This window comes from Triticum urartu, chromosome 5, assembly GCF_003073215.2.
Source record: "Triticum urartu cultivar G1812 chromosome 5, Tu2.1, whole genome shotgun sequence".
Taxonomy (NCBI): Eukaryota; Viridiplantae; Streptophyta; class Magnoliopsida; order Poales; family Poaceae; genus Triticum; species Triticum urartu.
In genome coordinates, this window is record NC_053026.1 from 226036033 (window position 1) to 226108121 (window position 72089).

The window sequence follows — 72089 nt, forward strand, 5'->3', positions numbered from 1 at the left end:
CTGGATTGTTCAGTAAAATGAAAGCTCATGGTGTAGAATGTCACCTTCCTTGCACATATATTTGTACCCAATTTAGACCATCAGTAGAACTGTTTATATTGTAACTTGGATGTGGATAAGGATTTATTTTGTTACTAATTGGTTATGTTTTCTATTTTGCTCAGATAATTGAGCCGTTCTTCCTTCTTAGTATCAATGAATAGGTTGATTACATAATATATTTGAAGATTGCAGCAGGAACAAAATGCTCAGCAAACGAAAATAATTAGGTAAGGTGAGAACTGATTGATCTGATTTATTTCCCTAGATTAATTGGTTGGCAGTCATAGAATCATCATGTACCTTTAATATTGACTTGAACTTTTGGTGTGGTCATGTAGCTTTGAGGTTGCCTAGAAATAGACCACTCTCGCATCATTAGGTGCCGCCCACAAGGATCTACCTCGGCGAGGCATGCGCACCTATGCCACATCGTTACATGTAAGTTTGTTCCCTTGATAGTTCTCTTTCACAATTACACGTGTGATATTTGTCATGGGATCTGACCGCTTTACCATATTTTATTGGTATGGATGATGTTAAAGAGTGAGCTACCCATCGCTTCTCATTACTAACTGTAATCAAGAAATATACGTGTTCGTGCCATAAAAGATGGATATGTGTTAAGCCATCGTCATGTCATGTGATTACTTGTAGAACAACTATATAGCTATGTTGGGATTGTAAAGTGGAAACGATAGGAACCTACAACTCTTCTGTGAGTGTCGTTTGATTATTTACTTTCTCAAGTAGTGTGGATATATTGCCGTCAGGATATTATGTATATGCATGATTATATGCAAATTTTTAAAATGAGTTGTGGTATCCCGTATTTGTCAGATCCTCATATGTTGCTGACAGTTTATAATTTTCTGTTGTTTCTACCAAATGTGTGTGCTATGACATTATGTAAGGCTAGGCATATTTCTTTTCTTTATAATCCAGTGATGAACTAATTGTCTTAGCTATATGGTGAATCTCGATTACCCCCCGAGGAGCTAGGCTTGCAGCCCCTATTTGGGTTTATTCAGATTGTTGCAAAATGTGATTTCTAAATGTTGCTATGTTCCTTGCTTTCTCCATCTCCACCCCCTACGTCCTTGATGAACTAATTGAGATATGCAAATTAAGTGCCACGGATGAGTTGCAAGTGGTCATGCATCGTCCTTGTCAATTTTAAATGCTCGACTCCACTTTCATTTGCCTATGGTATTTAGTATTTACACTTGCATAGAGCTTTGGCCTATTTCATTTGGACCTACTCCCAGTTCCCTACTATGTTTCTATTCCCAATGATCAACTCTTACTTTCCTTTTGTGTGTGTTCTGCTCTGCTTGTATTAGCTATTGTTAATTTATGCTAATTTTGTTGTCCTTTTTTTGTGTGCCCAGATGACCAGGCGCATAGGAGGGCTACATACATTTTGTATGGGTGTATATAGTTGCGCTATACTGGTATGTATGGCAGCTACAGTAGCTTTCCAGTTAGTCCTTGGTGAAGGTAATTCGAACCTATGACCAGTTCCCTTCTATGTGCGTTTGAATTTTTTGATAGGTGAAAAATCCTTTTGTAACTCTTAAGAAGGTTCTAATTGGATTGGTCAAAAAATGAGCATAAATATAATGATAATGTGCACACAAATTGGAGTCTTAGATTAATAGTTTGAATATAGCCAAGAAATATTCGTGCTAGGCTGTTGTTTAAGTACTTACGAAACAATATCAGAGGGATGCAACGACTAAAATATGTAGGGTTTGTGAGCTTGCAGTGCTTAATATGATTATTATTGCAAAAGAGCATCAGAACATTCCATATGGTTTACTATATTCACTTGCATCTTAGCAGCATCACGCGATTAAGCTCATACAATTTGAAATTTCTTATTTGTGGATGCATGCCTAGGCATACATATAACGGACGCATTCTAACCTATAAGGAGGCTGGCCAACTTGCCTCCATGGAGCTCCCATGACTAGGCCCTTTCTGCCTGTCCGATCATGGTGAGTTTCCCACCTCTTCTCCCCTAGCCATTAGATAGTGAATGTATGTTTTACCTCGTTTCTCTTTTCACACGTGTATGACCAGTGGGCCAGTTCATTGGTGGGGCCGATGTTTATTTATTTAGTGACCAGACATTGTCATCTGGAACATTGCAGAGCAATAATTGACATAAGTATTAGATGAGTTTGGGAAGGCATGGTTGTTTATGTAGTATTTTCACCATTAGGTTTCAATTGCTCGGCTCCTGATGGCATGATGCCTCATTTAGATTTTCTTATCTCGGTGTGTTTGTAATATATTCAGAAAATTAGTTTGATTTTTTTTGCTCCTTGGAGAATGCATCCTCAATTAGTATGATAGCAGTCAAGCAAAAATGGCTTACTACTGATACAGATATAACTTCGATTACTCCCACTTTGATGTTTTATTCTTTTTGGACTTTATATAGAATTTATCATTTCCAGTTGATGCGCTCTGAATGAAATATTATATCCGAGGGAACATGAAACTTGCAGATCATGCTATGTTTTAGCGCTCATGGAGTTTCTCTGGCATACGTTGAGTCTGGTGATCCTTAAAAAACATATATGGAAGGCTATGGATCTTATCATGGATGAGCTTGAAAATATAGGAATTTCAAATCCATGTATACATCACACCCATACCCCAGATGGTCAAGTCTCTGTGCTCCAGTGTCATTCCTGGATCGATAATGCTGACACACACAGTACTCGAAGGATTTATAACAGAGTAGCAATCACACACTATTACATCGAATGTCTCCAAAGAGAACTTATTACAATAATATGGCTTAAGGCCATCTAATGCGATAACAGCGGAAGGCTTGGAAGATAGGGTGAGTCCATCAACTCCAACGGCATAGCTGAGCTGCATGGCAACGACCTAACGAACCTTACTCCTCATCTGAAAAGTCTGCAACATAATACGTTGCAGCCCGAAAATGGGTCAGCACATGGAATATGCTGGCAATATAACACAGTAGAGCAGAAACAGAATAATGCTATCACTACATGCATATATGGCTGGTGGAAAGCTGTATGGTTGTAGTTTTGCAAAAAGCCAATTTTTCCCTACAACGACGGAATAGATTTTAATTTACTATCATGGTGGTTGAAACATCATTGAGAAGGTATCCCCAACTCAATCCCAATTAAAGTGAATTAACATCCCAACAGTATTAATTAAGCATGGTGAGATACATGTGATAACCCAAGTACTAGATACTCAAGAATTGTCCATAACCGGGGACACGGCTAACCATGATTAGATTGTACACTCTGCAGAGGTTTGCGCACTTTTCCCCACAAGACTCGATCGCCTCCGTTGGATTTCTCACACTACATGGTGTTTGAGAAACGGATGACCGAGACACAATCTTTAAGAAACGTTAACTCTCTACTCGGGTAGACCGTACCAAACCTACAAAACCCACTACCTGCTGATCTACCTCTTCAAGAGCTTCACGTAACTTACTCAACTATGCTAGAGCCCATAATAGCTTGTGGCTGCACACGGAAGTTTCTATCATGAATCATCTCAGTTCCCTTTGAGTCTGGGTGGCGGTCCATAGGAAGATCACACGGGTACCCCGGGATTTCCAAAAAAACAGACAACACTGGGTTCCCCAGGTGCCTCATTCCACCCAGTTGTTTGATTAAGTTGCCACCTTAAGTTGATCCATTAATTAATAATCTCACATCTGACGTGAATTGCACTCAAACCCAAACCACGTCTACGAGCATAGCATAGCAATATAAGCAATACGTAGAAGTAACTCCCAAGGGTTTGAATATAACAGGGCAATAGGTTCTACCTCAGCAACTACTTCCCAACCCACAAGTTAATGACATCCTAATCATGCAATGTTTGAGGATTGGAACTAATGCATAAAAACTGGGTAATAATGGAATATGATCAAAGTGTTACTTGCCTTGCTGACGATCCGCGAATCCTAGAGACTCGTAGTAACACGCTTCGCACTCCGAGAATTCTATCGCAAGCAAACAATAACATACATAAGTAACAAGCAACGATGCACAAGCAAAACTCAAATAAGAGAGGTTGACCAGAAAGTTCAAATTAAGAACTCCGGTTCGCAAAAAGAATCAAAACAAACGGAGCAACGAAACTCAAACGGCGAAAGAAAGAAGCTTCGTTTACTAATCTGAAACTAGGTCAAATTTTACAGTAGTAGAACTTGTTTGAGTTGGTTAAACGAAAAGAGGGTTTCGAGACGAAACTTCAGGCGCTTGAATCGCCTGATTCCGTTAAACGAGCGAAAAGATAAATAGAAACTAAGATCGGATCAGAAATCACGATCAGAAAAATCGCGGAATAAATCCGATAAAAGAAAACTCACGAACAGACTAACGAACGAGCGTTCGTTAGTTGTTTCTAATGGGCGAAAACCGTTCGTTAAAATGAACGTACGGACGAATGTCCGCTAACTGGAAGAACCGAGAAAAACCGGCGAATCCAAAAAAAACAGATCTAGGGTTTCTGAAAAAAAAACCGAACGGTTTTTATAAAAAAACCGGCGGCAGGGCGCGGTGGCTACCTCCGGCGAGGGGCTCCGGCGGGGCGGCGGGGCTTGGCGGCGGCGGCTGTGGCGGCGAGCGCGGGCGGCGGGGCTAGGCGGCGGCGGTGGTGTTGGGGCGGGGGTGGCGGTGTATAGAAAGGGACGGGGGCGGCGACTTGGAGGAGGGGGCAAGGCGCGGCGGCTGCGGAGTCCAACTCGGACTCCGGTCCGAGTGGCGGCGGCGGCAGCGCACGCGCGCAGGAGGCGGCGGCGGCGGCCTGGCGCGGCTGGGCCTTAGGCCCAGTCGGCGCGGAACTTTTTTTTTTAACTTCGCCGACCAAAATAAAATCCTAGAAAAAAATAAATAAAAACCTAGAAATGCCAAAACAATTTTTCACCATCTAAATAAAATATTTAAAACAAGATGAACATTTTCTTGGCCCTAAAATGCAATTTTGAAAAACATGCAATTTTTCTAATGCATATAAAATCCGAATAAAATCCAATAAAAATCAATTTAATGATTTTAATATTTTTCCTCCAATATTTCATTTATTTTGGAGAAGTCATATTATCTCCTCTCTTTAATTTTTAATGTGAAATATTTTTCGGAGAGAAATAATTAAAATCAAATCCTCTTTTCATTATTTGATAAAAGAATCAAATATGAAGACCGGGAAATCCCCAACTCTCTCCGAGGGTCCTTGAGCTGCTTAGGATTTCGAGGATTACGGAACGGAAAAGCAATAAAACATGATATGCATGGATGATCTATGTATAACATTCCAAATTGAAAATTTGGGATGTTACACGGTATGTCATAACCAACTTCAGTTGTCCTTGGCTTGTGAATTCACCATCCAAATATTTTTGTTTTATTGGAGAGCACATAAAATATATGGAGAATCAAAGGCGAATGTAAATGAAACACTCCCTGTATGTCTGCATGCACATGATCAGTACCTCCATTTTCCTTCATAGTAATGATAGGATACAAACATTACTTGTAATAAGTTTTTGGCCATTTCATACCTATGTCATCAAGATTCTGTTCTGGTGCAGAATATTCAGTTAAGTTCAGTTTGGTGACTTTGGTCTGCATTTGTCCCAGATTCTGTTCTGGTATAGAATATTTAGTTTAGTTTGTTCTGGATTTGTCCTAGAGGGCGAGTGTTTACATGTCCAGTGCTTATGCCAGTTATTAATTAGTCAATATTTTGTTCTGATGTAGAATATTCAGTTTAGTTGGTCTACATAGGTCTAGTGCTTATGTAAGTTATTATTTAGTCAAGACTCTGTTCTGATGCAGAATATCTAATAACTTGCCACTTAAGTTGTTTCTGCAAACTAAAATTCGAACTTTAAAACTGATCTAGCCATAGTTTTTGCAGCATGAATACCATGACTTCTTTTATCTCCTTTTCGAGCTGGAACACTCAGCTATCATGATTTTTCTTTGTAGACTTTCCATGACTGGACAAAATGTATGTTGTGGAGAAATTATAAATCGCCTTATAAATTGTTGTAATGTTGTGCAGAAACTGAACAGGGACAAGAACATACAATTATATGTTGTGGTAGATTTCAAAAGAGACCCATGGCCCAGAGTAGTTTTGCGCAAATGAAGGATATCAGACTGACCCATGGAGCATGAGATCCTCTTTGTCAGTGCCACCTTACTTGTATGGCCTCAGGCTGAGGGGGCCCTTCTAATTAAGGTGGTTACTACTTACTTGCTGATTTGAACCTAGAATAGAATGTCATTTTGTGCTTGTCAGTAGGATCTCATGTTTAATTTATAGATCTTTTTAGTTAGTGTATTTGCAAACCAGTTGCGAGTTAGTACCTGGGGAAATGAACATTTTTTGACCTCATATTTGCATATCAGTAGTACCAAGTTAACTAGTCCGGCCCAACAGTGAGTGGGGTACATGATCTACCCTCGCGTCGCCCCCGCCCTGGGCGACTCGGGGGCTCTCCAACCCTAGGGCCGCCGCCGTCCTCTCCTTCTCCCCTCCTCGCGCCGCCGCCGGGTGAAACCCGCGTGGCAGACGGCGGCGGCGGGGGGACTCCCTCTCCCGACTCCCCTTCCTCCACGGGCGGCGGATCTAGGCGGCAGGCGGCGGTGTCCTGCGGCACTCGCGGTTTGGCGCGAGGTGGAAGGCTTCGGCGAGCGGTGGCGGGGCGCGGGGCACGCGGCGGCGAGCTTCGGCAGGTGGTGGCGGCTGCGCGCGGTGCTGATTCCGGGGCGGCGGCGCGGGCATGGATCCATCGCGGATCTGATCCTGCGGGCGCGGTCTCGGCTTCCCCTGCTCGGCCGGCGGGTCTCGGTGGGGGGCTTCTCCTTGCTGAGATCTAGCAGCGGGATCATCCAGATCCCAGCAAGGATGGCGGCGACCCATGCACGAGGGATGGAGGTCTTCGATCAAATCCGGGTGAAAACCTGCTATTGGCGATTGCCAAGGCCGGCGATGGCGACGCTGTCTGCGTCGTTCCCTTCCTGAAGGCATCGTCGTGGAGAAGTTCAAGGCCACTCTCTGCTACCTCCGGGGGAAACCCTAGATCAGTAGATCGGATGACGGCGGCTCTCTGGTGTCGTTTCCCCCCTGGGCGCATCATTCTTGGAGGTGCACACGGGCTCGAGGGACTAGAGGACGGCGACTTTGGTGGAGCGGTGCTTCATCTTACACATTGATGGTGGCGGATCTCGGCGGCGTGGCGCTGTGGAGACTCGGCGTCTGATGCGCGGAGATGGACTCGTGCAGGAGGTGGAAGCTGTCTGGTGTCATGGTGGCGTTGATAGCAGATAGGCCTGGCAAGGTCGGTGCAACAGTACAGCTCTGAAGATGGATTGGTGGCAGGCGGCTGCGGCGGCCTCATACCCGGCAGGGGTCCTGGTTGAGAAGCACGCCGGACTGGTGGGTGCCCATACCAGGCAGGCGTCCTGGGTGGGACCTCAAGTCTTTAGATGTTTAGGTTTGGCTGCGTGGTCTGTTTGGTATTAGGCCCAGACTTTCAGCGCCCCTACATCAACTGGATAGGGATAGCGACAGTTGTTGCTTGTTTTGGTGGCTTTAGACTTATTGTTGTATGACGCTGTACGGTCTTGTGTCAATAATTAATAAAATGGCCGTATGCATCGCCCAGATGCAGAGACCGGGGGTCGTCCTCCTTTTCTAAAAAAAAATCAGTATCCTTGTCTAATTTAAGATTCCTTTTCTTATTGTGAAGAAGATTCGTGCTGCTGCCACATTCTTCAGTTTCTGGTGTTTTAGATGTTAGTTCATTGTTGAGATAGCTCTGGTATGTCTGTATTCTGAAAATATGTAATTTTTTTCTGGACGTTGTTGCAGATCCTATGCGCCTGCCTCCTTCCTCCAGGCGCGTGAAGGCTAACGTGAGGAGCTGACAAGCTAAACAAGTAGCTGGAGCAGGACTGTAGGAGGGAGGTACACTGGGGGCTGGAGCAGGACAACCATTGTTTCAGATCCACTTGACTCATCCCAAGTGGTTGCAATGTCTTCTTATGTAATTTTTATTTACACACATAATGATATAAGAGAGTAATTTTTTGAAAAATTAGGTTCATAGTAGTTTAAAAAAGGATTCAAAAAAATGAAAATAAGAGCTTCCATTCATAAGATTTATACAAAATGTCCCTTTCCATAATGAACTTGGTTTCTAATCACACACATGTACTGCTACATGATCCTATACGTATTGTCTGAATTAAGTGAAATGATATTGGCATTTTATCTCCCGGTTAATCAGGACTTATTGATAGGGACTTGGGATCATTTCTTAATCTTGCACGGGTTCTCACCATTGAGATTGTATATCTGGTCCTTACATCAGATATGCTTCTGGATCTCAAGTTATCCCAGCCTAACTGTTTTTTGTTTGATTATTCTACTATTTCTTTTGAGTAATACTGACTGACTTGCTACTGGTGGTCTGAAGCTTTCATAGAAGCATTTGTGTGTTCTCGAGCTTAGGAGTAAGGAGTTCAAGGGAAATGATAGAATTTTGTGATTTGCTTCAGACGGACCTGCTACTGAAAACTGATCCTTAACTCATTAGCTATCTTGATCTTCAGCCTATTTGGTTAGTAAGGCACATTATTTTGACCACCCAAAAAGAAGGCTCCTCAACTTGTATTATACATGCCGTTAAGTACAAGTACGTTCCAAGTCAAAAGAAAAATAAATAGATATAGAGAGGTATAAATTCAACAAAAAACATTTTTTTATTAAAAGGGTATTCCATTTGTTACCTATTGTACTTGCCCATGACTAAAACAATTATTAGATGGTTTTATTTTCAAAGCACACATAAAATCAACGGGCCTCTGCGTCATTTTGGGACGGAGAGAATATTAGACATGCACATTTTTTAGCTCATTAACAGAGTAAAGAATATGCATGCATATGTTTTTTTTTGAGCTTGGAACATTTCATTCCATTAATCAACGTGCCGAGCAGAAACGCTGGCTACGAAAACGTGGGCAAAGATAGGGGCCAGAACCGCCCATACAGCTTGGGGTGGAAGCACCATCTTCGACCCATGCAGCACTAAAACGTCTGCAACCTTATTACAAGCCCGAGGGCAATAAGAAATTGAAAAAGAACTAAAGTTCAGAGATGTAAATGCTTTTATTTCCCTAAACAAAACCCCATTAGAAGAAAGATCATAACTTGACGTCTCGATCGCCTGGACAAGCAGCAACGCATCCGTTTCCACCATAGCTCGGCTAATACCCAATTCCTGCGCCTTGTACAATGCTTGAATGCAAGCTTCAGCTTAAGTCTGTAGCGCATCCAGTGCATGAAGTAAACGACCAGCAGCGGCAACTACGACATCACCATCATGGTCTCGGATAACATATCCCCAACCGCCCGTTCCTGATTCCTTGTTAAAACTGCCATCGATATTTATCTTCAGAGTGCCCTCACTTAGTTTCTTCCATGTCTCTATTCTCTGCACAGCCGAGTGTTCCTCTCTCCAAAAGAATTCTTTATACTCCAAAGCTGAGCTCTTAACCTGCCAAATCATACCATTAACATCAATATTTTTCTTTTCTTCTCATAATTTGTTCCTAGCATTCCACCAAGTCCAAATCAGTGCAATAGTGCTGGTAATTTGGTCCAAATTTCCATGCATTAATGCCTATATTGCTTCCTTCGGATCATGAAGGTCTTTGCATATAGCACGAATATGTTCTAGTCCCATCTCCCTCCACAGGCGCCGCACTATCTTGCATTGGAACAGAAGGTGGCTACCATCTTCATCTCTGCGCTGGCAGACTGGGCATGCTGTATCAATATCCATTCTTCTTCGCTTGAGATTTGTACACGGTGGTAGACTATTATGAGCCACTCTCCATAGGAAATGTTTAACTTTCATCGGACACGACGCTCGCCATATAGACGTCCAGTTGAAACTGTTACCCTCCTGGTTTACTTGACCTTCTTCACCCGCACGTACTCTTTCCAGTTGCTTGCACAACTTGTATGCAGATTTGACCGAGAAACAACCCCGTTGATCTGGGTGCCACGCCCACCCGTCTTCCATGTCCTCTTTAATTGGGATTGCAAGGATGAGAGCAGCATCTGGTCCCCAAAACACAGACTTCACAAGTTCATCATCCCAGGTTGATGTATACGGGTCCATGAGCTCTGGCGCCGTAGAGATGATGGTGTTGCCCCGCTGTGTAAAAGGCTTTCTGTCCCAGTTACGAGGTAGCCATGGGTCCTCCCAGATTTTTACTGTCGTACCATCACCCACGCGCTTAATAACTCCCAGCTTAAGCACTTCAACTCCCTTCAAGATGCTCCGCCATGCATATGACATCCCCTCCTTTTGTACAACATTAAGGATATCCGTATTTGGGTAATACTTTGCCTTGAGTACTCGTGCACAGAGCGAGTCCGCATTATCCAAGAGTCTCCAGGCCTGCTTAGCTAGCATGGAAAGGTTGAAAACATGAAGGTCCTTAAACCCTAGGCCTCCCTCCTTCTTTGACCTAGTAAGTTTCTCTGTCGAGAGCCAATGAATCTTTTGGTCCTCATCCTGTTGTGCCCAAAAGAATCTGCAAATCATGGACGTCATTTTCTCATAGAGACCTTTTGTTAGATCAAACACTGACATAGCAAAAATCGGAATTGCTTGAGCACAAGATTTTATGAGTATCTCCTTCCCCGCCTTAGTGAGCAGTTTTTCCATCCATCCCTGGATACATTTCCAAATTCTATCTTTTAGATATGCAAAAGCTTTGGTTCTAGATTGACCAATATGAACCGGAAGTCCCAAGTATCTCTCATTCCATGATTCTCTATTCAGCCCCATATGGTACATCATTTTATGGTTTTTTAATCAACAAGGCATGTACTATATTTTACGGGTTTTTTAACACACGCCACAAATACGTCTTTCTTTTCATACATAAGGATCTATTATACCACCAAATAAGAACATGTGTGTGTGTGTGTGTGTGTCATTGTATATAACAATATTCAAAGCGACCATAGTTTAAAATGGGACTCTACGCCTAAGTGGTTGTTAAAACCTATTTTTACCGAGAAAGATAAACCTTTTTAAAACACTCATTATATAGATTTTGAAAGACAATTCTATCTTAATTTTTCATACCAAGGCATGTACGTTTTGTTTTAAATTAGACTCTATACTATTAAGTTAAGCCGTGTGTATCCAACCATGGAATTTTTTTTCATCGCGGATATGGTTTTAGCGTGCCTCTGCGCCATTTGGTGCAACAGGTCCACTAGTTTCAATAAAAGTGACATTGATAGCCTTTACTATGCTTATTTTGCAAGTCTACACGTTGCTGTTTGAAAACAAAAAATTTACCACTGTTGCAAAAATTCTCTAGGAAAGTCAGAATGTGATAAAAAGTTGAAACCTTTTGCAAAATGAGCTCTGATAAATTTTCTACAGTGTGGTAAATTTTCATAATTTATGGAGTTTAAGAAGTATTGATACTCTTGCATTCTTTACAGACTATACTAGTTTCACAGATTGCTGTTATGTTTGCATATGTTTGCTTGTTTAATGATTCTATTTGAGGATAGAACTATTAAATATGTAGAGGCATTTAGTATGCAAATAATAATTTTAGTGATTTGCTACATTAGAGAATGATAAGGTTTTTGCATTGATTTATACTAACTTATCTCACGAGTTCTTGTTGAGTTTTGTGTGGATGAAGTTTTTGAGATTTAGGAAAACTGCGATATGAGAGGAATTAAGGAGACACAAAAGCTCAAGCTTGGGGATGCCCAAGGCACCCCAAGATAATATTTCAAGAAGTCTCAAGCATCAAAGCTTGGGGATGCCCCGGTAGGCATCCCACCTTTCTTCTTCAACAATTATCGGTTAGTATCGGTTGAGACTAAGTTTTTGCTTCTTCACATGAATTGTGCTATTGTTAGAATATCATTTTATTTTGTCTTTCTTGATGTTTTAATAAAGTACTTATATCTGAAAGTTTTTCTAAATAAAATAGAGTTCTCAAATAGTTGCCAGGGAGGCTAAGTAAGCAGCATTCACATCCCGTCAACGAAGCTCTTTTCTATGTCATTTACTCTTGTGCTTCACTTATATCCTATGAGTAAAATGTTGAATAAATTGAATATCATGAAGTTGAAATCATATCATGCCTAGTGGTAGCTTCACATTGGGTTTAGAAAGTGAAATCTTTTGAGGCTTGACAATCACAATATTGGTCATACAAGAAATTCACAAAAAATTAGTATAAGGAAGAGAACTTTCACATATAAATACACTATCATGGAAATCTTTTGTGATTGTGAGCCCCCATCAAATATTATATGCCAAAATTGTTGACGTTGGACAAGGAAGAAGACGTAATGGTTTATGTTTGTTCATATTCACATAGAAGTTATATTGTCATAGATCCTTCAACATGTGGTGCTTGCCCCCCATCTTTGCTAGCCAAAAATTCTGCACCAAGTAGAGATACTACTTGTGCATCCAAAAACCCTTAAACCCAAATCTTATTTTCAAGAGACCACCATACCTACCTAAGGATTGAGCAAGATTCTTCAAGTAAGTTGTCATTGGTGCAATAAGGAAATAAAATTGCTTCTAAAAGTGTAAGATCATTTAGTGTAAGAGAAAATTGAGCGTTGTACGAACTTGTGATGGTAAAGCAATAAAAGCGGCAGACTGCATAATAAAGGTTGCTATCACAAGGGGCAATATAACGTGACGTTCTTTTGCACTAAGGGATTGAGCATACAAACAAATAAGCGCATGGCAACCTCTGCTTCCCTCTGCGAAGGGCCTATCTTTTACTTTTCAGTATTTACTTTTATTCAGAGAGTGAAAGTATTCCTCTCTATTCCTTTTTATTTTTCTCTTTTGGCAAGCATCATGTGGCGAGGAAAGATCTAGGCACATATATCCAGTTGGATATGGGTAGCATGAGTTATTATTGTTGACATCACCCTTGACGTGAATAAGTTGGGAGGCGAAATTATAAGCCCCTATCTTTCTATGCGTCCGGTTGAAACGTTTTGCTCATGTGTACAAGGTGAGTGTTAGCAATCATAGAAGACTATATGATTGTTGAGTATATGGAGCTCTTACTTAAACTCTGTTGAATAAGTTGAATTGCAATTGCTTGGTGACTAAGAACATAGGTTGTTGGGTTTCAAGAGAATTCATTGTTTGAACCTTAACATGTGAATTGGTTTCCACTATAACATGCGAAGTTTTATAAGAAAGAATTGTTGTTATGATCCTAGGAAAAGTGATTGAAATTATCATTGATCAAATTTGTGCACTTTGCTAGCATTACACTTCATAAATTATATCTTTTATCATTTACCTATATTATCTATAATTTATGAAGTATTCATGCCAATATATTATCATTCTTGGATGTTTTGCAATCATTTTGTAGAAACTTTATATCATTTTTTGGGACTAACCTATTGACCCAGTGCCCAGTGCCACTTGTTGTTTTTTGCTTGTTTTTTACATTGCAGAAAATCAATATCAAACGGAGTCCAAACACCGCTAAACTTTTTGTGAATTTTTTATGGGCCGGAAGACTCCCGATGGGCCAGAGCAGCACCTAGGGGGTGCACCGAGGGGGGCACAACCCACCAGGGCGCGCCAGGCCCCCCTGGCGTGCCGAGGTGGGTTGTGCCCACCTCGGTGGCCTCCCGTACCCCTTCTTTGCATTATAAATTCCCAAATATTCCGAAACCCCTTGGGGTTAACCTAGATCAGAAGTTCCGCTGCCGCTGAAAACCAATCTAGACCCATTCCAGCACCCTGCCGGAGGGGGGAATCATCTCCGGTGGCCATCTTCATCATCCCGGCGGCCACCATGATGAGGAGGGAGTAGTCCACCCACGGGGCTGAGGGTTTGTACTAGTAGCTATGTGTTTAATCTCTCTCTCTCTCTCTCTTGTGTTCTTGAGATGTCACGATCTTGATGTATCGCGGGCTTTGTTAATATAGTGGGATCATATGGTGTTTTCTCCTCTCTATCTTGTTGTGATGAATTGAGTTTTTCCCTTTGTGATTTTGTGGTTATCGGATTGAATTCTTTTATGGATTTGAGAACACTTGATATATGTCTTGCAATTGAATACTCGTGGTGACAATGGGGTATCGTATTGATTCACTTGATATATGTTTTGGCACTCAACTTGCAGATTCCCGCAGTGACATTGGGGTAATCTATGCATTGGGGTTGATGCACGTTCTTGTCATTGTTTCTCCGGTAGAAATCTTGGGGCCCTCTTATAGTTCTTTGTGTGGATTGAGTATTATGAATATGAATATGCTTTGGTGTTATTCTAGTAAGAACTCTAGGGTAGATCAAATGGAAAAAATAGCTTTGCGTTATTTTAGTACGAACTCTTGAATAGATCGAATGAAAGAATAGCTTTGAGGTGGTTTAGTACCCTACAAACAATTCCTATCTTTTGTTCTCCGCTAATAGGAAATTGGGAGTGATTCTTTACTATACTTTGAGGGATAATCATATGATCCAACCATGTTAGCACTATTGAGAGATTGCACTAGCGAAAGTATGGACCCTAGGCCTTGTTTTTAAGCATTGAAATACCATTTTTGTGCCCGTTTACTATTTGCTACCTTGCTGTTTTTATTTATTCAGATTATAAAAATATATTTCTACCATCAATTTTACACTTTTATCACCATCTATTCGTTGAACTAGTGCACCTATACAATTTGCCATTGTATTGGGTGTGTTGGGGACACAAGAGATTTGTTTGATTTGGTTGCAGGGTCGTTTGAGAGAGACCATCTTCATCCTACAACTCTCACGGATTGATAAACCTTAGGTCATCCACTTGAGGGAAAAGTGCTACTGTCCTACAAAACTCTGCGCTTGGAGGCCCAACACGTGTCTACAAGAATAAAGTTGCATAGTAGACATCAGAAGGCAGGAGCGAGAAGAAGGCATGGGTGAAAAAGGAGGATTCTTTACTCTCTTATAGGTAGTGAAATACCAAACCCCCCCTCTCGATCCTTAAAAATCGCTTGTTCCCGAAGAGATCATGCGGGCGACACGGTTGTTTCGCCCGAAACCGTAGTAATGGGAATCTCGTAATGGGCGGGCATGATCTCGGTTTTGAAAAGACATGCCAATGGAGGCTCTGCCTCGAAATGCGGGTATGAAAAAGATTTGAAATGTTAAAGAGCTAGATGTTACGCTTCGCTAAAAAAAGTTGTCAGTAAGAGATAGTGTTTCATTTTGATACTTTGCCTTCATGGCTAAGGGTTGTAACAATTATACAGAGACGCATACAGTTCCTTTGTTCAGGGAATTGTTTTAAAGTGTTCAGGAGGAGGAACCCGTCTTGCAATGCCGAAGACTATCCGCGTGCCGAACACATCGTTGTCGAAGACGTGTTCAGGAGATACTGAGGGAGTCTTGGATTAAGGGGTCCTCGGGTGTCCGGGTTATTCGATATGGGCCGGACTGATGGGCCGTGAAGATACAAGCAGAAGACTTTCCCCCTGTGTCCGGGTGGGACTCCCCTCTCCGTGGATGGCAAGATTGGTGTCCGGATATGTTATTTCCTTCCCCCACAATCCGACTCTGTACAACCCGAGTCCCCTCCAGTGTGTATATAAACCGGAGGGTTTAGTCTGTAGAGGCCATCAGAATCCTCATAGGCTAGACAGTTAGGGTTCAGCCATTACTATCTCGAGGTAAATCAACTCTTGTAACCCCTATACTCATGAAATACAATCAAGAAGGACGTAGAGTTTTACCTCCATTAAGAGGGCACGAACCTGGGTAAACATTGTGTCCCACTTGTCCCTTGTTACCCTCAATCCACAAACGCATAGTTCGGGACCCGGTCCTTACCCGAGATCAGCCGATTTTGACACCGACAGCTAGGTGGGCACAACCCACCAGGGCACCCCCTCCAGGCGCGCCCACGTGGGTTGTCCCCACCTGGTGGCCCCGGACACCCTGAATCTGACACTATAAAATCCTATTTTTCCAGAAAAATCAGGGAGAAAGAATTATAGCATTCTAAGAGACGGAGCCGCCGTCACCTACTGTTCTTCATCGAGAGGCCAGATCTGGAGTTCGTTTGGGGCTCCGGAGAGGGGGATCTTCGACCTTCGTCATCACCAACCCTTGTCTAGCGCCAATTCCATGATGCTCCCCACCAGGGTTGAGTAATTCCTTCATAGGCTCGCTGGTCGGTGAGGAGTTGGATGAGACTCATCATGTAATCTAGTTAGTTGTGTTAGGGCTTGATCCCTAGTATCCACTATGTTTTGAGATTGATGTTGCTATGACTTTGCCATGCTTAATGCTTGTCACTTTGGGCCCGGGTGCCATGATTTCAGATCTAAACCATTTATGTTATCACCATTATATCCATGTTAGATCCGATCTTGCAAGTTATAGTCACCTACTACGTGTTATGATCCGGCAACCCCGGAGTGGGAACAGTCGGGACCACTCTCGGTGATGACCGTAGTTTGAGGAGTTCATGTATTCACCGTGTGTTAATGCTTTGTTCCGGTTCTCTATTAAAAAGAGGCCTTAATATCCCTTAGTTTCCAATTGGACGCCGCTATGCCACGGGAGGGTAGGACAAAAGATTTCATGCAAGTTCTTTCCATAAGCACATATGACTATTTATGGAATACATGCCTACATTATATTTATGAACTGGAGCTAGTGCCGTATCGCCCTAGGTTATTATTGTCACATGATGAATATCATCCAACAAATCATCGATCCAATGCGTACGAATTTCTCTTATATTGTTCTTGCTAAGTTACTACCGCTATCATTACTATTGCACTTGCTACAAAATTACTGCCATCACTGTTATGGTTACTATTGTTGCTGCTACTATTATCCAAACTATAATACTACTTTCCTACTGATCACTTTGCTACAGATAATTAATCTCCAGGTGTGGTTGAATTGACATCTCAGCTACTAATACTTACAAATATTCTTTGGCTCCCCTTGTGTCGAATCTATAAATTTGGGTTGACTACTCTACCCTTGAAAACTGTTGCGATCCCCTATACTTGTGGGTTATCAAGACCTTTTTCTGGCGTCGTTGCCAGGGAGCATAGCTATATTTGTTGAGTTACTTGGGATTATTATCAGTTTATCACTATGAAGAATCTAAAGGATGCTAAGACTAAGATTTTTCCCTCTAAGACGAGGGGAGGTAAGGAACTGCCATCTAGCTCCGCTTTAGGTTCACCTTCTGTTATAAGTAAACTTGAAACACCACCACATGTTATCAATCCTGATATGTCACAAGTTAGAGATGATGCTACTTATACTACGAATGATACTTATGATGATGCTAGTACCTTGCTTGATGATGATGTGCCACTGGGTGATTTTCTTGATGAAAAAATTGCTAGAGTAAGACAACATGATATTGTTGAAACTGATGATGAGCTTGAAACTAAAAATCTTGAAACACCTATTAGATCTAGTCCTCCTAGATATGAATTTCCTAAGGTACCGGAAGGTTATGTTATGAATGAGGAGACTACTAGAGATATTCTTGCTTTTAAGGATAGAGATGATCTAGAGAAATTATTATGCAAGTATAAAGAAAAAATCTTTGAATGCTAGAGTGAAATGTGATCCTAAGTTTGCTACTTCACCTATCGTTATTGATGATAATGATTATGAATTCTCTGTCGACCCAGAGTTAATTACCTTGGTTAAATCTGATCCTTTCCATGGTTATGAAAATGAAACCATTGTGGCACATCTTACTAAGTTGAATGACATAGCCACCTTTTTTGCTCATGATGAGAAAACTCACTATTACTACATCCTCAAATTATTTCTATTCTCATTAAAGGGTGATGCTAAAGCTTGGTACAATACTCTTGCTCCTGGTTGTGTGCGTAGTCCCCAGGATATGATTTATTACTTCTCTAAAAAATATTTTCCTGCTCATAAGAAACAAGCTGCCTTACATGAAATATTTAACTTTGTGGAAATTGAAGAAGAGAGTCTCCCACAAGCTTGTGGGAGGCTTCTCTAATTGCTTAATGCTTTGCCTGATCACCCTCTTAAGAAAAATGAAATACTTGATATCTTCTATAATGGACTAACCGATACTTCTTGGGATTTCCTAGATAGTTGTGCTGGTTGTGTTTTTTGGGAATGAACTATTGGGCAAGCTGAAGAATTACTGAATAACATATTGAAAAATTATGATGATTCGACTCTTCCCGAACCACCTCCTAAACCCACTCTGAAGAAGAGCGGTATCTTATATCTCAGTCCCGAAGATATGCAAGAGGCAAAGAAATCTATAAAGGAAAAAGGTATTAAAGCTGAGAATGTCAAAAATTTACCTCCTATTGAAGAAATACATGGGCTTGATACACCACCACTGCCTAAGGTGGTAGAGGTAAATTCTCTGATGAAATTCAATGATAATGATAATCCTCACAATATGCACCCTAGCCAATGCCTTTATGAGTTTGAGAATTATATTAGAAAGCAAGATCACTTCAATGCAAATGTTATGAAGCAGTTGAAATACAATTTTGATATGATTGCTCGCCTGAGTGACTTGTTATTTAGAATCTCAAATGATGTTAGAGGTGTGGGAAAGCATGCTTCTATGGTTCAAACCCAATTAGAACAAGTTGCTAAATTTCAAAGAGGGTTGCTTGATGAAATGAACAATAACATACATGACTTTGGTGTTAGAGTAGCAACTAGAGGAGGTAAAATGACTCAGGAACCACTTTATCCTGTGGGACACCCAAAAAGAATTGAACAAGACTCTCAAAGAGTTAACAATGATGCACGTAGGCCTTCTAAAAAGAAAAAGAAGAAGAAAAATGATAGGACTTTGAATGCCTCTAGTGAACTTGAAGTAGAAAAACCTCATGATAATGATAATGATGTTTCTATCTCTGATGCTGAAACTCAACCTGGTAGTGAACACTTACCTTCTGATAATGAAAAATATAATGATGAGGCTCATGAAGACACTCAAACAAATAATAAAGAACCAGACAATGATGTTGAGATAGAACCCGCAGTTGATCTTGATAACCCACAACCTAAGAACAAAAGATATGATAAAAGAGACTTTATTGCTAGAAAACACGATAAGGAAAGAGAACCATGGGTTCAAAAACCTATGCCCTTTCCACCTAAGTCAACTAAAAAGAAAGATGATGAAGAATTTTAACGCTTTGCTGAAATGCTGAGGCCAGTCTTTTTGCGTACTCGCTTGACTGATATCTTGAAAATGCCTCCTTATGCAAAGTATATGAGACACATCATCGCTAATAAGAGAAAAATACCGGAAGCTGAAATCTCCACCATGCTTGCTAATTATACTTTTAAGGATGGAGTACCTAAAAAACATAGAGATCCAAGAATACCAACTATACCTTGCGCAACAAAAGAAATTATGTGAAAACTACTTCATGTGATTTGAGAGCTAGTGTTAGTGTTATGCCTTTCTCTTTATATAAAAGACTTGATTTGAATAAACTTGTTGGTGAACGCAGTAATTTCAAAAAAAAATCCTAGGCACACACAAGATCATGGTGATGCATAGCAACGAGAGGGGAGAGTATCGTCTATGTACCCTCGTAAACCATAAGCAGAAGCGTTATGACAAAGCGGTTGATGTAATCGTACGTCTTCATGATCGACCTATCTAGTACCGAAGATACGGCACCTCCGTGATCTGCACACATTCGTCTCGATGACGTCCCGCGAACTCACGATCCAGTAGAGCTTCGAGGGAGAGCTTTGTCAGCACGACGGCGTGATGACGGTGATGATGTTGCTACCAGAACAGGGCTTCGCCTAAGCACCACTACGATATGACCGAGGTGGATTATGGTGGAGGGGGGCACCGCACACGGCTAAGAGATCAATGATCAACTTGTGTGTCTATGCGGTGCCCCCTCCCCCATATATAAAGGAGTGGAGGAGGGGCAGGGCCGGCTGAGGGAGTCCTGGATTAGGGGGTCTCCGGACAGCCGGACTATATCCTTTGGCCGGAATGTTGGACTATGAAGATACAAGATTGAAGACTTCGTCTCGTGTCCGGATGGGACTCTACTTGGCGTGGAAGGCAAGCTAGGCAATACAGATATGTATATCTCCTCCTTTGTAACTGACCTTGTGTAACCCTAGCCCTCTCCGGTGTCTATTTAAACTGGAGGGTTTTAGTCCGTAGGACAACAGAAAATCATACCATAGGCTAGCTTCTAGGTTTTAGCCTCTCCGATCTCGTGGTAGATCAACTCTTGTAATACCCATATAATCAAGAATAAATCAAGCAGGACGTAGGGTTTTACCTCCATCAAGAGGGCCCGAACCTGGGTAAAACATCGTGTCCCCTGCCTCCTGTTACCATTCGCCTTAGACGCACAATTCGGGACCCCCTACCCGAGATCCACCGGTTTTGACACCGACATTGGTGCTTTCATTGAGATTTCCTCTGTGCCGTCGCCAGAAGGAAGGATGTCTTGTCTCGTCTTTAGAGATGGTACTACTGCTGGAGGAGCTTTGGTTGTCGGCCAAACTCTCCGGCTAGGCGCTTTCATCATGACTGCCTGTTCGGCCGCCGCACCGCCGATGACTTCTCGGGTCATCGAAAACAACCTCCACGTCAAATCGGCACTCGCCAAACAGATGGATCCAATGGAGCTCGCCTCCTTAAACGAGCTCTTGGATCGCATCGCCACCTTGGGAGTCGCTACAGACTATGATCAGATTGGGCTTAAACCCGATCAAAGGGAGATTAACTCTCCATTGGTCACCCATCATATTGCAGTGGTGGAAGAAAAATGCGGCGACTTTTCCTCTATCTTGAGGACCAACTATGTCCAGATTCCCGAGCTCTCCGAGCCGGACGCCCGTTCGCGGGAGGACAATATCCAATCCCTGAACTTAGAGTTAGGCAGCGGGCCAGGATTATCGAGTAACATCCCAGAACCAGAACTTCCAAAATTGGAAACTCCTCGGCCCCTGGATCCCAGATCGGGTAGGGGTTCGGATTCAGTTCCACCCACCCACCCAAACATAAGTGATCTTTCCCACATCAGGCAAGAGCCCCAGGAAACAGTACATCACTATTGGGCCAGATTCCTCCTTGCGATGAACAAGGTTAAGGACTGTCGCGAGGAAGACGCAATCCTATTTTTCTGCAATAATTGAACGGAGAAGGGAATCCTTAACGCCATAAATCGCCGTGAGATAACACGCTTCGCTGACTTGGCGTCCATAGTACGAAAGTACTATGCGATGCAAAGTGCCTGGAAAACCGAAACAAACTTTTGGGATAATCCGGCCATGAATACAAACCTAGTCCGAAATAAAAGGGTGCATTATCACAATACACCCGGGTCAACTACCAAAAAGCAAAAACCCTCTACAGGGCATGGAACCGTACTGGAGGGATGGCTCAACGGACGCTGCAAAATTCATAGTACAATGGATATAATACCAACGAACAGCCTTAGAGCATGTTGGATACTCCGGCAGGTGGCCAAAAGTGGTGAGGATCTTCCCCAAATACCACAGAGCACCATCCTGTGGATAACAATACGGTGTTAAAAGTGTTTGAGACCTTCGCGTCAAATAATAGGCGCAAGCGAACACTCCGCAGCATGGCCGAAATCTGCCACGTAGCAACAATAAACCGATGGAGTGACACGGCTATTACCTTGAATGCCAGTGACGAACCTAAATTCCGAACAGCCCGAGCACCAGCCGCACTGGTCCTCAGTCCAATCGTGGACGGCTTTCGACTCACCAACGTACTCATGGACGGCGGCAGCGGATTAAACCTCATCTATGAGGAAACTCTTCAAAAGATGGAAATAGACTGGAACCGCATTGAGCAAAGTAGCACAACCTTTAGAGGAATTACCCCCAGTCGGGAAGCACGCTGTGCGGGGAAAATCACACTAGATGTGGTATTCGGCACGCAAGATAATTACAGGACCGAAGAAATTACATTCCAAGTGGCCCCGTTCAGCAGTGGTTATCACGCTCTTTTAGGACGGGAGGCGTTCACAATCTTCCAAGCCGTACCCCATTACGGATACATGAAGCTCAAAATGCCCGGGCCCAATGGAATCATCACCCTCGCCAGTGATCCAGACACAGCACTCCACGCCGAAAACAAAACAGCCGCACTGGCCCTCGAGGCATTATCCAAAGCCCTCTCGGCCAAAAAATTAACCACGCTACGCTCCAAAGTGGACAGGGATGACGTGATACTCGACAAGAGGTCCAAGTCCACCTCTTTTAAACCAGCGGATGAAATAGTCAAATTCCAAGTCCACCCAACGGACCCTACAAAAACAGCCTCCATCGAGGCACAGTTAAACCCCGCTGTGGACGCCGCACTATGTGAGTTCCTGCGCGAGAACTGGGACATATTCCCCTGGAATCCCTCAGACATGCCAGGAATCCCACGCAGGATAGCCGAGCATAGCCTCAATATCCTAAAGGGATTCAAGACGGTCAAGCAAGCTCTTCGGCATTTCTCCGAACCTAAGAGACAGACCATGGGAGAGGAACTAGCCAAGTTATTGGAGGCCGGATTCATCAGAGAAATAAAACACCCGGACTGGCTAGCAAACCTGGTGATGGTACCAAAGAAGGACAAATCCTGGCGCCTTTGTGTCGATTTCAAAGACCTCAATAAAGCTTGCCCAAAGGATCCCTTCCCCCTCCCACGCATCGATCAAATCATTGATGCTACCACAGGACACAAGTCATTGTGCTTCCTCGACGCATACTCCGGTTACCACCAAATCAAGATGGCGGAGTCCGACCAAGCCGCAACGGCATTCATCACACCATATGGCCCCTTCTGTTTTAACACAATGCCTTTTGGGCTCAAAAACACCGGCGCAACATATCAGCGCATGATTCAGACATGTCTGGAGAAACAAATCGGCAAAACAGTAGAGGCATACGTAGACGATGTGTTCGTCAAAACCAAACACGTCGATTCTTTGATAGACGACTTGAGGCTCACATTCGACAACCTCCGAACATATGACATCAAGCTCAATCTGGAAAAATGCGTTTTTGGCGTACCAGCCGGAAAGCTCTTGGGTTTCATTGTCTCCAGTAGAGGTATTGAAGCTAATCCGGCCAAAATTCGAGCTTGTCATAGTTGGCTACCCCAACAGACCTCAAACAAATCCAGAATTTAACTGGATGCGTGGCAGCTCTAAGCCGCTTTATCTCCCGCTTAGGAGAAAAGGCTTTACCCATTTACCGCCTCCTTCGGCGCACCGAACACTTTGAGTGGACGGACGCGGCCACAGCCGGATTGGAAGAAATAAAGGCCATCTTGGCAACCAACCCAATACTGGCCGCGCCAAACATCGGCGAACCAATGCTGTTGTACATTGCGGCAACTCATCAAGTTGTAAGCGCGATGCTCGTTGTCGAACGAGAAGCGGACGGACATAAATTCCCTCTTCAAAAGTCGGTATACTATGTATCCACTGTCCTCACTCCATGCAAATCACGGTACCCGCATTACCAAAAGATAGCATATGCGGTATTCATGGCATCGCGGAAGCTGCGACACTACTTTCAAGAGTGTTCGATTACAGTAGCCTTGGAAGTGCCACTTAATGATATTATAAACAACCGCGACGCTACGGGCCAGATTGCCAAATGGGCCACTGAGCTCCTCCCGTTCGACATAACATACAAACCTCGACGAGCCATTAAGTCGCAAGTATTGGCCGACTTCGTCGCCGAATGGACGGAGGCCGAACTCCCTAAAGAGTACGGCGCATACTCCAATTGGATCATGCACTTCGACGGTTCTAAAATGCTGGCTGGTCTAGGGGCTGGCGTCGTCCTGACGCCCCCAACCGGAGATATCATTCAGTACGTATTGGAAATATTGTATACAGACTCCAACAACGCAGCCGAATGCGAAGCTCTGTTGCATGGTCTTCGGATGGTAGTGTCCATGGGCATTAAATGCCTGGAGGTACGTGGGGATTCAAACCTTGCAATATCCCAAATAAATGGAGACTTTGATGCCAAGGATCCGAAAATGGCGGCCTATCGAAACGCCGTCCTAAAAATGTCAGCTAGGTTCGAGGGCTCGAATTTCACCATGTGGCTCGGGAAAACAATCAGGCGGCGGATATCCTCGCCTGCATCGGTGCAAAACGTGATGCGGCCCCCCCAACATATTTTTGGAAAGGCTGTTCAAGCCATCCGTAGTATGGGAAGGGGACACTGGCAACAACAGTCCGGACCCGGCCAAAATACCCGATACCGAACTCTCTGGCACAATCGGAGCCTCCGCCACCGAAATAACACGTTCAGCCCACAAAATAATGGCTATTATTGCCCCATGGACAGAACCATTCCTGGCCTACCTAACTAGACAGGAACTTCCGGAGGACCAAAATGAGGCACGCTGCATAGTGCGGCAATCCAAGGCCTACAGGGTCCATGAGGGAGAATTGTACAAAAAAGCACTACCGGAGTCCTTCAAAGGTGCATCTCCGAAGAGGAAGGGCGGAATCTTTTGGCAGAAATTCACGCCGGACTCGGCGGCCATTGCTACCTCTTGAGCTTGCGTTGGATTTCCCCGAAGAGGAAGGGATGATGCAGCAGAGTAGCGTAAGTATTTCCCTTAGTTTTTGAGAACCAAGGTATCAATCCAGTAGGAGGCCACGCTCAAGTCCCTCGTACCTGCACAAAATGATAGCTACTCGCAACCAACGCGATTAGGGGTTGTCAATCCCTTCACGGTCACTTACGAGAGTGAGATCTGATAGATATAATATTTTTGGTATAGAGATGCAAAGTAAAAAGTAAAGGCAAAGTAAAAAAGCAAAGCAAGATTAAAGTGATGGAGATTGATATGATGAGAATAGACCCGGGGGCCATAGGTTTCACTAGTGGCTTCTCTCAAGAGCATAAGTATTCTACGGTGGGTGAACAAATTACTGTTGAGCAATTGACAGAATTGAGCATAGTTATGAGAATATCTAGGCATGATCATGTATATAGGCATCACATCCGTGACAAGTAGACCAAAACGATTCTGCATCTACTACTATTACACCACTCATCGACCGCTATCTAGCATGCATCTAGAGTATTAAGTTAAAAACAGAGTAACGCTTTAAGCAAGATGACATGATGTAGAGAGATAAATTCATGCAATATGAAATAAACCCCATCTTGTTATCCTCGATGGCAACGATACAATACATGCCTTGCTGCCCCTTCTGTCACTGGGAAAGGACACCACAAGATTGAACCCAAAGCTAAGCACTTCTCCCATGGCAAGAACTACCAATCTAGTTGGCCAAACCAAACGGATAATTGGAAGAGACTTGCAAAAGAAGAAGATTACATCGAATAGATCTCCACGAGAGAGGGGGAGAACTTTATATTGAGATCCAAAAAGAGAGAAGAAGCCATCTAGCTACTAACTATGGACCCGAAGGTCTGAGGTAAACTACTAACACTTCATCGGAGGGGCTATGATGATGTAGAAGCCCTCCGTGATGACGGCCCTCTCCGGCGGAGCTCCGGAACAGGCCCCAAGATGGGATCTCATGGATACAGAAAGTTGTGGTGGTGGAATTAGGTTTTTGGCTCCTGTTCTGATCGTTTGGGGGTACGTAGGTATATATAGGAGGAAGGAGTACGTCGGTGGAGCACCGAGGGGCCCACGAGGCAGGAGGCGCGCCCTAGGGGGGGCGCTCCCACCCTCGTGACCGCCTCTTTGACTCCTTGGAGTAGGGTCCAAGTCTCCTGGATCATGTTCGGTGAGAAAATCACATTCCCGAAGGTTTTATTCCGTTTGGACTCCGTTTGATATTCTGTTTCTCCGAAATACTGAAATAGGTAAAAAAATAGCAATTCTGGGCTGGGCCTCCGGTTAATAGGTTAGTCCCAAATATAATATAAAAGTGGAAAATAAAGCCCAATATAGTCCAAAACAGTAGATAATATAGCATGGAGCAATCAAAAATTATAGATACATTGGAGACGTATCAGGCATCCCCAAGCTTAATTCCTGCTCGTCCTCGAGTAGGTAAATGATAAAAAGAGAATTTTTTTATGCGGAGTGCTACTTGGCATAATTTCAATGCAAATCTTCTTAATTGTGATATGAATATTCAGATTCGAAAGATTCAAGACAAAATTTTATATGGACATAAAAATAATAATACTTCAAGCATACTAACAAAGCAATTATGTCTTCTCAAAATAACATGGCCAAAGATAGTTATCCCTACAAAATCATATTGTCTGGCTATGCTCTATCTTCACCACACAAAGTATTTAAATCATGCACAACCCCGATGACAAGCCAAGCAATTGTTTCATACTCTAACTTTTTCAAAACTTTTTCAATCTTCACGCAATACATGAGCGTGAGCCATGGATATAGCACTATAGGTGGAATAGAATGATGGTTGTGGAGAAGACAAAAAGGAGAAGATAGTCTCACATCAACTAGGCGTATCAACGGGCTATGGAGATGCCCATCAATAGATATCAATGTGAGTGAGTAGGGATTGCCATGCAACGGATGCACTGGAGCTATAAGTATATGAAAGCTCAAAAAGAAACTAAGTGGGTGTGCATCCAACTTGGTTGCTCATGAAGACCTAGGGCAATTTGAGGAAGCCCATCATTGGAATAAACAAGCCAAGTTCTATAATGAAAGATTCCCACTAGTATATGAAAGTGATAACATGAGAGACTCTCTACTATGAAGATCATGGTGCTACTTTGAAGCACAAGTGTGGTAAAAGGATAGTAACATTGTCCCTTCTCTCTTTTTCTCTCATTTTTTTATTTGGGCCTTTTTTTATGGCCTCTTTTCCCTTTTTTTATTTGGGCTTCTTTGGCCTCTTTTCTTTATTTTTCGTCCGGAGTCTCATCCCGACTTATGGGGGAATCATAGTGTCCATCATTCTTTCCTCACTTGGGACAATGCTCTAATAATGATGATCATCACACTTTTATTTTTCTTACAACTCAACAATTACAACTCTATACTTAGAACAAAATATGACTATATGAATGCCTCCGGCGGTCTACCGGGATATGCAATATGACAATGATGAATGTGTCATGATAAACGGAACGGTGGAAAGTTGCATGGCAATATATCTCGGAATGGCTATGGAAATGCCATGATAGGTAGGTCTGGTGGCTGTTTTGAGGAAGGTATATGGTGGGTGTATGATACCGGCGAAAGGTGCGTGGTATTAGAGAGGCTAGCAAAGGTGGAAGTGTGAGAGTGCGTATAATCCATGGACTCAACATTAGTCATAAAGAACTCATATACTTATTGCAAAAATCTAGAAGTTTATCAAAGCAAAGTATTACGCGCATGCTCCTAGGGGGATAGATTGGTAGGAAAATACCATCGCTCGTCTCCGACCGCCACTCATAAGGAAGACAATCAATAAATAAATCATGCTCCGACTTCATCACATAACAGTTCACCATACGTGCATGCCACGGGAATCACAAACTTTAACACAAGTATTTTTTAAATTCACAACTACTCAACTAGCATGACTCTAATATTATCACCTCCATATCTCAAAACAATTATCATGCTTCAATCTTTTCTTAGTATTCAACACACTCAAAAGAAAGTATCACAAATCTTGAATACCAAGCATATTATTATTAAGCAAATTACCATGCTATTAAGAGACTCTCAAAATAATTTAAGTGAAGCATGAGAGATCAATAGTTTCTTTGAAAGGAATCCACCACCGTGCTCTAAAGGATCTAAGTGAAGCACATAGAGCAAAATTTCATAGCTCAAAAGATATAAGTGATGCACATAGAGCAAAATTATAACGCTCAAAAGATATAAGTGAAGCACATAGAGTATTCTATCAAATTTTAATTCATGTATGGCTCTCTCAAAAGGTGTGTACAGAAAGGATGATTGTGGCATACTAAAACACAAATACACAAATAATACAGGACGCTCCAAGCAAAACACATATCATGTTGGTGAATAAAAATATAGCTCCAAGTAAATTACCAATGGAAGTGGACGAAAGAGGGGATGCCTTCCGGGGCATCCCCAAGCTTTGAATTTTTGGTGTCCTTGGATTATCTTGGGGTGCCATGGGCATCCCCAAGCTTAGGCTCTTGCCACTGCTTGTTCCATAATCCATCAAAAGAATTCACCCAGAACTTGAAAACTTCACCATACAAAACTTAAAGTAGAAAACTCGTGAGCTCCGTTAGCGAAAGAAAACAAACGACCACTTCAAGGTACTGTAATTAACTCATTCTTTATTTATATTGGTGTTAAACCTACTGTATTCCAACTTCTCTATGGATTATAAACTATTTTACTAGCCATAGATTCATCAAAATAAGCAAACAACACACGAAAAACAGAATCTGTCAAAAACAGAACAGTCTGTAGTAATCTGTATCTAGCACAAGATCTGGAACCCAAAAATTCTAAAATAAATTTCTGGACGTGCGTAATTTATCTATTAATCATCTGCAAAAAGAATTAACTAAATATCACTCTTCAAATAAAAATCAAAGCAGTTCTCGTGAGCGCTAAAGTTTCTGTTTTTTACAGCAAGTTCAACAAGACTTTCCCCAAGTCTTCCCAACGGTTATACTTGGCACAAACACTAATTAAACACAAAAACACAACCAAAACAGAGGCTAAATAAATTATTTATTACTAAAGAGGAGAAAAAAGCAAGGAATAAAAATAAAATTGGGTTGCCTCCCAACAAGCGCTATTGTTTAACGCCCCTAGCTAGGCATAAAAGCGAGGATAGATCTAGGTATTGCCATCTTTGGTTTTAGAGAAAAAGAGAGCAAACTTGTTATCTATGGAATTAATATTTCTATTTTGACAGAGTACATGTCCATTAATGGTAGAATAAAGATTAAGAATGTTGCGGAAATTGGCATCTAGGCTAGCTTTCATCTCTTTAATACATTCGTTTTGGTAAGAAAGCAAGAGAGATGTGATTTCAGTTTTCTCATTAATGGGGTGCCCAAATATAGTTTTCATCCTCTCATAGGTATCTATGGGGTCCCCTTCAAGAAAACCCCCCTCGAAAATAGAATCTAAAACTTGTTTGAACGAAGCGGGTAGCCCAACATAAAAGCTTTTTAAGTAAACCTCAATTTGATATTGGGGTACATAGCTAGCCCGGATCCTTAGCAGCCTATCCCGAGCATCTTTCAAAGATTCATCTAGTAAATAACAAAAAATTCGAGAATCATCTTCATCAAAATTACTAAGGTTCTCATTGATAACTCCGACAAGTTGTTCTATAGCATTCCGATTTATAAGTTTAGATAAGATAGCAGGATTGTCTAAAGCACTAGAACTTGGGAGAGAACCCCCAACTCTTTTTGGTTCTGACATGGCGAGGGAAAAGAGGCAAGCAGAAAAAGAGAGGGAGGATAGAGAGAGAGAGGGCGAATAAAACGGCAAGGGTGAAGTGGGGGAGAGGAAAACGAGAGGCAAATGGCAAATAATGTAATGCGAGAGATAGGGATTGTGACGGGTACTTGGTATGTTGACTTTTGCGTAGACTCCCCGGCAACGGCGCCAGAAATCCTTCTTGCTACCTCTTGAGCTTGCGTTGGATTTCCGCGAAGAGGAAGGAATGATGCAGCAGAGTAGCGTAAGTATTTCCCTTAGTTTTTGAGAACCAAGGTATCAATCCAGTAGGAGGCCACGCTCAAGTCCCTCGTACCTGCACAAAATGATAGCTACTCGCAACCAACGCGATTAGGGGTTGTCAATCCCTTCACGGTCACTTACGAGAGTGAGATCTGATAGATATAATATTTTTGGTATAGAAATGCAAAGTAAAAAGTAAAGGCAAAGTAAAAAAGCAAAGCAAGATTAAAGTGATGGAGATTGATATGATGAGAATAGACCCGGGGGCCATAGGTTTCACTAGTGGCTTCTCTCAAGAGCATAAGTATTCTACGGTGGGTGAACAAATTACTGTTGAGCAATTGATAGAATTGAGAATAGTTATGAGAATATCTAGGCATGATCATGTATATAGGCATCACGTCCATGACAAGTTGACCGAAATGATTCTGCATCTACTACTATTACTCCACTCATCGACCGCTATCCAGCATGCATCTAGAGTATTAAGTTAAAAACAGAGTAACGCTTTAAGCAAGATGACATGATGTAGAGAGATAAATTCATGCAATATGAAATAAACCCCATCTTGTTATCCTCGATGGCAATGATACAATACGTGCCTTGTTGCCCCTTCTGTCACTGGGAAAGGACACGGCAAGATCGAACCCAAAGCTAAGCACTTCTCCCATGGCAAGAACTACCAATCTAGTTGGCCAAACCAAACGGATAATTCGAAGAGACTTGCAAAGATAACCAATCATACATAAAAGAATGCAGAGAAGATTAAAATATTATTCATATATAGACTTGATCATAAACCCACAATTCATCGGTCTCAACAAACACACCGTAAAAAGAAGAAGATTACATCCAATAGATCTCCACGAGAGAGGGGGAGAACTTTGTACTGAGATCCAAAAAGAGAGAAGAAGCCATCTAGCTACTAACTATGGACCCGAAGGTCTGAGGTAAACTAATCACACTTCATCGGAGGGGCTATGATGATGTAGAAGCCCTCCGTGATGACGGCCCTCTCCGGCGGAGCTCCAGAACTGGCCCCAAGATGGGATCTCGTGGATACAGAAAGTTGCGGCGGTGGAATTAGGTTTTTGGCTCCTGTTCTGATCGTTTGGGGGGTACGTAGGTATATATAGGAGGAAGGAGTACATCGGTGGAGCACCGAGGGGCCCACGAGGCAGGGGGGCGCACCCTAGGGGGGCGCCCCCCACCCTCGTGATCGCCTCTTTGACTCCCTGGAGTAGGGTCCAAGTCTCCTGGATCACGTTCGGTGAGAAAATGATGTTCCCGAAGGTTTTATTCCGTTTGGACTCCGTTTGATATTCTATTTTTCCGAAATACTGAAATAGGCAAAAAACAGCAATTCTGGGCTGGGCCTCCGGTTAATAGGTTGGTCCCAAAAATAATATAAAAGTGGAAAATAAAGCCCAATATAGTCCAAAACAGTAGATAATATAGCATGGAGCAATCAAAAATTATAGATATGTTGGAGACGTATCAGGCATCCCCAAGCTTAATTCCTGCTCGTCCTCGAGTAGGTAAATGATAAAAAGAGAATTTTTGATGTGGAGTGCTACTTGGCATAATTTCAATGCAAATCTTCTTAATTGTGATATGAATATTCAGATTTGAAAGATTCAAGGCAAAATTTTATATTGACATAAAAATATTAATACTTCAAGCATACTAACAAAGCAATTATGTCTTCTCAAAATAACATGGCCAAAGATAGTTATCCCTACAAAATCATATAGTCTGGCTATGCTCTATCTTCACCACACAAAGTATTTAAATCATGCACAACCCCGATGACAAGCCAAGCAATTGTTTCATACTCTAACTTTTTCAAAACTTTTTCAATCTTCATGCAATACATGAGCGTGAGCCATGGATATAGCACTATAGGTGGAATAGAATGGTGGTTGTGGAGAAGACAAAAAGGAGAAGATAGTCTCACATCAACTAGGCGTATCAACGGGCTATGGAGATGCCCATCAATAGATATCAATGTGAGTGAGTAGGGATTGCCATGCAACGGATGCACTAGAGCTATAAGTGTATGAAAGCTCAAAAAGAAACTAAGTGGGTGTGCATCCAACTTGCTTGCTCATGAAGACCTAGGGAAATTTGAGGAATCCCATCATTGGAATATACAAGCCAAGTTCTATAATGAAAGATTCCCACTAGTATATGAAAGTGATAACATGAGAGACTCTCTACTATGAAGATCATGGTGCTACTTTGAAGCACAAGTGTGGTAAAAGGATAGTAACATTGTCCCTTCTCTCTTTTTCTCTCATTTTTTTATTTGGGACTTTTTTTATGGCCTCTTTTCCCTTTTTTGGGCTTCTTTGGCCTCTTTTATTTCTTTTTCGTCCAGAATCTCATCCCGACTTATGGGGGAATCATAGTGTCCATCATTCTTTCCTCACTTGGGACAATGCTCTAATAATGATGATCATCACACTTTTATTTTTCTTACAACTCAACAATTACAACTCGATACTTAGAACAAAATATGACTCTATATGAATGCCTCTGGCGGTGTACCGTGATATGCAATATGATAATGATGAATGTGTCATGATAAACGAAACGGTGGAAAGTTGCATGGCAATATATCTCGAAATGGCTATGGAAATGCCATGATAGGTAGGTATGGTGGATGTTTTGAGGAAGGTATATGATGGGTGTATGATACCGGCGGAAGGTGCGTGGTATTAGAGAGGCTAGCAAAGGTGGAAGGGTGAGAGTGCGTATAATCCATGGACTCAACATTAGTCATAAAGAACTCATATACTTATTGCAAAAATCTAGAAGTTTATCAAATCAAAGTATTACACGCATGCTCCTAGGGGATAGATTGGTAAGAAAAGACCATCGCTCGTCCTCGACCGCCACTCATAAGGAAGACAATCAATAAATAAATCATGCTCCGACTTCATCACATAACGGTTCACCATACGTGCATGCTACGGGAATCACAAACTTTAACACAAGTATTTTTTAAATTCACAACTACTCAACTAGCATGAATCTAACATTATCACCTCCATATCTCAGAACAATTATCATCCTTCAATCTTTTCTTAGTATTCAACACACTCAAAAGAAAGTTTCACAAATCTTGAATACCAAGCATATTATTATTAAGCAAATTACCATGCTATTAAGAGACACTCAAAATAATTTAAGTGAAGCATGAGAGATCAATAGTTTCTTTAAAACGAATCCACCACCGTGCTCTAAAAGATCTAAGTGAAGCACATAGAGAAAAATTTCATAGCTCAAAAGATATAAGTGAAGCACATAGAGCAAAATTTCATAGCTCAAAAGATATAAGTGAAGCACATAGAGCAAAATTATAACGCTCAAAAGATATAAGTGAAGCACATCGAGTATTCTATCAAATTTTAATTCATGTATGGCTCCCTCAAAAGGTGTGTACATCAAGGATGATTGTGGCATACTGAAACACAAATATGCAAATAATACAGGACGCTCCAAGCAAAACACATATCATGTTGGTGAATAAAAATATAGCTCCAAGTAAATTACCGATGGAAGTGGACGAAAGAGGGGATGCCTTCCGGGGCATCCCCAAGCTTTGACTTTTTGGTGTCCTTGGATTATCTTGGGGGTGCCATGGGAATCCCCAAGCTTAGGCTCTTGCCACTCCTTGTTCCATAATCCATCAAAAAAATTCACCCAAAACTTGAAAACTTCACAGCAGAAAACTTAAAGTAGAAAACTCGTGAGCTCCGTTAGTGAAAGAAAACAAAAGACCAGTTTAAGGTACTGTAATGAACTCATTATTTATTTATATTGGTGCTAAACCTACTGTATTCCAACTTCTCTATGGATTATAAACTATTTTACTAGCCATAGATTAATCAAAATAAGCAAACAACACACGAAAAACAGAATCTGTCAAAAACAGAATTGTCTGTAGTAATCTGTAGCTAGCGCAAGATCTGGAACCCCAAAAATTCTAAAATAAATTCCTGGACGTGAGTAATTTAACTATTAATCATCTGCAAAAGGAATTAACTAAATAGCACTCTTCAAATAAAAAAGTGACAGCAGTTCTCGTGAGCGCTAAAGTTTCTGTTTTTTACAGCAAGTTCAACAAGACTTTCCCCAAGTCTTCCCAACGGTTCTACTTGGCACAAACACTAATTAAACACAAAAAACACAACCAAAACAGAGGCTAAATAAATTATTTATTACTAAACAGGAGCAAAAAGCAAGGAATAAAAATAAAATTGGGTTGCCTCCCAACAAGCACTATTGTTTAACGCCCCTAGCTAGGAATAATAGTGAGGATAGATCTAGGTATTGCCATCTTTGGTTTTAGAGAAAAAGAGAGAAAACTTGTTATCTATGTAATTAATCTTTCTATTTTGACAGAGTACATGTCCATTAATGGTAGAAGAAAGATTAAGAATGTTGCGGAAATTGGCATCTAGGCTAGCTTTTATCTCTTTAATAGATTCGTTTTGGTAAGAAAGAAAGAGAGATGTGATTTCAGTTTTCTCATTAATGGGGTGCCCAAATATAGTTTTAATCCTCTCATAGGTATCCATGGGGTCCCCTTCAAGAAAACCCCCCTCGAAAATAGAATCTAAAACTTGTTTGAATGAAGTGGGTAGCCCAACATAAAAGCTTTTTAAGTAAACCTCAATTTGATATTGGGGTACATAGCTAGCCCGGATCCTTAACAGCCTATCCCAAGCATCTTTCAAAGATTCATCAAGTAAATAACAAAAAATTCCAGAATCATCTTCATCAAAATTACTAAGGTTCTCATTGATAACTCCGGCAAGTTGTTCTATAACATTCCGATTTGGGAGATAAGATATCAGGATTGTCTATACCACTAGAACTTGGGAGAGAACCCCCAACTCTTTTTTGTTCTGACATGGCGAGGGAAAAGAGGCAAACATAAAAAGAGAGGGAGGATAGAGAGAGAGGGCGAATAAAACAGCAAGGGTGAAGTGGGGAGAGGAAAACGAGTGGAAAATGGCAAATAATGTAATGCGAGAGATAGGGATTGTGATGGGTACTTGGTATGTTGACTTTTGCGTAGACTCCCCGGCAACGGTGCCAGAAATCCTTCTTGCTACCTCTTGAGCTTGCGTTGGATTTCCCTGAAGAGGAAGGGATGATGCAGCAGAGTAGCGTAACTATTTCCCTCAGTTTTTGAGAACCAAGGTATCAATCCAGTAGGAGGCCACGCTCAAGTCCCTCGTACCTGCACAAAACGATAGCTACACGCAACCAACACGATTAGGGGTTGTCAATCCCTTCACGGTCACTTACGAGAGTGAGATCTGATAGATATAAGTATTTTTGGTATAGAAATGCAAAGTAAAAAGTAAAGGCAAAGTAAAAAAGCAAAGCAAGATTAAAGTGATGGAGATTGATATGATGAGAATAGACCCGGGGGCCATAGGTTTCACTAGTGGCTTCTCTCAAGAGCATAAGTATTCTACGGTGGGTGAACAAATTACTGTTGAGCAATTGACAGAATTGAGCATAGTTATGAGAATATCTAGGCATGATCATGTATATAGGCATCACGTCCATGACAAGTAGACCGAAACGATTCTGCATCTACTACTATTACTCCACTCATCGACCGCTATCCAGCATGCATCTAGAGTATTAAGTTAAAAACAGAGTAACGCTTTAAGCAAGATGACATGATGTAGAGAGATAAATTCATGCAATATGAAATAAACCCCATCTTGTTATCCTCGATGGCAACGATACAATACGTGCCTTGCTGCCCCTTCTGTCACTGGGAAAGGACACCGCAAGATCGAACCCAAAGCTAAGCACTTCTCCCATGGCAAGAACTACCAATCTAGTTGGCCAAACCAAACGGATAATTCGAAGAGACTTGCAAAGATAACCAATCATACATAAAAGAATTCAGAGAAGATTCAAATATTATTCATACATAGACTTGATCATAAACCCACAATTCATCGGTCTCAACAAACACACCGCAAGAAGAAGAAGATTACATCGAATAGATCTCCACGAGAGAGGGGGAGAACTTTGTATTGAGATCCAAAAAGAGAGAAGAAGCCATCTAGCTACTAACTATGGACCCGAAGGTCTGAGGTAAACTACTCACACTTCATCGGAGGGGCTATGATGATGTAGAAGCCCTCCGTGATGACGGCCCTCTCTGGCGGAGCTCCGGAACAGGCCCCAAGATGGGATCTCGTGGATACAGAAAGTTGCGGCAGTGGAATTAGGTTTTTGGCTCCTATTCTGATTGTTTGGGGGTACGTAGGTATATATAGGAGGAAGGACTATGTCGGTGGAGCACCGAGGGGCCCACGAGGCAGGGGGCGCGCCCTAGGGGGGCCCACCCTCGTGACCGCCTCTTTGACTCCTTGGAGTAGGGTCCAAGTCTCCTAGATCACGTTCGGTGAGAAAATCACATTCCCGAAGGTTTTAATCCGTTTGGACTCCGTTTGATATAATGTTTCTCCGAAATACTGAAATAGGCAAAAAACAGCAATTCTGGGCTGGGCCTCCGGTTAATAGGTTAGTCCCAAAATAATATAAAGGTGGAAAATAAAGCCCAATATAGTCCAAAATAGTAGATAATATAGCATGGAGCAATCAAAAATTATAGATATGTTGGAGAAGTATCAGCCATCACGCCGCAGCCCGGGCTCTTGTAAGCAAGGCCTTCCGTATAGGATTCTATTGGCCAACGGCCCGGGCAGATGCACAGGACTTGGTCCAATGCTGCGCCGGTTGCCAGCTCTTTGCAAATCAAAGTCACATGCCACCACCGCCCTCCAAAAATCCCCATTACATGGCCCATTACATGGCCCTTTGCGGTCTGGGGGCTTGACATGGTTGGACCCCTTAAAGGGGGAACCCACAAGAAAAAATACTTATTGGTCATGGTGGATAAATTCACCAAATGGATAGAGGCCAAACCTGTTAAAACAGCCGAATCCGGACTGGTGATAGACTTCATATCCGGGGTTGTACACCGTTATGGCATCCCCCACAGCATCATCACTAATAATGGAACGAACTTCACGACCGACGAGGTAAAACTCTAGTGCAGCAAAATGGGCATCAAGCTCGATTATGCTTCAGTCTATCACCCACAAACCAACGGTCAAGTCAAGCGAGCAAACGGTCTTATAATGAGCGGCATTAAACCCAGATTAGTGCGCTCCTTAACGAAGTCTAACACGCACTGGGTAGAGGAGCTCGACTCCGTACTCTAGGGGCTGTGGACCACGCCGAATCGTAGTACCGGATATACACCCTTCTTTATGGTGTACGACACAGAGGCAGTCTTGCCTTGTGACATAATTCATGACTCACCTCGAGTGCGCATGTACGAATAAAGAGAAGCCGAGCTTGATCGGCAGGACAGTTTGGACACCCTGGAGGAGGAGCGCGATGTAGCCAAAGCATGTTCCTCATTTTATTAGCAATAGCTCGTAGATACCAAAGCAGAGAAGTTCGGGCCAAAATTTATAACGTTGGCGAACTAGTTCTACGCCTGCTGGATAAGAAAAAGAACAAGCTCGAGCCCAAATGGGAAGGTCCCTTCATTATTGACCAAGTTCTGACCGATGGAGCGTATCGACTGCGGGATGCATCGACTAGTCGACTCGAGCCGAACCCATGGAACGCGGCCAGGCTCCGAAGATTCTACGCCTAACACCGGACTCTATGTTAGTCCCCTCCCTTTGTCCATTTTCTGCATATACATTATCTGTCTTGTTCTCTTTCTTTCTTTTATTATTTCTCTTGGCCTTCAAGGGTCACCTTGTGCCTCGCCTGCACATTATAGATCCGCTAGCCGCACTCTTCATACCTGGGGGCTTCTTTCATAGAAGCTTAAATTATTTATCTGGGCCTCATGCCCCACACATGTGTTATACTTCCGCATGTACCTTTTTTCACCATCATATGCATCGATATGACTTAAGTTTTGGCCAAGCTGGGTTGCCTGGCTCTTGTATTTATGCCCTATGTTCCCGTTAATTCGGCTAGGGTATAAGGGGAGCACCTCTGCGATTGTTACTGCCGGGTCAGCCAGATGTGTACCTCAGACTGGATGAAGCCGAAAGCTAGCGTCCTTAAGGGAATATTCGGTCGGTGAACAAAAGATGTTTTTTATTTTATTGTCCATATCTGGCCCCAGATGTTTTTCCTGCATTTCCTATCGCAGTCCGAACATGCACTTTAGGGCATGCTTACCCAGGGAAAGGAATCGTTAATGGAACTATTCTCCCTGGAAGATGTTTCTTACTACCCATATAATATAACATAACTAGTTGGGCACTTGTCTGATAAAGCACTAATGACCCCCTACGCCTGGTCTCCACGCATACCCCGGTTCTTATATAACTGAGCGGGTATTCGGATACACTCCGGACTATTGGGCCCGGAGGTTGAAGCGAAAAGGTCCGCAACGGCAAATGATCTACAATCCGGCTAGAAGGCATTATACATGTCACTTTAATTACATAGTCATGCAGACTGACTAAATTCCTCTTCTATACCATCCAACAGGCGGTCTAGCTTACAATCCTGTTGGGAATACTTTGCGGCTAATTCTACTTGCCCATAAACTAAGCTAACAGGGATCTCTTTTCCGTCGGGCCCCACAGGTCCGACCTCGGCCATGTGATTTGGGTCTGCCTTGGTATACCGCGTCTTCACCATGGCCCAGGCTTCTCTGGCACCCTGTCGGCAGGCTGATATCTTCCATAATCGGAAGCGCCGCCGTGCTCCCTTGAGCTTATCCGCAAGCTCTGCAACACCCTCTGGCAGGGAGACGGACGGCTACAGGGCCTGGGAAACACCCTACATCACCTGCCGACCTTGTTCGTGCAGATGTGATAGCTCGGACAAAAGATCACCCGCAGACCCGAGCATCTCCTCCGCAGGACGACCCGTCAGCATACCTACGGACATAACGCTGTTAGTCGGCTTCTTCGCCGAACTCCTTTAAAAGGATTCGTTCAAGCACTTACTGAAAATGCCGCGCCGAAGCCGCTTTTTCTCCTTCTCGGAGTCTGCAAGCTGGGCTCGAACGTCTTTTAGTTCCACGCTTAGCTTGACATTGGTGTCTTGGAGATTGTTTTTCTCCCGCCTAACCTCAGTCAGCACGCGTTTGCCAGCCTCTAGCTGTCGCACGACATGCTGGTCCCCCGGATTTTCTCCAGATTCATCTGCAAAATCTATTGTTAGATCTGCACCCACGCCGCACACTATATGGTAACCATCATTCTTTAAAGTAAATGTTACCAGCGGGAGGCTTTTTCTATTCCTGCAATGCGGCAATAGCGGCCCGCAGTTGGGTCTTGCATTCCTCCAGCTCCTGGGACATCCTAGTATTCTTCTCTGTAAGAATCTGGACATTAAAGATGGTCCTTAAATCAGTTCTGCTAACTGTTTCAAGTCTCAGGGGCTACTTATACATATAAGTCGCCAGATTTACTTACCCGTACATCCTTTACATACTGATCCGTGGCTCTGGCTAGACCATCTTGAGCAGCACAGAGGCACACCTCTCCGGAATTAAAGGCATCAAATGCCTCTGGTGAGAAACAAGCGTCGTGGAGTACGGCCCGGTGGCGCCTATGATTCATGGCACTTTCCACTTATGAGTTAGTAGCGGATAATCTATACGCATCCTCCGTAGGGGGACTATCAGGCGCCTGCCCCATATCAGCTTCCGCCTCTATGTTCGGTCCTGGCGCCTGACTGGTGGAGGCGTGATCGGCAACATCGCCGGACATATTCCGGCGAGCGTTTTTTCTGTTAAAGAAACATGGGTGTCATTACATTTTGAGAAAGACAACAACCACGAAGCGGGGTTTTTATACCTTTGCGTCGGCGTCTCCGTCCTGACCGCCTTCCTTTTTGGCCTACCCGGCCTTAGCGCCTCTTGTTGGCGAGTTGCTGTGGGTTCGGCAAGGCGTCCCGAATGCCTTCCTTGTAAAAAATGCCATGCGTATATGGTAGGTGAAGTGTTTAAAAGGGGATCCTAGTTTTTGGAGTTAGGATTTTTTGGTTTTTCTTACATGCGATGCAGGGAGCAGTCCGGGATAGTCGGCCGTAATGGCCACCATGGCATCGTCGCAGCTTAACTGATAGAACTGCCGGTCTATCAGCTCCACGGAGATAACCGGATCTTCTTCAAGTCCGGAGTCGAGGGCCCGGTCAGGGTCCTCTGGTTGTGGAGAAGGGCTGCTGACCTCCTTTATGGCTTTTCGCAGTTCCTGCCGCAAAGTGGCAAGGTGAATACTTACGACAAAGAATGCGGGAAAAATGGGAGCGGGAGATATAAGTTACCCAGCTTGGAGGATTGTACATGGAGAATCCATCCCGTGGCTTGACGCGGGTGAACTCCTCTTCCTCACCCTTGAACAATTCGGACAGAATTTTCGCTAAAGCGGCAGCATTGTCCGGACCCTTACGCCCGCAGCGGGTGGCGTCATCCGCCCCGTTATAACACCACAAGGGGTGCCCACGGTATTGAAGTGGTTGCACTCCCCGCATTATGCAAATCGACATAACTTCGATTATCGTCAATCCTGATTGAGCCAGCGCTTTGATCGGGTTCATCAGATAGAGGACTTCTCTGTTGTCTTCCGCCTGGGGGCTCCGTGGGTGCCAGCTTCGGCGCTTCTTCAGAGGAGCATTGTTGAACTCAGGAAGACCCCATCGAACAGGGTCCGGAAGGGGAACGTCCTCCATATAAAACCATTCTGAAGGCCAGTCTTCGGATGGCCTCTTCGGGGTACCGGACAGGTATCCGGTATCGGCGATGCGCCATATTTCGGCTCCGCCCACTTGATAAAGTGATTCCCCCTGTGTGCGAGGGACGAGGCAAAATAGCCTTTTCCCAGCTCGAAGTGAGCCTCGCAGCCCAGGAACAACTCACAAAGAGTAGTATAGCCGGGGTTATGTAGAATGGAGGCAGGGGTGAAATTGTGTAATTGGAGGCCATAGAACTCCAGGAGCCCCCGGAGGAATGGATGAATTGGAAATCCGAGTCCCCTTAGTAAGTAAGGAACAAGGCATACCCGTTCCCCATAGAGGGACAGGGAAACCTCTCCGCTTGCTCCCCACCATTGTAGGTGGCAAGCCCGGCTCAAACGGGCACCATATACACCGGAGGGAGAAATCCCTTGGTATGCAGTTCGACCAATCGACTGTGTGGGACTGAACACCTCTTCCAATCACCGAGCTTAGGGCTACGGGGGCGGGAGGAGGAGCTGCGGAGGTCGACCATGCTGGAATGGATCTTTCCGAAACGCGCTCTGATGGATTCTCGCTGAGGGAAAGATGGTGTCGATCGGATCTAAGAATCCCCATCCCTTTAATAGACAATTTATTTATCTGGCTAGGGGGGAAAATGTAAAAATGCCCTGGCGCCTCGTATTCGTTCGCTGCATGAGAGATAGCCCTTATTGGGCATAGAAGGCAAGAGGATCAACATTTATGGGGCCGGACACTGCTTACAAACACTTGAAAATTGGATAAGAACCCGCCTTGCAATGCCGAAGAAAACACTGCGCGTCGGACTCATCGTCATTGAAGCCTGGTTCGGGGGTGTAGGATCGAAAGTATGTCTTGAGGGGGGGGGGTGATTAGATTACTTGACCAAATAAAAACTTAACCTTTTCCCAATTTTAGTTCTTGGCAGATTTTAGCTATTCTAGGACAAGTCAAGCAATCATCACACAATTCAAGCAAGCATGCAAAGAGTATATTGGCAGCGGAAAGTAAAGCATGCAACTTGCAAGAATATAAAGGGAAGGGTTTGGAGAATTCAAACGCTATTGGAGACACGGATGTTTTTCCCATGGTTCGGATAGGTGGTGCTATCCTACATCCATGTTGATGGAGACTTCAACCCACGAAGGGTAACGGTTGCGCGAGTCCACACGGGGCTCCACCCAAGGGCAATGGTTGCGCTAGTCCATGAAGGGCTCCACCCACGAAGGGTCCACGAAGAAGCAACCACCCACAAAGGGTCCACGAAGAAGCAACCTTGTCTATCCCACCATGGCCATCGCCCACGAAGGACTTGCCTCACTAGCGGTAGATCTTCACGAAGTAGGCGATCTCCTTGCCCTTACAAACTCCTTGGTTCAACTCCACAATCTTGTCGGAGGCTCCCAAGTGACACCTAGCCAATCTAGGAGACACCACTCTCCAAGAAGTAACAAATGGTGTGTAGGTAATGAACTCCTTGCTCTTGTGCTTCAAATGATAGTCTCCCCAACACTCAACTCTCTCTCATAGGATTTGGATTTGGTGGAAAGAAGATTTGAGTGGAAAGCAACTTGGGAAGGCTAGAGATCAAGATTCATATGGTAGGAATGGAATGTCTTGGTCTCAACACATGAGTAGGTGGTTCTCTCTCAGAACAAATGAGTTGGAATGATGTGTGTGTTCTGATGGCTCTCTCCATAATGAGAAAGAGGTGGAGGGGTATATATAGCCTCCACACAAAATCCAACCGTTACACACAATTTACCAATCTCGGTGGGGACCGAATCAGAAAACTCGTTCTGACCGAAATAGTAAACCTAGTGACCGTTAGGAATTTCGGTGGGACTGACATGCAACTCGGTAGGACCGATTCGGTTAGGGTTTGGGCATAACGTAATCTCGGTGAGACCGATTACACAAACTCGGTGAGACCGAATTTGGTAATTAGCTAACCAGAGAGTTGGTCACGCAAACTCGATGGGACCGATTTGCTCTTTCGGTGAGACCGAGTGGAACTCGGTGAGACCGAAAAGTTACAAAGGGGAAACACTGAGTTTACATTGCAATCTCGGTGGGACCGATTCGCTCTTTCGGTGGGACCGAAAAGTTACGAAAGGGAAACAGAGAGTTTGCAACCCCATCTCGGTGGGACCGAGATCCTTATCGGTAGAACCGAATTGCTAGGGTTTGGCAGTGGCTAATGACAAGTGAAACTCGGTGGCGCCGGATAGGAAGAATCGGTAGGACCGAGTTTGGCTTAGAGTTTTGGTCATATGTGGATTTGGGAAAGTAGTTGAGGGTTTTGGAGCGTATCACTAAGCACATGAAGCAAGAGGCTCATTAAGCAACACCTCATCCCTCCTTAATAGTATTTGCTTTTCCTATGGACTCAATGTGATCTTGGATCACTAAAATATAAAATGAAGAGTCTTGAGCTTTTGAGCTTGAGCCAATCCATTGTCCTTAGCATTTTGAGGGTTCCACTTTCACATCCATGCCATGCCAATCATTGAGCTTTCCTGAAATAATTATCTTGGAATAGTATTAGCTCAATGAGCTATATGTTGTTATGAATTACCAAAACCACCTAGGGATAGTTGCACTTTCAATCTCCCCCTTTTTGGTAATTGATGACAACATATAGATCAAAGCTTCGACAAATGATAATAAGCATGAAATATATCGTCGCTTTGAGAGGTATGTGATAAGTAAGAGCTCCCCCTAAATTTGTGCATATTTAAAATTTGCTTTGGACTGCAAATGCACAAAGAATTAGAATCATGGGTTACTCTTCCATGTCACATACATCTTGGTGGAGCGCTCAAAAAATGATAAGATTGAAATACATGCACTCATCACCAAGAATAGTGAATGATCACAAACGATAGATAGAATGATAATATTTAAGCAAGCATCAAGCAAACATTAAGTGTAGCTTATGATCAAACAAGTGTAGCTTATGATCAAACACATGATCATCGATGTCTCACAGGCATAAGGACGTAGTATCTCACACACAAGCAAACAAAGTTCGAAGAAACCACCAAATAAAACAAGAGAGAATAAAGCAACACTCTCTCTCGAAGCCTATGATCTATACATTTTCTCCCCCTTTGGCAACAAGTTACCAAAAAGTTCCTAGAAAATGCATAGTGCTAAGTCGACGCTCAGGCTTGATCTTCAGGTGGTGGTGGAGTCCGGATCACTCCAAGGACGAAGCCTTCGGTAGACGTGGTCGGAGTGGAAGCTGAAGTGGATGCTGGAGCTGGTGGAACTGAGGCTGTGGCTGGTGCAGATGTTGTAGCTCTGGTGTCAGCAACTGGCAGTGCAGACGACCTCGGACCTCGTGGCACCCTCGCAAACGCATGAGTCGTGGTCCTGCCTCTCCTCTCATTCATGTCCTCCTGGAGCTGCTCCACTGCAGACTGAACTTCTGTTACCTTGATGTCCAAGTCATAGAACCCCTGTTCCATGATCCTCTCTAAACTCGCCTGGTTCTGAGTCAGGGTGGCTATACTCTACTCAATCCACAGGGTGGACGCAATCAAGTAACTGAGCTGCTCTTGTTTGGTCTTCAAGAAATAGTCAGATGCCTCCACTTGAGTAGGCATCCTGGCAGCTTTCTCCTTCTTCGCCTTCTCCTTCTGAGCTTGTGCATGGGCAGATGATGGTTCATTCTCTGTCATCACAACTTCATTGTTCTCAAAATCTGGACGGATGGGCAGGTGTTCCTTATCCAACAAATATACGCCCGTGCCCATCTTGGAGTTGATGAGCTCCTGAATCTGAGGGGCATATCCACAGCTCCTCTTCTGATCTGCCGCAGTCCTTTTGATTGTTTCCACTATAAGGCTCATGACTTTGAATTTTTGAGGCACGTCAAAAACATGAAGCAAATTGATCGCGTGACCTCTGATCATCTTGTGATCTCCAGACTTGGGCAGAAGGGTGTGCCTAAGGATCCAGTTGATCGTAGGCAATCCTGAGAGCAGATAATGCACTGAGCCAAACTTGAACGTGTCAAGTGCTTCATTCGGAATCTCCTTGTACATGTTGGACATGGAGTTGTGGTCCATCTTTTTCTTGGCATAAATGTCCAAGTCATCTGCTTGCTCCTCTGGGGCATTGATCAGCTTCGCCCATTCCTCAACAGTAGAGTGGTACCTCATACCCTCAGACATCCATGTAATCCTCCCATCTGGATAAAAGTGAGCTATGGAGTAGAACTGCATGATGAGTTCCTCGTTCCACTTTGTGAGCTTCTGCCCAACAAAGTCCTCTACTCCACACGCCTTAAAGCTGTCCTGAACTCCTGGGTAGTACTCTTCATTATCCTTGATATAGGTCCAGTCGACCCATCTCATGTCACATACAATTGGCTTCTTGTCAAGTAGCACTGTCTCATAGAAATCCTGTTGCTCCTTGGTATGAAACCTGTAGTCCACTGCAGTCCTTCTCCTAGAAGCATATGGATCTGCTTCTCTCCATTTCCTGAGCCCTAAGACTCTCCTTAGCTTCATATCCTCAGCCACAGGATGAGCATCGTTGTGGTCTGGGATCTTGGGCTTGAGCTTCCGAAGGACACTCTCTTCCTCTTCCTCTGCAACAGTCTCAGGCACTGGGGCCTTGTTCTTCTCAGTGGCTGGGATGCTTCTTGTGTTTCTCTTTGGTGCACTTTTAGGCTTAGATGCAGCCTTAGGTGCTTCCTTGGGCTTGGATGCAGCTCCCCCTGACCTTATGGCATCTCCCATAAGTTTGGCTGCCTTGGGCGCTGGTGCAGCTGCCTCTTCTTCCTCCTCCTCTTCTACCATGATGGAGGCCTTCCCAAGCACTCTAGCCACAGTCTTCTTCACTCTGTCCTTCCTCTTCTTGCCCTCAGCTGCAACGGGCTCAATGGGAGCAGGCTTCTCAGTTGAGGCTCTAGCCTTTGACATGGGCTGCCTGCCTGCTGGCCTTTTGATTTTCAGGCCTGGCTTTGAGCCTTGAGCTGGCTCAACTCTCTTGGAAGTGGCCTCTTCCTCTGCCACATAGTCCTCATCTTCAGAATCTGAGGTTTTCTTCTTCCTTTGTCTCATGGCAGCTTTAGGCAGGTTGCTGGGTGTGCTCCTGCTGCCATCATCTGAGGAACTTGAGGGGCTAGTGCCCTCACTCAGCTGCACTTGCTGCTCTGACAAGTTTTGGCTGTCACTCTGGTCTGACATGATGCAAACTGACTGCTGACCCTGTGAATAGATTATAGAGGAGATAGAGTGGATGAGCATCACAAAATGCAGAGATTTTTGCAAAAAGGAATGATTCAAAAACTTAGTTTTAGTTTCCCATTGAAATCATCTCGGATCTACCGACTTTCAAACTCGGTGATACCGAAGCAGTTTTGGAACCTAAACTAGTGAACTCGATAGGACCGAGTCATAGTTCGGTGGCACCGAGACTGCTAGGGTTTCACTGAGTTCAATAATCGGTCACACCGATAAGTAATTCTCGGTCAGACCGAGTCTCACTTGTGCAATGGCATAAGCCAAATCGGTGGGACCGAGTTTTTCAACTCGGTGGGTCCGAGATGGTTTCGGCGGAGACCTAAACCAAGAATTTTCGAATCAAACCTAATCTATGAGCGTTTTGACTGGATAGAAGTGTTTCAATCGTGGCAAGAATCAATATGATCACAATGTGCTAGGAATCAGATTGAGGAATAGCACAAAGATCAAGTCCGTACCCTAGTTCGGCGGGGACTTGCTACGGCGGCAACGGCGGGGCAGAAATCCCGTTGACGGCGATGGAGACCAGCGACTGGAGGCTGCCGGCGGCGAGAAGACGATCCGGAGACCTCGGGGGCAGAGCAGGCTATTGCGCGGGCGAAGGGGTTCGGAGAAATTTCCAAATTTTGCCCGTGACTATATATAGCCCGACCCTGTCGGTGTGACCGAGTTGAACAACTCGGTGGCACCGAGATTCATAACTGCGTGCAGTTACTGAAACTCGGTGAGACCGAAAGGTTCAAATCGGTTGCACCGAGATCGAAAACCTAGATCAACTTAATGATCTCGGTAGGACCGAAGTGGAGTACCGATCAGACCGAGAATCATAAAGAGGTTTTGGAAGTTTAAGTCTATGACGAATCGGGGACTCCGAGCGCTCCTCACACAGAGTGGTTCGAATTTGACTTGATCAAATTTTGTGATGCAGCATGAATAGAGTTTGAGACGAGAAAAGCATAGATAGCTAGAGGAGGTTCTTAGGCATTCTTGTCCATCCACTTGGCAAAAATAAATAAAACCAAACAATCAAAGCAACAAGTGGATGTCCTCGAATGAGTAAAATATGCAATCAGCATGCTCACACAATAAGATGGCAAATGAAATATGTGGCAAGGCATGCACAACCAATTCTAGCATCTATCAAGCAATTTGCGATGACTAGGTCATCTATATATGAGTATATTGACTTAGGAGTCAAGTGAACACTTGATCGTAGGTCATACTCATCGTTTAAGCTCAAGTGGGGTTACCACTTTTACATAAAGCATTGTTTTGTTCACATCTTTAGAGTTGCTTTAGCTCAAGTCTTAGAGTAAAGCTCCCCCTAGATGTGATATCCCCCCTAAGAGGGATGAACTAACCTTGGGTTTTGTCGATGATGACTTCATGTAGATATTGAAGATGTGGATGCTCAACGTTGATGTAGATCTCTTGGAGCTATCCATTTGAGTGAATTGCACTTTCAATACCTACATGGGTTAGTCCCACAAGGAACAAGCAAGGATATCCATAGACATAGAGTGATGCACACAAAAGATGATGTCTATGAAAGCTTTTAGGTTACCTTGTCCCTTGTCTTACCAACAAGAGGGTTTGTGACTCCTTGAACTAGTGCAAGATGTGGAAGTTGATTGCACTTGTTCTTGCCAAAATGATAAGAGTGAAGTATGTTGGCGGAGTCACCCTCAAGAACTCTCTAGTTCTTCTTCTTTTGGATCCACATCATCTTGATGGGAATCCTTGGAGTTGTAGTCGTACTTGATGAAGTGGAACTTGAAGAAGTCTTGGGAATCCACTTGACTAAGGTCTTAGGAGCTTCTTCAAATGCATCAATTTCCTCTTGAAGCTTGTCCTTGCCTTTTTGCTCGTAGTCTTGTGGTGGAAGATCATCTTGAGCTTGTGTCCCCTTGAAAGAAGTATACTTCTCTTGTTGAGGGACAAACTTTGTCTTGGAGTATTGATCTTCTTCCCATTCAACTCCATTGGCATTGAACTTTCGTTCGAAACCAACACCTTGATTCTTCCGGTGCATTCCTTGCTTGCGCACAATTTCCTCGAATTGCTTACTCCCGGCAAGGCTTTTGTACACTCCTTTCTCTATAATTCCCTTCAATAAGCTATTTTCTTGCTCAAGTGTAACTTGGCTAAGAGAATCATTAGTGGAATCAAGAGAACTACTAGAAGCAACAATATTGAATTTAGCATGATCACTGTTACAACTAGAGGAAGAATCTTTCTTGTTAGACTTGACTTGAGGCATGTAAGTGGATAAGAGTAAATGCTTGGCAATGTAAGAAGAACTTTTCTTGCGGAGATCATCATTGATTGCCTTTAAGAACTCATGCTCTTGCTCAAGATTGAGCTTTTCAAAGCGTAGTTTCTCATGAGCTCTTAAAAGTTCTCGATGATCTTCGAAGATAGTGTCATGAGCCAACTTAAGAGTTTTTAGTTCTTTAGTTAGAGCCTCAATCTTCTCCTTATCATTGTCACTCGTTTTATCTTGATTAGCATGATTAATTGGTCTTTCATCATAGTATTCATCACTAGAGTTGTCGCCAAGCAAATCATCACCTAACAAGTCATCTTCATCACTATTGAAATCAACATACTCGGGGTGTGTTACCTTAGGACCTTTGGCCATGAAGCATCTTCCAACTCCTTCATTTGGTGAGTCAAATATGTCGTAGGAGTTGGTTGACACAAGTGCTAGACCGGCAACACCTTCATCTTGAGTATCTTCGGAGTTGGAGTGATAACTTCTCTCGGAGTGGCTGTCGGAGTCGGAGCCGGATACCCATTCACAAACATGAGCTTGATGTCTTCGTCTTGTGTAGCTCCTTGATGATTTTTCCTTCCTTTCCGAATCATTTCTTCTCCGTGAGTATCTTCGTTCATAACGATCATCTCTACTCCTTCTCTCTCTTGGTGGTGATCCTTTGCTTCTTCTTTTTGGAGAATCTTCTCTTCTCTTGTAGGGAGCCGTACACTCATTGGAATAGTGTCCGGGTCTTCCACAATTGTAACAGTTTCGCTCTCGACTAGAAGATCTTTTGTCATTGTAGGACCTTGATTTGGAGCTTCTATCTTTGCTTCTACTCTTGTAGAACTTGTTGAAGTTCTTCACCATTAAGCTCAGTTCTTCATTGAAGTCTTGTTTCTCACTTGATGATGTAGGGGCTTCACATGAGGCTTTATAGGCACCACTTGATTTGTTGTGAAGTTCCTCTTTATCCTTAAGTGACATCTCATGAGCAACAATTCTTCCAATCACCTCCGTTGGCTTGAGATCTTTGTAATTGGGCATCATTTGGATCAATGTGCACACGGTATCATATTTTCCATCCAAGGCTCTTAGGATCTTCTTGATGATGAATTTATCGGTCATCTCTTCACTTCCTAAGCCGGCAATCTCATTTGTGATGAGAGCAAGCCTAGAGTACATTTCAGCGACACCTTCACCATCCTTCATCTTGAACTTGTCAAGTTGGCTTTGAAGCACATCCAACTTGGATTCCTTGACGGAGTCGGTACCTTCGTGCATATCAATCAAAGTGTCCCAAATTTCCTTTGCATTCTCAAGGCGGCTGATTTTGTTGAATTCTTCGGGGCACAATCCGTTGAAGAGAATATCACAAGCTTGAGCATTGTATTGCAACATCTTCAACTCATCCGCGGTAGCTTCACGGTTTGGTTCTCTCCCATCAAAGAAGTCACCTTGCAAACCAACACACACAATAGCCCAAACAGCGGGGTTATGTCCAAGAATATGCATTTTCATTTTATGCTTCCAACTAGCAAAATTAGTACCATCAAAGTAAGGACCTCTACGGTGATAATTTCCCTCGCTAGACGCCATACTCTCCTAGGTTGTGAAACCAAGGCTATGATCACCAAAAGCTATGGAGATCTAGCAAATGGAGACCAAAGCTCCGATACCACTTGTAGGACCGAAAGTATGTCTAGAGGGGGGGGGTGATTAGACTACTTGACCAAATAAAAACTTAACCTTTTCCCAATTTTAGTTCTTGGCAGATTTTAGCTATTCTAGGACAAGTCAAGCAATCATCACACAATTCAAGCAAGCATGCAAAGAGTATATTGGCAGCGGAAAGTAAAGCATGCAACTTGCAAGAATATAAAGGGAAGGGTTTGGAGAATTCAAACGCTATTGGAGACACGGATGTTTTTCCCGTGGTTCGGATAGGTGGTGCTATCCTACATCCACGTTGATGGAGACTTCAACCCACGAAGGGTAACGGTTGCGCGAGTCCACATAGGGCTCCACCCAAGGGCAATGGTTGCGCGAGTCCACGAAGGGCTCCACCCACGAAGGGTCCACGAAGAAGCAACCACCCACAAAGGGTCCACGAAGAAGCAACCTTGTCTATCCCACCATGGCCATCGCCCATGAAGGACTTGCCTCACTAGCGGTAGATCTTCACGAAGTAGGCGATCTCCTTGCCCTTACAAACTCCTTGGTTCAACTCCACAATCTTGTCGGAGGCTCCCAAGTGACACCTAGCCAATCTATGAGACACCACTCTCCAAGAAGTAACAAATGGTGTGTAGGTAATGAACTCCTTGCTCTTGTGCTTCAAATGATAGTCTCCCCAAAACTCAACTCTCTCTCATAGGATTTGGATTTGGTGGAAAGAATATTTGAGCGGAAAGCAACTTGGGAAGGCTAGAGATCAAGATTCATATGGTAGGAATGGAATGTCTTGGTCTCAACACATGAGTAGGTGGTTCTCTCTCAGAACAAATGAGTTGGAATGATGTGTCTGTTCTGATGGCTCTCTCTCTAAATGAGAAAGAGGTGGAGGGGTATATATAGCCTCCACACAAAATCCAACCGTTACACACAATTTACCAATCTCGGTGGGACCGAATCAGAAAACTCGTTCTGACCGAAATAGTAAACCTAGTGACCGTTAGGAATTTCGGTGGGACTGACATGCAACTCGGTAGGACCGATTCGGTTAGGGTTTGGGCATAACGTAATCTCGGTGAGACCGATTACACAAACTCGGTGAGACCGAATTTGGTAATTAGCTAACCAGAGAGTTGGTCACGCAAACTCGATGGGACCGATTTGCTCTTTCGGTGAGACCGAGTGGAACTCGGTGAGACCGAAAAGTTACAAAGGGGAAACACTGAGTTTACATTGCAATCTCGGTGGGACCGATTCGCTCTTTCGGTGGGACCGAAAAGTTACGAAAGGGAAACAGAGAGTTTGCAACCCCATCTCGGTGGGACCGAGATCCTTATCGGTAGAACCGAATTGCTAGGGTTTGGCAGTGGCTAATGACAAGTGAAACTCGGTGGCGCCGGATAGGAAGAATCGGTAGGACCGAGTTTGGCTTAGAGTTTTGGTCATATGTGGATTTGGGAAAGTAGTTGAGGGTTTTGGAGCGTATCACTAAGCACATGAAGCAAGAGGCTCATTAAGCAACACCTCATCCCTCCTTAATAGTATTTGCTTTTCCTATGGACTCAATGTGATCTTGGATCACTAAAATATAAAATGAAGAGTCTTGAGCTTTTGAGCTTGAGCCAATCCATTGTCCTTAGCATTTTGAGGGTTCCACTTTCACATCCATGCCATGCCAATCATTGAGCTTTCCTGAAATAATTATCTTGGAATAGTATTAGCTCAATGAGCTATATGTTGTTATGAATTACCAAAACCACCTAGGGATAGTTGCACTTTTAGGGGGCTACTGAGGGAGTCCTGCATTAGGGGGTCTCCGGACAGCCGGACTATATCCTTTGGCCGGACTCTTGGACTATGAAGACACAAGATTGAAGACTTTGTCTCGTGTCCGGATGGGACTCTACTTGGCGTGGAAGGCAAGCTAGGCAATACGGATATGTATATGTCCTCCTTTGTAACCGACCTTGTGTAACCCTAGCCCTCTCCGGTGTTTATATAAACCGGAGGGTTTTAGTCCGTAGCACAACAGACAATCATACCATAGGTTAGCTTCTTGGGTTTAGCCTCTCCGATCTCGTGGTAGATCAACTCTTGTAATACCCATATCATCAAGAATAAATCAAGCAGGACGTAGGGTTGTACCTCCATCAAGAGGGCCCGAACCTGGGTAAAACATCGTGTCCCCTGCCTCCTGTTACCATCCGCCTTAGACGCACAGTTCGGGACCCCCTATCCGAGATCCGCCGATTTTGACACCAATACCGGCCCTCCTATGGCGCGCGCCATGGGGAGTCCTACTACCACAGGGAGTGGGATTCCCGCCCTTTCCATGTAGTAGGAGTAGGAGACGGAAGGAGGAAAGAGGGAGAAGGAAAGGGGGGCGCCGCCCCCCTTTAGTCCAATTCGGACCAGAGGGGGAGGGGGTGCGCGGCCTGTCCTGGCAGCCCCTCCACTTATTCCACGAAGGCCCATAAGGCCCATTAAACTCCCTGGGGGATTCCGGTAACCCCTCGGTACTCCGGTATATGCCTGAACTTCACTCGGAACCCTTCCGATGTCCAAACATAGTCGTCCAATAAATTGATCTTTATGCCTCGACCATTTCGAGACTCCTCGTCATGTCCGTGATCAAATCCGGGACTTCGAACTACCTTTGGTAGATCAAAACACATAAACTCATAATACCGATGGCCACCAAACGTTAAGCGTGCGGACCCTAAGGGTTCGAGAACTATGTAGACATGACCGAGACATGTCTCCGGTCAATAACCAATAGCAGAACCTAGATGCTCATATTGGTTCCTACATATTCTACGAAGAAATTTATCGGTTAAACCGCATAACGATATACTTTGTTCCCTTTGTCATCGGTATGTTACTTGCCCGAGATTCGATCGTCGATATCTCAATACCTAGTTCAATATCGTTACCGGGAAGTCTCTTTACTCATTCCGTAATGCATCATCCCATAACTAACTCATTAGTCACATTGCTTGCAAGGCTTATAGTGATGTGCATTACCGAGAGGGCCCAGAGATACCTCTCCGATACTCAGAGTGACAAATCCTAATCTTGATCTATGCAAAATCAACAAACACCATTGGAGACACCTGTAGAGCATATTTATAATCACCTAGTTACGTTGTCATGTTTGATAACACACAAGGTGTTCCTCCGGTATTCGGGGGTTGCATAATCTCATAGTCTGAGGAACATGTATAAGTCATGAAGAAAATAGTAGCAATGAAACTGTAACGATCATCGTGCTAAGCAAACGGATGGGTCAAGTCAATCACATCGTTCTCTAATGATGTGATCCCGCTTATCAAATGAGAACTCTTTGTCCATGGCTAGGAAACTTAACCATCTTTGATTAACGAGCTAGTCAAGTAGAGGCATACTAGTGACACTCTATTTGTTTATGTATTCACACATGTACTAATTTTCGGTTAATACAATTCTAGCATGAATAATAAACATTTATCATGATATAAGGAAATATAAATAACAACTTTATTATTCCCTCTAGGGCATATTTCCTTCAGTCTCCCACTTGCACTAGAGTCAATAATCTAGTTCACATCGTCATGTGATTTAACACGAATAGTTCACATCTTTATGTGATTAGTTCACATCTCCATGTGACTAACACCCAAAGGGTTTACTAGAGTCGATAATCTAGTTCACATCGCTATGTGATTAACACCCAAAGAGTGATCATGTTTTGCTTGTGACAGAAATTTAGTCAACGGGTCTGACACATTCAGAGCCGTATGTATTTTGCAAATTTTTTATGTCTACAATGCTTTGCACGGAGCTACTCTAGCTAATTTATCCTACTTTTAATATGTATCTAGATCGAGACTTAGAGTCATCCAGATTGGTGTCAAAGCTTGCATTGACGTAACTCTTTACGACGAACTCTTTGTCACCTCCATAACCGAGAAACATTTCCTTATTCCACTAAGGATATTTTTGACCGTTGTTCGGTGATCCACTCCTGGATCACTATTGTACCCTCTTGCCAATCTTATGGTGAGGTACACAGCATAGCATATTTTATAGAACCTATGACTGAGGCATAGGGAATGCCTTTTCATTCTCTTTCTATTTTCTGCTGTGGTTGCGTTTTGAGTCTTTACTCAACTTCACACCTTGCAACACAGGCAAGAACTCCTTCTTTGAATGTTCTATTTTGAACTACTTCAAAATCTTGTCAAGGTATGTACTCATTGAAAATATATCAGGCGTCTTGATCTATCTCTATAGATCTTGATGCTCAACATGTAAGTAGCTTCACTGAGGTCTTTCTTTGAAAAACTCCTTTCAAACACTTCTTTATGCTTTCTAGAAAATTCTACATTATTTCCGATCAACAATATGTCATTCACATATACTTATCAGAAATGTTGTAGTGCTCCCACTCACTTTCTTGTAAATACAGACTTCACCGTAAGTCTATATAAAACCATATGCTTTGATCACTTTATCAAAGCATATATTCCAACTCTGAGATGCTTGCACCAGTCCATAGATGGATCGCTGAAGCTTGCTCACTTTGTTAGCACCTTTAGGATTGAAAAAACCTTATGGTTGCATCATATACAACTCTTCTTTAAGAAATCCATTAAGGAATGCAGTTTTGACATCCATTTTCCAAATTTCATAAAATGCGGCAACTGCTAACATGATTCAGACAGATTTTTAAGCATCGACACGAGTGAGAAAATCTCATTGTAGTCAACACCTTGATCTTGTCGAAAAGGTTTCGTGTCAATTTGAGCTTTGTAGATAGTAACACTACTATCATCGTCTGTCTTCCTCTTGAAGATCCATTTATTCTCAATGACTCACCGATCATCGGGCAAGTCAATCAAAGTCCACACTTTGTTCTCATACATGGATACCATCTCAAATTTCATGGCCTCAAGCCATTTTGTGGAATTTGGGCTCATCATTGTTTCCTCATAGTTCGTAGGTTCATCATGGTCTAGTAACATGACTTCTAGAACAGGATTACCGTACCACTCTGGTGCGGACCATACTCTGGTTGACCTACGAGGTTCGGTAGTAACTTGACCTGAAGTTTCATGATCACCATCATTAGCTTCCTCACTAATTGGTGCAGGAGTCATTGGAACTGATTTCTGTGACGAACTACTTTCCAATTCAGGAGAAGGTACAATTACCTCATCAAGTTCTACTTTCCTCCCACTCACTTCTTTCGAGAGAAACTCCTTCTGTAGAAAGGATCCATTCTTAGCAACAAAATATCTTGCCTTCGGATCAGTGATAGAAGGTGTACCCAATAGTTTCTTTTGGTTATCCTATGAAGACACACTACTCCGATTTGGGTTCGAGCTTATCAGTTTGAAACTTTTTCACATGAGCATCACAACCCCAAACTTTAAGAAATGGCATCTTTGGTTTCTTGCCAAACCATAGTTCATACGGTGTCATCTCAACAGATTTAGATGGTGCCCTATTTAACGTGAATGCGGTTGTCTCTAATGCATAACCCTAAAACGATAGTGGTAAATCGGTAAGAGACATCATAGCTCGCACCATATCCAATAAAGTACAATTACAACGTTCGGACACACCATTATGCTGTGGTGTTCCAGGTGGCGTGAGTTGCGAAACTATTCCACATTGTTTCAAATGAAGACCAAACTCGTAACTCAAATATTCGCCTCCGCGATCAGATCGTAGAAACTTCATTCTCTTGTTACGATGATTTTCCACTTCACTCTGAAATTTTTAGAAATTTTCAAATGTTTCAGACTTATGTTTCATTAAGTAGATATACCCATATCTGCTCAAATCATCTGTGAAGGTCAGAAAATAACGATACCCGCCGCGAGCCACAACACTTATCGGATCGCATACATTAGTATATATTATTTCCAATAAGTTAGTTGCTCGCTCCATTGTTCCGGAGAACGGAGTCTTAGTCATCTTGCCCATGAGGCATGGTTTGCAAGCATCAAGTGATTCATAATCAAGTGATTCCAAAAGTCCATCAGCATGGCGTTTCTTTATGCGCTTTACACCAATATGACCTAAATGGCAGTGCCACAAATAGGTTGCACTATCATTATTAACTTTGCATCTTTTGGCTTCAATATTATGAATATGTGTATCACTATGATCGAGATTCAATAAACCATTCACCTTGGGTGTATGACCACAGAAGGTTTTATTCATGTAAACAGAATAACAATTATTCACCTTGGGTGTATGACCACAGAAGGTTTTATTCACCTTGACTTTGCAATAAACATGATCCAATCATATTATGCTCAATGCAAACACCAAATAACATTTATTTTAGGTTCAACACTAATCCCAAAGGTAAAGGGAGTGTGCGATGGTGATCTTATCAACCTTGGAACCATTTCCAACACACATCGTCACCTCATCCTCAACTAGTCTTTGTTTATTTTGCAACTCCCGTTTCGAGTTACTACTCTTAGCAACTGAACTAGTATCAAATACCGAGGGGTTTTCTATAAACACTAGTAAAGTACACATCAATAACATGTATATCAAATATACCTTTGTTCACTTTACCATCCTTCTTATCCACCAAGTATCTAGGGCAGTTCCACTTCCAGTGACCATTTCCATTGCAGTAGAAGCACTCAGTTTCAGGCTTGGGTCTAGCTTTGGGCTTCTTCATGGGAGTGGCAACCTGCTTGCCATTCTTCTTGAAATTCCCTTTCTTTCCCTTGCCCTTTTACTTGAAACTAGTGGTCTTGTCAACCATCAACACTTTATGCTTTTTCTTGATTTCTACCTTCACTGATTTCAGCATCGCGAAGAGCTTTGGGAATCGTTTACGTTATCCATTGCATATTATAGTTCATCACGAAGTTCTAGTAACTTGGTGATAGTGACTAGATAACTCTGTCAATCACTATCTTATCGGGAAGATTAACTCCCACTTGATTCAAGTGATTGTAGTACTCAGACATTCTGAGCACATGCTCACTCGTTGAGCTATTCTCGTCCATCTTGTAGGCAAAGTACTGTCAGAGGTCTCATACCTCTTGACCCAGGCATGAGTATGAGATACCAATTTCAACTCTTGGAACATCCTTATATGCTCCGTGGCGTTCAAAACATTTTTGAAGTCCCGGTTCTAAGCTGTAAAGCATGGTGCACTAAACTATCAAGTAGTCATCATAACGAGCTTGTCAAACGTTCACAATGTTTGCATCTACTCCTACAATAGGTCTGTCACCTAGTGGTGCATCAAGGACATAATTCTTCTGTGCAACAATGGGGATAATCCTCAGATCACGGACCTAGTCCGCATCATTGCTACTATCATCTTTCAACATAGTTTTTCTCTAGGAACATATCAAAAATAAACGGGGAGCTAAATCACAAGCTATTGATCTACAACATAGTTATGCAAATACTATCAGGACTAAGTTCATGATAAATTAAAGTTCAATTAATCAAATTACTTAAGAACTCCCACTTAGATAGACATCCCTCTAGTCATCTAAATGACCACGTGATCCAAATCAACTAAACCATGTCCGATCGTCACGTGAGATGGAGTAGTTTTCAATGGTGAACATTACTATGTTGATCATATCTACTATATGATTCACGCTCGACCTTTCGGTCTTCAGTGTTCCGAGGCCATATCTGCATATGCTAGGCTTGTCAAGTTTAACATGAGTATTCCGCGTGTGCAAAACTGGCTTGCACCCATTGTGTGTGAACGTAGAGCTTATCCCACCTGATCATAACGTGGTGTCCCGACACAACGAACTATCGCAATGGTGCATAATCAGGGAGAACACTTATACCTTGAAATTTAGTGAGAGATCATCTTATAATGCTACCACCGAACTAAGCAAAATAAGATGCATAAAGGATAAACATCACATGCAATCAAAATATGTGACAGGATATGGCCATGATCATCTTGCACCTTTGATCTCCATCTCTAAAGTACCGTCATGATCTCTATCGTCACTGGCATGACACCATGATCTCCATCATCTTGAGCTCTATCAACGTGTCGTCACATGGTCGTCTTGCCAACTATTGCTTTTGCAACTATTGCTATCGCATAGCGATAAAGTAAAGCAATTTTATGGCGCTTGCATCTTATGCAATAAAGAGACAACCATAAGGCTTCTGCCAGTTGCCGATAACTTGACATGATCATCTCATACAATAAAATTTAGCATCATGTATTGACCATATCACATCACAACATGCCCTGCAAAAACAAGTTAGACATCCTCTACTTTGTTGTTGCAAGTTTTACGTGGGTGCTACGGGTTGAGCAAGAACCGTTCTTACCTACGCATCAAAAACCACAACGCGGTATAGTGATTGCTTTTTGATCTTCAGAAAGAACCCTGTTCATTGAATATGATTCAACTAAAGCTGGAGAAACAGACACCCACTAGCCACCTGTGTGCGAAGCACGTCAGTAGAACCAGTCTCGCGTAAGCGTACGCGTAATGTCGGTCTGGGACGCTTCATCCTACAATGCCGTTGAATCAAGAATCAACTAGTGACGACAAGCAATATGTATATACCCATGCCCATAACTCCTTTGTGTTCTACTTGTGCATATAACATCTACGCATAGACCTGGCTCCGATGCCACTGTTGGTGAATGCAGTAATTTCAAAAAAATTCCTACTCACACGGAAGATCATGGTGATGCATAGCAATGAGAGGGGAGAGTATCGTGTACGTACCCTCGTAGACCGTAAGCGGAAGCATTATGACAATGCGGTTGATGTAGTCGTACGTCTTCACGATAGACCGATCTAGTACAGAAGATACGGCACCTCCGCAATGTGCACACATTCGGATCGGTGACGTCCCGCGAACTCACGATCCAGTAGAGCTTCAAGGGAGAGTTTCATCAGCATGACGGTGTGATGACGGTGATGATGTTGCTACCGGAACAGGTCTTCGCCTAAGCACCACTACGAGATGACCGAGGTGGATTATGGTGGAGGGGGGCACCGCACACGGCTAAGAGATCAATGATCAATTTGTGTGTCTATGGGGTGCCCCCTCCCCCGTATATAAAGGAGTGGAGGAGGGGGAGGGCCATCCCTCCTATGGCGTGCCCGATGGGGAGTCCTACTCCCATCGGGAGTAGGATTCCCCCCTTTCCATGTAGTAGGAGTAGGAGAAGGAAGGAGGAAAGAGGGAGAAGGAAAGGGTGGCGCCGCCCCCCTTCCTAGTCCAATTCGGACCAGAGGGGGAGGGGGCGCGCAACCTGCCCTGGCAGCCCTTCCTCTCTTTCCACTAAGGCCCATAAGGCCCATTAGACTCCCCGGGGGGTTCCGGTAACCTCCTCGGTACTCCGGTATATGCCCGAACTTCACTCGGAACCCTTCCGATGTCCAAACATAGTCGTCCAATATATCGATCTTTATGTCTCGACCATTTTGAGACTCCTTGTCATGTCCGTGATCAAATCCAGGACTCTGAACTACCTTCGGTACATCAAAACACATAAACTCATAATACCGATCGTCACCGAACGTTAAGCGTGCGGACCCTACGGGTTCGAGAACTATGTAGACATGACCGAGACATGTCTCTGGTCAATAACCAACAACGGAACCTGGATGCTCATATTGGTTCCTACATATTCTACGAAGATCTTTATCGGTCAAACCGTATAATGATATACTTTGTTCCCTTTGTCATCAGTATGTTACTTGCCCGAGATTCAATCGTTGATATCTCAATACCTAGTTCAGTCTCGTTACTGTCAAGACTCTTTACTCGTTCCGTAATGCATCATCCCGTAACTAACTCATTAGTCACATTGCTTGCAAGGCTTATAGTGATGTGCATTACCGAGAGGGCCCAGAGATACCTCTCCGATACTCGGAGTGACAAATCCTAATCTTGATCTATGCCGACTCAACAAACACCATCGGAGACACCTGTAGAGCATCTTTATAGTCACCCAGTTACATTGTGACGTTTGATAGCACACAAGGTGTTGCTCCGTTATTCGGGAGTTGCATAATCTCATAGTCCGAGGAACATGTATAAGTCATGAAGAAAGCAGTAGCAATGAAACTGTAATGATCATCGTGCTAAGCTAACGGATGGGTCAAGTCAATCACATCATTCTCTAATGATGTGATCCCGCTTATCAAATGACAACTCTTTGTCCATGGCTAGGAAACTTAACCATCTTTCATTAACAAGCTAGTCAAGTAGAGGCATACTAGTGACACTCTGTTTGTTTATGTATTCACACATGTACTAAGTTTCCTGTTAATACAGTTCTAGCATGAATAATAAAAATTTATCATGATATAAGGAAATATAAATAACAACTTTATTATTGCCTCTAGGGCATATTTCCTTCAAAACTCACACCTACTAAAATATCTTTGCAAATGGCTGACAAATCTACTGCCATACTGCTTGGTATTTCTGAGGATGTGCCCGTTGTTGTTGCTAATGTTACTATTTTCACTGACTTTGTTATTCTTGAGATGCCCGAGGATGAAAAGATGTCTATTATCCTTGGTAGACCCTTCTTGAATACTGCAGGGGCTGTTATTGATTGTAATAAAAGCAAGGTCACTTTTCATATCAATGCTAATGAGCATACGGTGCACTTTCCGAAGAAACAATTCCAAGTGAATGGTATTAATGTTATTGAAAAATCTCCGACAATCACTATTGGAAGTTTTCAACTACCTCTACCTACTGCCAAAAAGAAATATGAAATGCTTATTGTTGGGGACATTCATACCCCCATTGAGGTAACGTAGTGATTTATGGAAGTTCTTCGGTTTCATGCTAATCGAAAGTGGTTGTTAATAAGACCTCATCAACCTTATTAATGGATCATTTTTTAGAGGTATGAAATTGATGAATTTTGTAGGCACTATCTTCTATCCCTACCATTTGTTTTTTCATTTTTATTAGTTAAATAAAATAAAATGCCATGTTTTGTTTGTTTTCTAAATTTACCGTCGAATAAAAAATGACCCAATAATAAAAGTTCTCAGAATGCCCTGAAACTTTAATACAATTTTTTTCCTGAATATTTAAGAATTTTTGGTGCAAATAATATCAGAGGGAGGTGCACCAGGTGGGCACAACCTACCTGGGCGAGCCAGGACCCCCAGGCACGCATGGTGGGTTGTGGTCCCCACGTGGGACCCCTCACTTATCTCTTCATCCCACATCACCACCTACCTCGAGAAAATAAAATCACCATTTCTCTCTCTCATGTTCTTCCTCTCAAACCCGTGGATTTCGGTCTCTTTGCTCGGAGCTCCATTTCCGAAACCGTTTTGGGGGATTGTTCCTTGGTATGTGACTCCTCCGTTTGTCCAATTAGTTTTTGCTTTAGTGGTTTATATTTTGAATAATTAGCTACTCTTGGTGCTGCTGTAGATGAGCTTGCATGTTGAATTCTTGGAGTTCTAAGTAGTTTGAATGCTTGTTATGGCCTCTATGTATCCCTATGAGTAGTTGCTATCAAGCTTGTAAAGTTTTGTTGATAAATTTTTGTCACCCAAATTTTTTCAAAATATTGTATGCGAATATGATGAACCTTTTTGGAAGGAGTTCTTTGAGGAGGAGATCCTCGGGGGCATCCTGTAGTGACAGCTTCGCTCGTCAGTCTTATGTTGAACCAAGTGAAAGTTCGATACGAGATGCCGCCACCAAAACATGCCTATGGCCATGCGATGGTTATATGGTGAGTGTGGGCATTAAGGAGGAATTTGAGCAATATGTTCACAATGCTGATCTCGGTCCCTACATTTCAGATAAGTGCAATCAACACCACACTCTCACTGAATCATTTGTCAAAGGATTTAACTTCCATCCCCGTGAGTCTAGGGTGTCATTTAAACTGTACGGAAATCCTTTTACCACATCATTAGAGAGATTTGCTCAACATTGCAAAATCCCATTCCGGGGTTCGCTAGATGAACCAGCAAGGTCTGAGTTTCAAGCGTTCTTGACTAGTGTTTGCTATGGTGAGACTAGAGGAGTGACTCAAGGTAGAATAAAGAGCATTCATTTTCCTACAATTCAGTACTTTGCATTATTCAATGGAAAATGTAATGTACTCAAACAAGATTATAGTACACTTTGTGCTCCAGACTTGAGCCTCATACGCACCACTCTCACCGGTGATAGAAGTTATAACCTTGGAGCGATTGTTGCAAGCAGATTGCAACACAACACTAACAGTGGTTATCTTTATGGTGGAATTTATGCCACACGCTTAGCAAGAGAGCTAGGTGTTGCACCTTTACCCTATGATCCTATTTTACCCACGCAGTATTTAGACTTTGATGCTATGAAATGCCATAAGATCCTTAAAGGTGAACCCCAAAATTTCACCTATAAATTGTTGTTTAATCAAGATTCTGTTGTGCACACATATTTGCCTGCGCCTACTCTCTTTGTAGTGACCAGACCTCAAACGGTCCAATCTCTGTGCTTCAGTGTCATCCCTGGATCAGTAATGCTGACACGCACAATACTTGAAGGATTTATAACAGAGTAGCAATCACACACTTATTACAATGAGTGTCTCAAAAGATAACTTATTACAAAATAATATGGCTTAAGGCCATCTAATAACGATAACAGCGGAAGGCTTGGAAGATAAGTGAGTCCAACAACTCCAACGACATCACTAAGTATAGAACCACGACCTAAAGCATGTTACTCGTCATCTGAAAAGTCTGCAACATGAACGTTGCAGCCCGTAAACGGGCCAGCACATGGAATATACTGGCAAAGTAACACATAGAGGGTAATGAACAGAACTGGGCTATACTACATGCATATATGGCTGGTGGAAAGCTCTATGGTTACAGTTTTGCGTAAAGACAAATTTTCCCTACTGCAAAGGAATACATTTTATTTAACTATCATGGTAGTTGTTAAACATTGAGAGAGTAGACACACTCTCAATCCCAATAAAGCATCATCATTAAAACCCAACAAAATTAATTAAAGCCACATGATGATCCAGGTACTAGATACTCAAGATGTCCATAACCGGGGACACGGCTAACCATGATTAGTTTATACACTCAGCAGAGGTTTGCGCACTTTTCCCCACAACACTTGATCTCCTCCGTTGGAATTCTTGCACTACATGGTGTTTGAGAAACGGATGACCGAGACATAGTCTTTCAGAAGCGCTAGCACCTTACGATCGAGTAGACCGTTACACCTACTTTCCCCTACTTCTGCTAGTCTACCACTGTAAGAGTTCGCAGTACATAATCAACTATGCTAGAGCCCATAGTAGCTTGTGCCTGCACACGGAAGTTTCTAGCATGAATAATCTCATGATCCCTTTGAGCCTAGGTGGCGGTCCATAAAGAAAAACAGGCAATCGCTGGAATACCCAGGTGCCTCAATCCACCCAGATGTGTGTTAAAGTTGCCACCTTAAGTAAACCATTAATTAACAATCTCACATCTGTCATGGATACACTCACCCAATCCACGTCTACTTGCATAGCATGGCAATATAAGCAAACGTAGAAGTAACTCCCAGGGGTTTGATAATAAAACAGGCCACGTCTACTTGCATAGCATGGCAATATAAGCAAACGTAGAAGTAACTCCCAGGGGTTTGATAATAAAACAGGTAATAGGTACTACCTCATCTACTTCCCAAAACCCACAATTTAATTAGATCCTGATCATGCAATGTTTGAGGATTGATCTAATGCAATAAAACTGGGTAGTAAGAGGTATGATCAAAGTGTTACTTGCCTTGGTGATGATCCGCGAAACCTAGAGATTCGAAGTAGCAAGCAACGCACTCCGGGTACTCTAACGCAAACAAACAAACAAGCATACAATAAGTACTCATCTAATGCACAGGTAAAACTCAAATAAGAGATCTAACCAGAAAGCTCAACTTAAGAACACCGGTTTGCAAAAAGAAACAAATCAAACGAAGCGACGAAAGGCAAACGATGAAAGAAACAAGCTTCGTTTACTAATATGGATCTAAGTCAAATTTTACAGAAGCAAAAACTTATTTGAGTTGGTTAAACGGAAAGAGGGTTTCGAGAGGAAACTCTAGGCGCTTGAATCGCCTGATTCCGATAAACGAGTGAAAAGTTAAACTAAAACGAAACTCGGATCAGAAATCACGATCAGAAATAATCGCGGAAAATCCAAGAAAAAGAAAAACGACAAACAGGCTAATGAACGAACGTTCGCTGTCTGCAGCTAAACGACGAAAACCGTTCGTAAAACCGGTCGTTCGCTAAAACTAAACCGAAGAAAAAAATAAACCGAACTGGATCTAGAAAAAAATGAATCTAGGGTTTACGAAATAAAACCGATCGGTTTTTTTAAAAAACCGGCGGCTACCTCGAACTCTGGCAAGATCTGGCGAGTCGGCGGCGGCGGGAGGTCTGGTGGGGTGGCGCGGAGGCGGGCTCCGGGGATGGCGGCGCGGGGCGGCAGCGCAGGCGGCGGCGTCGGGAGGTGGCTAGGGTTAGGGTTTCGGGTGGGGCGGCGGCTTATAAATGCTTGGCCCGAGAAGTCCTGGCCGAGTACGGCCCTAAGTCGGTCGACTCTTTTTTTTCAAAATAATATGTTGTGCAGAAAAAGAAAGAAAAGGAATACTAAACGGACTCCAAAAATCCCGAAATAAAATTTCCCCAACTTCTAAAATCAAGCCGGACAAAGTGAACATTTATTTGGGGCCTAAATGCAATTTGGAAAAACGCGCATTTTTCCTAAATTCAAATAAAACAGCGAAAAACTCCAATATAAAACCTTAATTGACTTTAATATTAAATCTCTGATATTTCTTTATTTTGAGGAAGTCATTTTATCCTCGCTCTTTCCTTTTTAATAAAAGAAATAATTCAGAGAAAAATAATTAATATCAAACGATCCTCTTTTCATAATTCGAGAAAACCTCAAATATGAAAATAACGAAATCCCCAACTCTCTCCGTACGTCCTTGAGTTGCGCAGAATTTCTAGGATCAACCAAAATGCAATAAAACATGATATGCAAAGATGCTTTAATGTATAACATTCCAAATTGAAAGTTTGGGATGTTACAAACCTACCCCCCTTAAGATGAATCTCGCCCTCGAGATTCAGGTTGGTTAGAAAATAGGTGAGGGTGGTCCTTCAGCAGATCTTCCTCTCGCTCCCAGGTGGCTTCATCCTCGGTATGGTGACTCCACTAAACCTTGCAAAATTTGATAACCTTGTTGCGTGTAACTCGGCTGGCGAACTCGAGTATCTTGACTAGTTCCTCCTCATAGGTCAAATCACTATCACATGTATTGCTTCCAGCGGCACTGTATCTCTTAGCGGTATACCCGCCATCTCAGCGTCGCACTTTTTTAACTGGGAAACATGGAACACGTCGTGAACTCCCGACAATCCTTCGGGCAACTCCAACTTGTAAGCAACTTCTCCCATACGCACCAAAACTTTGTATGGTCCCACAAAACGTGGCGCTAATTTTCCATTAACTCCAAAATGCTTAACTCATCGAAGCGGGGATACACGAAGATAAACTCTGTCTCCGACTTCGTAAACTGTCTCCTTGCGTTTAGAATCTGCATAGCTCTTCTGCCTGGACTGGGCTACCTTGAGCCTATCGTGAATCAACTTCACTTTCTATTCAGACTCCTTAATCAAATCTGGTCCAAACAACTGGCGGTCTCCAACTTCATCCCACAACAATGGCGTTTGGCACCTTCTTCCGTACAAGGCTTCAAAAGGGGCCATCTTCAAACTGGATTGATAACTATTGTTGTAAGAGAACTCCGCATATGGCAAGTTGTCATCCCAACTAGATCCATAATCTAGCGCACAAGCTCTCAGCATATCCTCCAAAATCTGATTGACTCTCTCGGTCTGTCCATCGGTCTGCGGATGAAAAGCTGTACTAAAATCTAGCCTGGTACCCAAATTTCGTGCAACTGATTCCAGAACTTTGAGGTAAACTAAGTTCCTCTATCTGATACAATGCTCCTCGGAACTCCATGCAGACATACGATCCTGGTCATGTATATCTTTGCCAACTTAGCACTGGTGTAAGTGGTCTTCACTTGGATGAAATGAGCTACATTTGTCAAGCGATCGACTATAACCATATCGAATCATAACCTGAGCGGGTCCTGGGTAATCCCGTGATAAAATCCATGCCTAGCTTATCCCACTTCCATTCGGGTATCGGCAATGGCTGTAGCAATCCTGCTGGCTTCTGATGCTCTTCCTTTACTCTCTGACATACATCACAAACGGCTACATACTGCGCAATATCCTTCTTCATTCTGGTCCACCAGTAAGTGTCCTTCAAATCCAAATACATCTTGGTATTTCCTGGTTGAACCAAGTATGGCGAATCATGGGCCTCTTGTAGAATTAGCTTCCTGATCTCCGAGTCATTTGGCACATAAACGCGGTCCTCAAACCATAAGGTATCGTGTTCATCCTCAAAAAATCCTTTTACTTTTCCCTTACTCATCTTCTGCTTTATGGTGACAATCTCCTTGTCGGTCTTCTGAGCTTCTCTGATCTTATCCATCAGGGTAGACTGAATCTCCAATGCTGCTACATAGCCTCTTGGAACTATCTCCAAACATAGCTTGCGAAGATCCTCGACTAACTCCTTTGGTAAATCTCCGGTCATTAGTGTGTTGACATGGCTCTCGCGGCTCAATGTGTCAGCTACTACGTTAACCTTTCTGGGATGATAGTGCAATCTCATGTCATAATCCTTGATGAGCTCCAACCATCTCCTTTGCCTGAGATTCAACTCCTTCTGCGTGAAGATGTACTTCAAACTCTTGTGATCCGTGCACACCTCACAATGGTTTCCAATGAGAAAATGTCTCCAAGTCTTCAATGCATGCACTACGGCTGCTAACTCCAAATCATGTGTAGCATAATTCAACTCATGGGGCTTAACCTGTCGTGAAGCATATGAAACAACTCTTCCCTCCTACATAAGCACTGCTCCAAGTCCTCGACGTGAAGCGTCGCAATACACCTCATAATCCTTGTGCTGATCTGGCAGAATCAACACTAGCGAGGTAACCAAACATTTCTTCAACTCCTGGAAACTGGTCTCACATTCCTCAGTCCAATTGAACTTGGTATCCTTCTTCAACAACTCTGTCATAGGTTTTGCAATCTTCGAGAAATTTTCAATGAATCTCCGGTAGTATCCTGCGAGTCCAGGAAAACTCTGAATCTCTCCAACTGTTGTTGGGGCTTCCCAATTTGTCACAGTGACAACCTTGGTGGGATCTACATCTATTCCTTCTCTGGATATAACATGCCCGAGGAATCTAACTTCCTTCAACCAAAACTCACACTTGCTGAACTTGGCGTATAACTGATGTTCTCTGAGCTTACCAAGTACCAAACGCAAATGTTCTTTATGTTCTTCTTCATTCTCCGAGTAAACCAGTATATCATCAATGAACACTACGACGAACTTATCCAAAAACTCCGTAAACACTTTGTTCATCATGTTCATAAAATAAGCAGGTGCATTAGTCAGGCCAAATGACATAATGGTATACTCATACAGCCCGTACCTCATAGTAAAAGTTGTCTTAGGTATGTCCTGCTCTCGAATCTTCAACTGGTGGTATCCTGATCGCAAATCGATCTTGGAAAATACCTTTTCTCCTTGCAATTGGTCACACAAATCATTGATTATCGGCAGTTGGTATTTATTCTTGATCGTCACTTCATTCAATCCTTGATAATCAACAACCATCCTTAACGATCCATCCTTCTTTTCCTCTAGAAGTACTGGTGATCCCCAAGGTGACGAACTTGGGCGAATATATCCCTTATCCAGTAATTCCTTTATCTGCTTCTTAATCTCCTCCAAATCCTTTGCAGGCATTCGATATGGTCTCTTAGATATTGGTCATGTGCCTGGCAAAAGCTCAATCAAAAACTCAATGTCTCTATCCGGTGGCATGCCTAGCAACTCTTCTGGAAATACATCTGGAAAATCCTTTACCACCGGTACTTCCTCCTGTACAACTCCTGTTAGGGAATTTACTTGAGTCCTATTCGGCACATGCCATGATACATACTTGATCCTTCTTCCTTCTGGGGTGGTAAGCAAAATTGACTTACTGGCGCAATCGATGTTTCCTTCATACATCGATAGCCAACCCATACCCAGAATTACATCCAAACCTTGTGATTCCGACATGATTAAATCCGAGGGAAACACATGCCTACCTATACTCAATGGCACTTGAAAACATCATTTATTGGCCATATACTCCGCTCCTGGTGAGCTTACTAACATAGGTGTTCTAAGAACCTTGGTGGGCAGGTTATACTTATCCACGAATCCCCTTGGTATGTATGAATGCGATGCACCAGTATCGAAAAGAACGATTGCAGTAAATGACTTAACCAAAAACTTACCTATTACTGCATCTGGCTGGGCTTCAACCTCCTCCATGTTAACGTGGTTCGCCTGTCTCCTGTTGAAAGGGTTCGGCTTCTTCCCAGAGCTTCCATTGCCATTTCCATTCCGGGTTTCAGGACATTCATTGGCATAATGTCTGGTCTTCTGACACTTATAACAAGTGACTTGGCTTAGGTCTCTCTTGGCTCGGGTTGATGGGTTGGTACGGTTCTGACCATTGCTTCCCCCATTCCCATTACCGTTCTTGGGGCCATTATGATTATGCGAACTTCCCCCTCCATGGGTATGCTGAAAATGTCCTCCCAAGGGTAAAACATGGCTTCTGCTGAGCTCCTGAATTGTACTTCCCTTGTTCATACTTCATCTTGCGGTTCTCAATCTGTCGCTGCTTCCCTTCAATCATAAGAGCACGATCTACCAGTTCCTGGTAATTGTTGAAGGTTTCTACCATCAACTCCATGCTCAACTCATCGTTCAGTCCTTCCAGAAACTTCTCCTGCTTAGCTGCATCCATAGCAACGTCATCTGGGGCATAACGTGCCAACTTACTAAAGTCATCCACGTATTGGCCAACTGTCCGTCCTCCTTGGCGCAAGTTGCGAAACTCACGCTTCTTCATGGCCATAGCTCTTGCTAAAACATGGGCAGTACGAAAAGCCTGCTAAAATTGGTCCCATGTCACCGTGGCTATAGGGTAGGTGACAGTGTAATTCTCCCACCATGATGCTGCTGGTCCATCCAACTGATGTGCGGAAAAGCGCACCTTCTCAGCATCAGTACATCCTGTAGTGGTTAACCCCCTTCCAATCTTGCAGAGCCAATCATTTGCTACTATAGGCTCGGTGCTACTAGAGAACACCGGCGGATTCAGTCTACGGAAACGGGTTTAGTGATCAACAGGTGGTGGTGGTGGTGGTGGGTTGTTGTTGTTGTTGTTCCCCTGATTCTGATTCTGGACTAGCAACTGCATCAACGCATTCTGCTGCTGGATCAACTGAGTGAGCTCCAGTGGAAATGCAAATCCATTGTCACGTCTCGGAGGCATCTGATGGGTTTAGAGGGGAGAGAGGTCTAATGAGAAAGCACTACCCATATGCACATGAGACAAACACAAACATTTTCACTCAATCAATCAAGGGCATACAATCGTTATAGAACTATCGCGAAAGTGCTCGGACTACTCTATTTACATGGTGGAATACTACTACTGATGTGGTGGTCTACTAGAAATATTCCTTGGTTGTAGACTCCATGATATCTTCTCCAGCTTCGTCAACATAGTCATCATCGCTCAGGTCAGAGTTGGTGTCATCGATGATGATGTAGTCTTCCGGGCGAATCTCCTTGGGTTCTTCGTCTTCCTCTACTGGTGTGGGGTCTCCCATGAATATTCCGATCTTCTTAATCAGGTCGTCATTCTTCTCCACTAGTATGATGATTTCCTCCTCATAATCTTCACGTTTAGCCTTGAGTTCTTCCTCCAGCTCCGTGATTCTTGTCATCGCCTTCTTCAGATCTATCATGTCTGCGCACATCTGGTTCTCCTGACGTCGAATGTGCTGGTTTAACTCCTGGATAAAAGCTGCGATTGATCTATCCTTCTTGGTGCTGATCATTTCCCAGTGTTCATCTTGGTGCCCACAAATCTAGTAGATATTATCCTTGAGATCATCGCGGTAAACTTCTCCAATACATCCCATGGCGATGTGGGCTGCCATGCTCTTTCCTAGACTCCAAGTTGGTGCATTAAAGGAAAACTCTATGGGCTCGGTGATTGGCACGAATGTCCTTCCTGGAACTTGAACTTGAATCATCCAGCGCTCCTCCTCGGGTAAAGTGGCATTGTAGGTCCCGGTGAAGCTTGGTACTCCGATGTTCAGGTACCTAGTCACTTCCTTCAGGTGTCGTCCAAAGGGTGTATCTTCATCCGGTTGCGTGAACTTGTTCCTTGCATCCACCATCCTAAAAGAGTAGAAAAGATGAGAAGTCAGAAATGAGAAGAGAATAGTGATCTAGGGCTTTATCTTAGTGGTCGTGTCCTACAGTCAGCGTGTGCTCTGATACCATCTTGTAGCGACCAGACCTCAAACGGTCAGATCTCCGTGCTTCAGTGTCATCCCTAGATCAGTAATGCTGACACGCATAATACTTGAAGGATTTATAGCAGAGTAGCAATCACACACTTATTACAATGAGTGTCTCAAAAGAGAACTTATTACAAAATAATATGGCTTAAGGCCATCTAATAAAGATAACAGTGGAAGGATTGGAAGATAAGTGAGTGCAACAACTCCAACGGCATCACTGAGTATAGAACCACGACCTAAAGCTCCTTACTCGTCGTGTGAAAAGTTTGAAACATGAACGTTGCATCCCAAAAACGAGTCAGCACATGGAATATGCTGGCAAAGTAACACATAGAGGGTAATGAACAGAACTGGGCTATACTACATGCATATATGGCTGGTGGAAAGCTCTATGGTTACAGTTTTGCGTAAAGCCAAATTTTCCCTACTGGAAAGGAATACATTTTATTTAACTATCATGGTAGTTGGTAAACATTGAGAGCGTAGACACCCTCTCAATCCCAATTAAGCATCATCATTAAAACCCAACAAAATTAATTGAAGTCACATGATGATCCAGGTACTAGATACTCAAGATGTCCATAACCGGGGACACGGCTAACCATGATTAGTTTATACACTCTGCAGAGTTTTGCGCACTTTTCCCCACAAAACTCGATCTCCTCCGTTGGAATTCTCGCACTACATGGTGTTTGAGAAACGGATGACCGAGACATAGTCTTTCAGAAGCGCTAGCACCTTACGATCGGGTAGACCGTTACACCTACTTTCCCTACATCCGCTAGTCTACCACTGTAAGAGTTCGCACGACTTAATCAACTATCCTAGATCCCATAGTAGCTTGTGGCCGCACACGGAAGTTCCTAGCATGAATAATCTCATGATCCCTTTGAGCCTGGGTGGCGGTCCATAAAGAAAATAGGCAATCGCTGGAATATCCAAGTGCCTCAATCGACCCAGATGTGTGTTAAAGTTGCCACCTTAAATAAACCGTTAATTAACAATCTCACATCTGTCATGGATACACTCGCCCAATTCATGTCAACTAGCATAGCATGGCAATATAAGCAAACATAGAAGTAACTCCCAGGGGTTTGATAATAAAACAGGTAATAGGTACTACCTCATCTACTTCCCAAAACCCACAATTTAATTAGATCCTAATCATGCAAGGTTTGAGGATTGATCTAATGCAATAAAACTGGGTAGTAAGAGGTATGATCAAAGTGTTACTTGCCTTGCTGATGATCCGCGAAACCTAGAGATTCGAAGTAGCAAGCGGCGCCCTCCGGGTACTCTAATGCAAACAAACAAACAAGCATACAATAAGTACTCATCTAATGCACATGTAAAACTCAAATAAGAGATCTAACCAGAAAGCTCAACTTAAGAACTCCGGTTTGCAAAAATAAGCAAATCAAACGAAGCGACGAAAGGCAAACGACGAAAGAAACAAGCTTCGTTTACTAATCTAGATCTAAGTCAAATTTTACAGAAGAAAAAACTTGTTTGAGTTGGTTAAACGGAAAGAGGGTTTCGAGACGAAACTCTAGGCGCTTGAATCGCCTGATTCCGATAAATGAGCGAAAAGTTAAACTAAAACGAAAATAGGATCACAAATCGTGATCAGAAATAATCGCGGAAAATCCAAGAAAAAGAAAAACGACGAACAGGCTAACGAACGAACGTTCGCTGTCTGCGGCTAAACGACGAAAACCGTTCGTAAAAATGAACGTAAAAGCGGCCGTTCGCTAAAACTAAACCGAAG